Below are 71,813 nucleotides of genomic sequence, written 5' to 3'. Positions count from 1 at the left end.
AGACAGATGTTCCAGCTGTGTCTCTGCTCTGTTGGTGTCTCTGCATCACTCTGTTTGTGTCTCTGTTGGTCAGATAAAGGTGTGATCCTGGAGATCCCTGCACTTCCTGTGAGGACAGGAAGTGATGTCACTCTGCGCTGTAAACCCAGAGATGGTTCTAGACCAAAATCTTATTTCTTCAGAGATGGTGGTGAACTTGGATCTGGACCTGAAGGAGAGTGGATTCTGTCTAACATTCAGAAGTCTGATGAAGGTCTCTACAAGTGTTCTACTGATACTGATTCACCATCTCCTCAGAGCAGACTGAGGGTCAGAGGTCAGGACACCGACATCACTTCCTGTGTAAAGCTAACCTGCTGAGCTGATAAGAAGCTGATCACTGACTGAACCATCATCATCATTTCTCCTGCAGATCCTCCTCCTCCCACCACAACAACCTCGCCTCCTCTTCCTCTTTCTACTCTCTCCTCTTCTTCTGCTTCCTGTTGTAATCCTCCTCCTTCCTCCTCCTCCTCTCCAGACTCCACCTCCTCCTCCAGCTCCTCCCTGCCTCTTTATCTCCTGGTCCTCCCTGTAGTCCTGCTCCTGGTCCTGGTCCTGGTCCTGGTTGGAGGTGTGGGTCTGTGGAAGAAACAGAGAGGTATGAAATGTGTCAGACTCACTCAGTGAGAAATGTGTTTCTCATTCAGGTGACAGTCAGACTTTGATTTATTCATATTTACTTATTATCTTTGAAACACATTTCTGTCATTTTCTTAACTACTGTAGCTGCTTTGTATTGTGGGTAAAGACCCGACAATAATACAGAGAAAACCCAACAGTCAAAACGACCCCCTATGAGCAGCACTTGGTGACAGTGGGAAGGAAAAACTCCCTTTAACAGGAAGAAACCTCCATCAGAACCAGGCTCAGGGAGGGGGGTCATCTGCTGAGGGGGGAGAGAGACAGAGATTAATAATAACTAATGATTAAATACACAGTGGAGTATAAACAAAGTAAATAAGGTGAATAAAAAGAAACAGTGCATCATGGGAACCCCCCAGCAGCCTAGGCCTATAGCAGCATAACTAAGGGATGGTTCAGGGTCACCTGATCCAGCCCTAACTATAAGCTTGATCATAAAGGAAAGTTTTAAGCCTAATCTTAAAAATAGAATCCTGAAGATGCTCTGCACTGTGTTGGCACTGAAGAGCATAACAATGAAGGAATTAGATCCTTAAACTTAGTTACAGCACTTTCAGAAAGACTTCTACTGTAATAAAACTTATTCCCCACTGCTGTGTAATCCATTAAAGTAAATGTAAATGTTACTAAGAAATGATCAGACAGGAGGGGGCTTTCAGGGAATACTGTTAAGTCTTCAGTTTCTATGCCATATGTCAGGACAAGATCCAGAGTATGATTAAAGTGGTGGGTGGGCTCCTTTACATTTTGAGAGAAGCCAGTTGAATCTCATAACAGATCATTTTTAAATAAGTAGTTTTTTGTTGGTCTTTGGTTTGTGGTCTGGGAGCAGGCACTGTCTCTATGGGGATGGGGTTTTTGGGGGAGTTAGTGCATGCAATACATCAGCACTGCACATGGGAGGTAGTTTGGTTTCCAGTTTGTGATTTTTCTCTCCTCCACAGGAACCAGAACTTCACCTCCTCCTCTGGATGTGACCTATGCTGATGTCAACATCACACAGAAGGACAAAAGGAGAGCTAAGCTGAGTACGTGAACCTCAGGTGTCCACAGGCAGGGACTCACCTGCCATTTGTGGATAAAGTGTAGAAAGTCAGAACAGATCAGATCAGAAATACTTGATTTATTGAAATTTCTTTTGTTACAGCTGCAACCATTTCATTTAAATGAATAAAAGCAAAACAAAATAAAATACACGTAAAGTATAAAAATATAAAAACTAAAGAGTTTGGAGTCAGTTTGCAGAGTTACTGCAGTGTTCTCAACACAGAAAACATGTTTGTGTTTGTTCTCTGATTATCTTCCAGAAAAACATCCTGCAGATACAGATACAGTCTACTCTGGTGTGAGGACACACACTGCAGGTACACACACACACACACACACACACACACACACACACACACACACACACACACACACACACACACACACACACACACACACACACACACACACACACTTAATGAAAAAGGGATTAATGATGTATTAAAAGAATACCAGGTGTCAGGTATCTCCGCCTGTAGCTGACTGCACATATGGTGTTTCAGTTTCCCACCTGTTTCAGCTTCATGACCAGGATATCCATCAATATTTATCTGAGGCCTTAAAACATTAAAAGCTCTGAAGACCCGAGACCACACATCCCAAAGATAAATGCATGCCCCCACCCTGAACAAGGAGGGCCCAGCTGAAGTTCCCATGGCCAAAAGCAAAGAGAACCAGAGACAACAGGCAGCCGACCCCGCAATAGGCCAGCCATCCCAGCATGAGTCAAAGGCGGGGGCCCCAGGGCTCTAGGCCAGTGGTCCCTGACCTTTATTGAGCCGCAGACCAGCGTTTAAGGTGTGGCGGATAAATACGTCAAACTAATGATACGACCGTAATCAACAGTGTGATATTTTCTGATTATAATAATCACAGTGAATCCACTGTGTATTCATATACACCTCTGTCAGCAGCAACCCGCCCCTGCATGAATAACATCCTCTCCGCCCACAGCTCTCTGGTCACCATGGTAGCATTTAAACATGTCTTCAAAAGAAGATGCACCGCAAAAACAAATACTGCAGAAATCGCCTCCGTCGGATTCAAATGGTCCAGTTTGGGGTTTAATATCGAACTTCGCTGCAGTTGCTTCTGCTTCATGTCTGAATTCGCTTCTGCGGATTTTAAAATCTCATATTTTTGCCTGTAAGAGTGAGTTTGTAGCTTACGCTTGCCTCCTTCCATGATTGTCTCCGCTGAAATGAACTGATATAGACACTAATGCGATCTCCAGGCGTTGTTTGTGTGTGTGGTTGTGCATGAACGAGCCGATGCATGAAAGAGGGCGGACGGGAGCTGAGGAGGGCTTTATGGCAGGCCGTTTTAACATAAAATCCAATTCACCACAATTACATTCAAGGTATCTGAAATTGATTTATGACTAGACGTATTAGTAAATTAAGATATCTCTAATTACATTCTGACTAGTCGGAATGACGTCAGATTTACCACTGAGTTGAATGATGGCTTCAATTCAAGATACCTTCAATGAATTACTGACTATCTGAAACACCTATTTCAGATACCTACAACTGAATTATGACTAGTCATAAAGTGAATTTGAGATATCTTGTTTTTTATTCTGACTACTCATAATTCTAATTAAAGATATCTTAAATGTCACCCTAATTACAAATATCTTTTAGATAGGTGATAAATAGTTTTGACTAGTGCAAATTAAATTCTAGATATCTTGAAAGCAAATAATGACTAGGCAAAACTAAATTAGAGATATGCAGTTTTCGCTGTCGTCAGGTCTCGGCAGACCTGTACGCCAGCTTTGAACTGCAGCTGTTGGAGATAAACTCTTCCCCCTCGGTGCTCTGCGCGGTGATTTACCGACCACCGAAGTGCACGAAGGACTTCATCGGTGACTTTGCTGACTTGCTGACGGGTCTCATACTAAAATATGACCGTATTTTAATTGTTGGCGACTTTAATATTCATGTGTGTTGTGAGAGTGGTCCACTGGTTAAAGAATTTGCCTCGCTTATTGACTCTTTTAACTTAACACAACTCGTGTGTGGTCCCACTCATGAAAAAGGTCACACACTGGATCTGGTGTTGTCTTATGGACTTAGAGTCTGCATCACAGGGATACGTGACTGTGGTATATCGGACCATTTTCCTGTTTTATTTACAGCAGCGCTCCCCAGCTCTGGGATAAATAGAGTATCCTCTACACGTCGTGTGCGCTTGGTTAACTCTTCATGCGCTGCTGATTTTGCAGCTGCTTTTAAAAACTCTGACTTAAGCAATTTGGATTTTTGCTTGAGCCTGAATACCGAGGACTTCACTAACTCTTTTATATCTGCTTGCACTGCTGTACTGGACTGTATTGCCCCTTTTACAACCAAACGCACCAAACCTTCCTCCCAGCCCTGGCTGGATGAGACAACCCGCGCTCTCAGACGTGAGTGCAGACGCGCTGAGAGAAGGTGGAAAAAGGATAAGCTCCATGTCTCCTTAGAGATCCTGCGTAACTGTTTATTGAAATACCAGAAAGCAGTAAAATATGCAAAGTCTGCTTATTTCTCTAACATTGTTTCAAGTAACAGTCACAGGCCTCATTTTCTTTTTAGTGTTTTTAATTCACTCGCTGATCCTCGCTGTAATGTGAACCAAGCGAAGGTCTGTCCTGCACTGTGCGAAAACTCTAAGAAATTTTTTGTGGAAAAAATTTCTGCCCTCAGGCCTTCATCACCTCAGGCTGAAACAGACTCATCTGCACCTCCTCCCAGCAGAGCTGTCTTTGAGCAGTTTGAGCCTGTCACACTCTCCACACTAAAGGAGGTGATTCAAAATATGAGACCTGTAAACTCTCCCACAGACTGTGTTCCGTCTCGCCTTTTTAAAGAGGCTTTTGATTCAGTGGGACCAACTATCCTCGCTCTGATTAACAGTGCGCTTGCATCTGGTTGTGTTCCAGCTGCCTTTAAACATGCAGTTGTACAGCCTCTAATCAAGAAGAAGAACCTTGACCCTGATGTTCTTTCAAATTACAGACCAATTTCTAAATTACCATTTTTATCCAAGGTTCTTGAAAAAGTTGTTTTTAAGCAACTTCAAGCATTTTTAAGTGAACATGGAATGTGGGAAAAGTTTCAGTCAGGTTTTAGAATGCGTCACAGCACAGAGACGGCTCTTTTAAGAGTTTTTAACGATCTGCTTTTAACTGTGGACTCTGGTAGTCCTGCAGTTTTAGTACTTCTAGATCTGTCAGCTGCCTTTGACACTGTGGACCACGAGATCCTTCTATCCCGCCTAGAACATGAAATTGGCATTAAAGGCACGGTTCTGACTTGGTTCAGATCTTATCTTACTGATAGAAGTTTCTCTGTCCATCTAGGAGACTGTTTTTCTACCACAGCAAAGCTTTCTTGTGGAGTGCCTCAGGGGTCCATTCTGGGCCCAATTCTTTTCTCATTGTATATGTTGCCTCTAGGGTCGATTTTTAGGAAACATAATATTTGTTTCCACTGTTTTGCTGACGACATCCAGGTGTATATGCCCATCAAACTGAACAGCAGAGATCCATGGGAACCCCTGCTGAACTGTCTAAGTCCTGGATGAGAAACAATTTCCTAAATCTTAATGAAAGCAAAACCGAGGTCATATGCTTTGGTAAATTTGACCCCTCAAGCTACTCCTCTGGCACTCCGAGTCATTTGGCTCCTCACTGTCGTGATGCTGTGAAAAATCTGGGTGTCATTTTAGATAGTAGTTTTAAAATGGAGAAGCAAGTAAGTGCTGTTACCAAAATCAGTTTTTACCAACTCAGAGTTATTGCCAAGGTAAAACCTTATCTCCCGCAGCAGGACCTGGAAAAAGTTATTCATGCTTTTATTACTTCCCGCCTGGACTACTGTAATTCTCTGTACTTTGGCATAGATCAATCATCTGTGCGCCGCCTGCAGGTAGTCCAGAATGCGGCAGCTCGTCTTTTAACCGGTTTAAAAAAGCATGAACACATTACCCCAGTCCTGTCATCCCTTCACTGGCTCCCTGTCCGTTTTAGAATCGATTTTAAGATTTTATTGCTTACTTTTAAAGCCTTAAACGGACTGGCACCTTTGTATCTGTCTGAGCTGCTTCACTGTCACACCCCTGTAAGAGCTCTGAGGTCATCGAACCAGCTGCTCTTACAGAGGCCTAAAACCAGACTAAAACAGAGAGGTGATCGAGCTTTTGCAGCAGCAGCACCAAAGCTATGGAACGATCTACCTCTCCATATCCGCACACCTCAGACGATACACACATTTAAATCTCTATTAAAAACACATTTCTTTTCCTTGGCATTTGGCTGCAGTGCTACCTCCTTTTAGATGATTGTTTTATGGTATTTTATGGTACTTGTTTTAAACGTTTTAATTTTTAATTTTCTTATGTTATTTATTGTTCTTAATGTTTTTATTTATTTATTTTTATTTTATTATTTTATTTATTTATTTATATATTTTTATTTTTATTTAGTATAGTCCTTGGGGTTACAGATCTTGTACAGCACTTTGGTCAACGTCGTTGTTTTAAATGTGCTTTATAAATAAACTTGACTTGACTTGACTTGACTAGAACTGTAACTTTGACTAGTCAAAATGCCTTTTAAGATATCTCCAAATGAATTACAGATATCTTGAATTAGATGGCTTTTCTATTTAAGATATCTTAAATTAACATTCTGACTAGTGAGAATGATGTCTGAGATGTCTTGAATTACGAGCATTTTGGAGGAATGTTTATGAGGCAGTTTGTTAAAACGGCCATAAAATCAGAGATTCTGTGCAGATTTCTTAAGTTCACGATTCTCGCGCTCTCCGCATATCCCATACTGAGGAGCTCTTTCTATATTGTTGCATTTTATTACAATTTTGTCCACAGCGGCCAGCGCCATCGCAGCCACCTGAAATTCTACACAGGCAATTGTTTGGACAGCTCAGTACAGCACAAGGGGGGCCTTCACGCAATTGTTAAATTCAGATATCTAAAACGTGATTTTGACTGGTCATAATTATGTTTTAGATATCTTAAATTGTAATTACGGATGTGTGACCCGTCAAATGACGGTGACGTCATTAGAGATATTGTGAAACGAATTTTGACTCGTCAAAATGTAACTGAAGATATCTTGAATTATTATTCTTACTAGTCAGAATGTAATTGCGGATATCTTAAATTACCATTCTGGACAGTCAAAATGTAGTTTTAGATATCTGAAAAGTAATTAGGGATAATCAGACAAACGGGTTATATTTTAGAATGGCCTGCCATAGACTTTAGAGCTAAACTCATCCAGCTTATGGATCACATTGAATAGGAAATATATTACAATGGGAGGTAGGTGAATATCCCACTGATTTAGGAGATGATTATATTGGAATTAACCTTAGGAAAAATCTGGACCTGCAGAAATCATCCGACTAGAACGAAAATCCGATTTGTGCGACTTTGACTTAGGCGATTTTTACTGTATAAAGCGCATGAAAACTACAACTCACCATAACGCTGAATCAGAGTGAGTCCTGAGCTTGTTTCTCTGCTGCTCATATTTGCTAGCTTGTGGGTTGGCCTGGTTCAGCACACACCAATACAAGCTTTGATTTCTCAGGAGAGGCTGCTGTGCGCAGCAGAGTCAGCTTGATGGCTGGGTCCGCCTCACTGCTATCTCCGTGTTGCTAAATAAAAAAGGTAACTGGACAGGTTCTTATATGGCACTTTTCTACTCGAGTTGAGCGCTCAAATATTTAAATATTATGTACGTCAACCAACCAATTTCGTTAGACAGGTACGAAGCTTTTAGGTTTAATTTTAGCCGTGACGTATCATGTGACCAGAAACGTTTTGACACGTCAAGAGGAAGATATAGAGGGAAGTAACGGAGAGAATCCGCCAATTTTTCAAAATAAAACATTGTTCAGATTCAGATAATAAGTAAAACGGAAATAATGTAAGTTATTTATTCTTTAAGTGCGGCCCGGTACCAAATGACCCACGGCCCGATACCGTTTCGCGGCCCAGGGGTTGGGGACCTTTGCTCTAGGCAGCTGAGAACCACCCAGCAGCCAGTAAAACCCCCTCCACATGCTGAAGAGGCCCGAGCCAATCCGAACCACAACCCCCAGCTGAGCGGGCCAACAGCCATGCCAAAACACCCAGCCATGTCCCCAGAACCACCAAGTTCCTACCCAGGCACCCGGAATCCCTGACATGCAGTAACCAGTGGAGAGCAAGCTTATCCCACAGGGGCCGAGGCACAGCAAGCCCTTGACTCAGGACCAGCCACACATGCACAGATCCACGTACACACATAAAGACAAAGACGAATGCACGAGTCATGCTCATCAACATCGACTGACCCTCTGACCTGTGAACGAATGAATGGCCCCAGAGCCAGCAGCCGGCCCACCCCTGAAGCACTAGCCAATTGTTTTCTAACAAAAACAATTATAACAGCACATTATTTATAATTTGTTTTGTCTCTGTCAGGTCCTGCTGACATCACCTATGGTCAGATTGTCATCAGGGCTCAGAGACCTGCTCGTATGGAAAATGGTAACAACAATCACATGTACACACACTTTCAGGCTGATTGTTCTTGTACAGTAAATGAGACCCCAGGCCTCTAACACTTCACTTCTGTCCTCTGTTGATTTGCTGTTAGTTTGGTTATCACAGCAAATCAAACCTACTCAGTAACAGGCTAAGTCCATGTAAAAAAGGATAAAATGATGGACTCTGAGGCATTGTTGTGAAAGACGGAACATAATGTGTTTATAATAAGATAATGTTGAGCACAGCAAACCTTTAGTTACCAGGCTCCTGAACACCTCTTAGATAAGATGTTTGGGCTCATTGAGAAGAGGCCCTGAGCAAACCCAGAACACGCTGGTTAGATTATCTTTCAACTGGTTTAGGAACACCTCAGTGCCCCCCCAGGAGAGCTGCAGGAGGTGACTGGGAGAGGGGGATCTGGGCTTCTTGCCTTTGCCTGCTGCCCACAAAACCTGGTGTTACCAGTTTGGCTCAGGCTGGCAACAAACAAAGGGAGTCCACATCTAATATTTCTATTTGTTTTTCTTTTTGGCTAAACATGTAGTAGAATGTGCAGGGCATCAGTGGTGCATGCATGGATGAAGCAATACATAATATGCTAAACAAAAAATACAGTAACCACAAATGACCCAACAACCCAGAATAGAATAGAATAGAATAGAATGCCTTTGTTGTCATTATACAGGATGCATAATGAGATTGGAGAATGTATAAAAATATATACATTATAAAAAATAACATTAGTGTAAACATATAATAATGAAGACGTTTGTATTGCACTATTGCAATACTGGATATTACACAATATAGCAGTAATAGTGTATACATATAATAATGAAGATGGTGAGTACTGCACTTGGTGAATGAATACTGGATATTACACAATATAGGAATGTTAGATATTGTTCAGTTTGAATAATATAATATTGCACAGTTACAGTGGGTGAGTGTGTGAGTTCAGGGTGGTGATTGCTCTGGCGAAGAAACTGTTCCTGAGTCTGTTTGTTCTGGCTTTGATGCTCGTGTAGCTCCTGCCAGAGGGCAGCAGGTCAGAGGTCAAAGCCAGGGTGTGAGCTATCCTTGATGATGTTCCTGGCTCTGCTGATGCAGCGGGAGGTGTAGATGTCCATCAGGGAGGGGAGAGGGCAGCCAACGATTCTTGACTACCCTCTGAAGCCTGACCCTGTCTGCCTCAGTGCAGCTGCCGTACCATACTGTGATACAGTACGTCAGCAGGCTCTCAATGGATGAGCGGTAGAAGGTCAGCAGCAGGTTTGAGTCCAAGTTGTTCTTCCTGAGGACCCTCAGGAAGTGAAGTCGCTGCTGAGCCTTCTTGATAACAGCTGTGATGTTATCTGACCAAGAGAGATCAGCAGAGATGAGGACACCAAGAAACCTGAAGGTGTGGACCCTCTCCACACGCTCACTGTTGATGTAGAGGGGAGCTGGGTCAGTCCTGTGCTTCCTGAAGTCGATGATGATCTCTTTGGTTTTCATGGTGTTCAGTACCAGGTTGTTCTGTGAACACCAGGCTGTCAACTTCAGGACCTCCTCTCTGTAAGCTGCCTCATCTCCCTTTGAGATGAGTCCGACCACTGTGGTGTCATCAGCAAATTTGACGATGAGGTTGTTATTGTGGGCCGGACTGCAGTCATGGGTGTAGAGGCAGTACAGGAGGGGGCTCAGCACACAGCCCTGTGGGGAGCCAGTGCTCAGTGTGCGGGTGGAGGAGAGATGGGGGCCAAGTCTCACAGTCTGGGGCCGGTTGGTTAAGAAGTCCTTGATCCAGGAACGTGTGTGTGTGTGTGTGTGGGGGGGGGGGGGGGGGGACCAGCTCCCAGCTTGGATTCAGGAGACAGACACCCTCTCTATTTTTAAGATTAGGCTTAAAACTTTCCTTTATGATCAAGCTTATAGTTAGGGCTGGATCAGGTGACCCTGAACCCTCCCTTATGCTGGTACATGCCTATAAACGGTCAGATGTGGCTCCCCTTAAAGTTCAGGGTTCAGTTTATGCTGGTCATCACTTTGATAGCTCTTCATTGTCAGGTATCTCCCAACTTCAGTGAACTACTTCATCCATATGTAACTTCTAGGTCTCTAAAGTCAGCTGATCAGTGCTTGTTGGCAGATCCCCAATCAAGGTTAGAAACAAACATCATCATCTTGTACTGCTCTGTGTTGTCTTGCAGAACTTCCACCTGATCCAGATGTTGTGTATTCATCAGTGAGAGCAGGTACCTCTGCAAATCAAAATGGAATTGTTTTGATGTGTTTGTGTCATAACGCACAGAGAAAATGAACATGCAAATGTGCCATGATGAAATCCTGATGAGCTGATATGATTTGTTTCCAAACAGGAACATGAGGACAGTCCTTGGAAGACCTTCGCTTCTTTCATTTAGTGTTTATCTCCTTAATAAAAAAAATGCTTTTGTTAAGTTTTTTCTATTTGACCATCGTGTTCAGCTTCTCTACTAATACTGTGTCTAACTACTTTGACATCACTGCAAAATAATTCAGTTCAACTTTATTTATATAGCACCAAATTACAGAAAAACCCTCAAGGTGCTTTGTATTGTGGGTAAAGACCCTACAATAATACAGAGAAAACCCAACAGTCCAAATGACCCCCTATGAGCAGCACTTGGTGACAGTGGGAAGGAAAAACTCCCTTTAAACAGGAAGAAACCTCCATCAGAACCAGGCTCAGGGAGGGGGGGTCATCTGCTGCAATGAAAACTTCAAAATCCCAACCAAGGCAGGACTGGAGTCAGTAATACTAAACCATGGACACAAAAGGGAACTCACAGAACAGAGGAACACACAGCTTGGTGGGGTCATAGCCAAGGACATGACGAAGACCTACTTAAAACTGAGGCCTTATCGGCACACACACCTGGGAATTAGGGAGCGTGGAGAAGGGTTATAATAGTTTTGGATTTTACATGATAGTTTAATTTTAGCTTGTTTTTACTTTTTCCCTCTCTGTTTCAGTTTGTTTTAATTTGTTTTCAGAGCGGTTTTGCTCATTTTTATTCGTTTTTATTTTTGGTTTAATGCTTAGTTTTAGTTTAGTTTTTCATTAGTTTTAGTTTTTTAAACTTTGTCAGGTGCAAGATTCAAGGTGGAAGAGTCACTATTATGTGATAAAAGCTCAACAAAATGTTTAAAAATTTGTCTGTCTTACAGAAAAAAATGATTTCATATCAATCCAAAAGGCTTTTCAATAAAATGATGGAAAAGACTCATTTTATCTCCAATTTCAGTTCATTTTAGTTAGTTTTGTAAACCCACAATATAGTTTTAGTTCATTATCATTTTTTCCTTTCAATGATCATTTTTATTTATTTCAGTTAATCAAAATGTTTTTTCACTTTCAGCTTTCGATATTTTGTTTATTTAATTTAATTATAATAACCTTAGGGGTGGAGACAGCAAGTGAGAACTGGCCCTTATTCCAGGAAGCAGGTCTACGATCACTGAAATCCCAGTTAGACGTTAGTTTGTTATTTTGTAACATGAAGCTTTTACAGTCGTTCACTCGTCAACAGGCTGTAAGGACGGAGACAGCGATGATGTCATGCACAGGGCTATAATAGTTTTGGATTTTACATTATAGTTTAGTTTCAGTTAGTTTTTACTTTTTTTTCTCTAATTCAGTTAGTTTTAATTAGTTTTCAGAGCGGTTTTTCTCGTTTTTATTAGTTTTTATTTTTGGTTTCATGCTTAGTTTCAGTTAGTTTCAGTATTAGTTTTAGTATTTTCATACCTAATCAGGTGCAAGATTCAAGGCGCAAAAGTGACTATTGTGTAATGAAAACTTGACAAAAGATACAGTTTAAAGAAATATATTCAACAACCAACTGTTCACAAGACATGCTAAATGTGTGTAATATTAAGGACACTCATGAACATCAACAGGGAGAAACAACATGAACTCCCAAACTCAATAAATTCTACAATAAACTCCACAATAAAGTTCAGCATCCGTGCAGCAGATTAACAACAGCTACATGTGGTGTTTGACAAAAACAAACTCTTTGAAGGAGTCAAAGCTCAAATCCAGCTGCATCCTGATGTTCTCACCACCTGAAGCTGCTTCTGTTTTGGAGCTAGCTTGGTTAGATGCTGCTAATTAAACTTGCAGGGTCTTTGTACATATCCTACAGAAGTTGCCGACCTCATGTCCACATTTATGCTTGTGTAGCTGGATTGTGTGTGTTAATTACCTTGTGGTCGTGTGCAGGTGTTTGTACTCAAAGAGCCTCCATACGGGACTCTGCCGCTTTCTCTGCAGACCGCAGCCTTTACTTTGAGACCAGCGCGGTGAGCGCACGCACATGCGCACTCACACAGTTGTCCTGTGGCGCTCCCAGCTTAAACTCGGAGAGCGGAAAAAATGATTTCATATCAATCCACAAGGCTTAAAAAAAAAAAAAAAACAAGTAAATGAAAGTCAGCTTATCGATAATTTCAGTTAGTTTTGTAAACTCACAATTCAGTTTTAATTAGTTATCGTTTTTTCCTTTTAATTATAGTTTTTATTTATTTCAGTTAACGACAATGTTTTTTCAATTTCAGTTTTCGATATTTCGTTCGTTTTCGTTAACTATAATAACCCTGGTCACGCATTTATAATGAGGCAGCTGCAGCTGTCAGACAGTCAGTCACTTCCTCTGAAACATTTACTGTAGTTACTGTAGCATCACTGTTACATCACACTGATCTGGATGTAGTGTTGTAGTCAAGACCACCTAACCCGAGACCGAGACAAGACCAAGACCGGTGCCTGACGCTACATGACCCAATAAAATGTGAAACATGATCAAAATCACTTCTCAAATTGATCTGAAAGATCCACATTGCCATAAAATCATCCTGATATTAAACACTCACAGCTCAAATAAATATAACCATCTTTATTTAATACTCCTGGGTGACTTCCATCATTTTTCACATAATGTAAAACAATTATTCAGAGTTCATCACAATAGTCTTAACTTTTCTCTGCCTTTCATAAACAATACATAAAGTTGTGTTGTTTTCAAACCAACAATCTTTGTAAAAATGGGTGCTTTTTCAAAACCACATAGCTAAATGTGTAAAACTGAAAAAATGTCAAACACTCATTGACAGTAAGAACTAAAGCCTTTAATCTTATACAGATTAAAGCTGCAGTAACTTTTATTTAAAAAATCTGGTTTTTACATATTTGTTAAAGCTGTCACAACAGTATGAGACCAATAATCTGCGAAAAAAATGGAGCTCCTCCACCTCCTCCCTGATACTTCAAGATTTGGTATCGATCCTATGCCAAGTAAACACAGGGCAATTATCACCAATACTGATACCGATACTTTTTAATAATTATGAAGAATTTCCATGAAGTTTAACTGGTTTGAGATTTTTATTGTTCTGAAACAATAGAACATTAACAAAACAATTTTCCCCATACATTGATGTCTGGAATTTTTTTTTCCCATAAATGAAGTGTACAAAATCATCACTCAAGAACAAATGCAAACTTTTTTTCCAGGTAGATCGTTCAGAAAGTATAATAAAAAATGTCCATTCACTAATTTTCTACAAATTTAAATTTGCTTTAAATGTTTCATAGCAAAATCCTATTTTTTTTCCCAAATAAAATATGTTATGCGTCACATGTGACAGTATAATAAAACACTGTGGGGAGGGGAGGAGCAAAGTGCTCTGTGCTGTGACAGGAGCGACACTTAGACAGTCAGCTCACATCTTTGATGAAACCTCAGCACTGCATACAGGAGAGAAACTGAAGCCAAAGTATCGATCTCATTACACTGATATTGATCAATACCAATACCAACGTTGGCATCATATTATCGATATTAGGATCAATCTGCCCACCACTAGCTCAATGTACTAATGGCGGAGAAACAACTTACTTCTCTGCCGTTACCATTGGTGGTGGCCATGGTAACTTCCCGGTTCTAGCAAGAAATATTTCTCACCCCAGTGCTAACGCTAATGCTAATTAGTAAGCTAATGATAACCGCTAAATGCCACTCCCACTTGTTAATTGAGTGATGGGGCCTAAGATGTAACTGGAAAGCAGTAATCAGTAATGTTTGTTCCGTTTGTCTTCTTGGATGGGTGTTCTGTTAACTGTAATTTCCCCATTGTGGGATCAATAAAGTATCATCATCATCATCAGTTTTTTTGGACGTGTAGTTCCATTTCTTGAGGTCCATGTCAGGTTTGGTTCAGAGAGGATTTTCAGTTATGCACAAAGGATCAATGCAGAACTCTAAATCAGGCCTTATTAGATCGATAGAATGATCATTTTTGCATATAATCCAGAAAAGTTACATTTATACATCACGCATTTAATGTGTCCCAGAGTGCTGTTTCCTTCCACTGTGTTTGCAGAAATCACATAAAAACATACACAACAAAAACATAATCCAGATTCCTCAGCTGCTAAAAGCATTTCCTACATTTGAATATCAGCCACCATGTTGTGAGCATAAACTATCACTGCAACAACAGGAAGTGACATCATCTTGCTGGGAACTGTAGTTATTTTACTCTTGAAGGCTCTCACAGCTTTACTGGTGCTGAAAATTAATGTTTGACTATGGCTTTCTGAATACAAGTAGGACTGCAACTATCAATTATTTTAGTAATCAAGTATTCAATTGATTACTCCGTCAATTAATCAAGTAATTGGATAAGAAATAATTTTTCATTTTAACAATTCATCAGCATATTTTAACTTCCGTACTGCAGATGTTTCTCTGTGTGAAACAAACAGGGTGGATGGAGCAGCTACAAAGTTCTCTGTTCTTCATGTTGCTGATCAGGTGGTTGATGAAAACATTTTGACGGATCCCCTCTGTACTGAGGGGGGGGGCACCGAACGATTGCTAGTGCTAATGGCAGCCCCCCCCCTTTCCCCAGTACACTGTGGTTATAGGTCTGTTCTGGTGGCTACAGCTGACGTAAAGAAAAAGTAACAGCTGACATCCTCTGAACAACACGCGCCCACATTCAAACATGCGCACTCACAGCACAGAGAAGTGGGGATGTGGAGAAACAACTCAGCATCCACTCGTGTTAAAGGGTCGTTTTTGTTCTTTTCCAAATGACGGAAATCCGTTACAGCGATGGAGAACTAATGTGGAGGAAATGCTCCGCTTACACGGAGACACCTGAGCTGCAGAGTTGAAACCAAACATCAAAGCAACAAATTTGTTTTGAGGATTTTTAAAAACTGAATTGCGTTACTCCAAGAATCGTTGCAGCCCTAAAACTTGCATTAAATTTTCAGTTTGTGTATCAAATACATGAAGGTTGGTACTTACCTTTCATGCTGGGATTTTTTTGTTGAATGGAAGCCTGAAATTTTCCTTTGATCTTCATTTTCCCTCTTACTTCTCTTCTGTTCATGCCGGTTGTTATTTCGATTTATGCAGCACACGCGTGACCATAGTGAGATCAAACATACACATTGTGAATGAAACTGTCCGTGCTCTGTGGTAGATTGCAAACTGCGGTGAAATGATACAGGCGTAAGCAGCGATAATAGCAGCGACCTAGCCGGGGCGGAGTCTGTGAGGTGCCTTTGAGAGGCAGAGGAGCGCAATCTTTGTTGGATTTGAATCAGTACGATTGTATCCAATAAAAGCAAAGATGTTAACAAATAAACTGGACAATATTCTGGCAATTTAGTGATATTTCCACAGCTGTGGTCTTGACTGGTCTTGAAATAAAATCTCGAGTCCGCAAGGTCCGAGTCCATGACAAGACCGAGACCATCAAAAAGCGGTCTCGAGACCAAGACCGATCTCGAGTACTGCAACACTATCTGGATGAAGCTGCTGACACAGAACACACTGATCAGTGATCAATGATCGATCTTTGGTTGTGTTGGAAAAGCTCACTGATGGAAAAATGTCTGATCCTGGAGATGATGGGAATGTTTGAGTGAAGATGAGGCTGAAATGATGAAGACTTCAAACTGAACTAAATGATTTAAAGTGACTGAAATCAACATTTTAAAGTTCTGCTGTCTGAAATTCAGAGTATGAATCTCTACATATTTCTACTGAAAATCACCTAAATCTATAACGGATCAGCAAACCGTGTCCGAGTCCACCTGCACAGCAGGAGGATCCAAACAGATCAGGATCAGGGATTCAGACTGGATCAGGTCCAGATCAGGCTCCATTCATTTTCAAGTTCATCCAGTCTGGATCCGTTCATAATGGATTCATTTTCCCAACACGATCTGCATTCTTTAATTAAAATGTCTCATCCTCCCAAAGTGTACTGAAATATTTAAGATCTATAAAGATGAGACATTTCTGAGAAGATGAAACTGTAACTGACCTCTGACCTTTAACAGTAACTCAGTGAAACTTCTCTGCTGTGGCTGTCAGAGAGCTGTCATCTATCAGTGAAGCTGATCTTAGATCTGATTAGGAACACTTAAACTGGAAACATTAGAGCAGTTTTTCTCGAAATCTCTAAATTTTTTTGCAATAATGGCAGAAATAATGAAATTCTCCATTAAAAGAATGAATAAACTGAGATTGCTATTCCACCAATAAATTAAAATTTTACTGATTTTTACTGAATAATTATTTAAACAATTAATCTCCAATTGCATTTATTTTCCATCAAAGAATGAAGTCAAAATACGAAGCTCCGGTCAGACATGTCTCCCTGACCCTAACATCAGTTCACAAAGTCTCTCAGGTGGTCTCTCTGACCCTGAGTCCGGTATTTATTACAGTTAGACAAAGTCATAAAAAGGGTGTGGTTGGCGACTCCACATGAAACTCACACTTTTCTCCTTTAGCGAACAGCTTGTTCTCTAGCAAGTGCTGCAAACCCTGGTGGACATGGATTTCATGGTCATGCAAAGACTTCAAAAAGATGAGAATGTCATCAAGGTAAACAAACACAAAAAGATGAAGGAGATCCCAGAGAACGTCATTCACGGGGCTTGAAACAGAGCGAGGGCATTGGCTGATCCGAAGGGCATGACCAGACATTCATAAGGCCCCAAATGTGTGTAAAAAGCTGTTTTACACGCATCCCCTTCCCTGATCCTGACTAGATTTGATTCAATTCAGTTCAGTTCAATTCAATTCAATTCAATTCAATTCAATTCAATTCAATTCAATTTTATTTATATAGCGCCAAATCACAACAAGCAGTCGCCTCAAGGCGCTTTGCATTGTGGGTAAAGACCCTACAATAATACAGAGAAAACCCAACAGTCAAAACGACCCCCTATGAGCAGCACTTGGTGACAGTGGGAAGGAAAAACTCCCTTTAACAGGAAGAAACCTGATCTGATCTTTATGAAAGCACCCGTCCATCACCTAAAGTGGTCGGATACTGTCTGTCATCACATTTCATTACTGAATGTCCGTCCCTGTACATCTGCAGGTTTGCTTTTATCTCTAAATCTCTGCTTGTGCTGCTTCCTTCTGATCTGTGTAGAAACAACCAGTACAGCCTTCAGGCTCTCACAGCGCTACACAAATGTTTGTCCCAGAGTCTGAACACAATCACACTGATCCTGTTTCATCTACAGATGAGCTGAAACGAAGAGCTGGTTATGATGGAGGCGTTACAGTCATCATCAAGGAGAGAGACAAGAGAGACAGACAGGTCAGAGACAGGTCAGAGACAGGTCAGAGAGACAGGTCAGAGACAGGTCAGAGAGACAGGTCACAGAGACAGGTCAGAGACAGGTCAGAGACAGGTCAGAGAGACAGGTCACAGAGACAGGTCAGAGAGACAGACAGGTCACAGAGACAGACACAGAAACAGACAGGTCACAGAGACAGACACAGAAACAGACAGGTCACAGAGACAGACACAGAGACAGACAGGTCACAGAGACAGGTCAGAGAGACAGACAGGTCACAGAGACAGGTTACAGACAGGTCAGAGAGACAGGTTACAGAGACAGACAGGTCACAGAGACAGACAGGTCACAGAGACAGGTTACAGACAGACAGGTCACAGAGACAGGTTACAGAGACAGACAGGTCACAAAGACAGACAGGTCACAGAGACAGGTTACAGACAGACAGGTTACAGACAGACAGGTTACAGAGACAGACAGGTCACAGAGACAGACAGGTCACAGAGACAGGTTACAGAGACAGACAGGTCACAGAGACAGACAGGTTACAGAGACAGGTTACAGAGACAGACAGGTCACAGAGACAGACAGGTCACAGAGACAGGTTACAGAGACAGACAGGTCACAGAGACAGACAGGTTACAGACAGACAGGTTACAGAGACAGACAGGTCACAGAGACAGACAGGTCACAGAGACAGGTTACAGAGACAGACAGGTCACAGAGACAGACAGACACAGAGACAGGTTACAGAGACAGACAGACACAGAGACAGGTTACAGAGACAGACAGGTCACAGAGACAGGTCACAGAGACAGACAGGTCACAGAGACAGGTCACAGAGACAGACAGGTCACAGAGAGGTCAGACTGGTGTGTGTTTGATGGACTCATGAACATGAGTTTAACCTGTAACAGCTGCACTCTGAACTCTCTGAGGACACCAGCTCAGCACAGTTACAACAACTGCAGCACACACACGTGTGTTTGTGTGTGTGTGGATCAGTGTGACCAGAACACAGAGTTCTGTCTGAGGTAATAAAGGTTTTCAGGTTTTGTCAGACCTCCATCAGGTCAGAGGTTAATGAGACACATTTAGAGCTGGGCAGCTCTGATGACCTTGGCCGTGTCCTCGAAGCACTTATCATCGCTGGGAGACAGTCAGTGTGTGACCTCTGACCTCTGACCTGCATCATTTATATTAAATCTGTAAATGTGAGCACAGACTGAGAGGATCTCTTTAAACAGTTTGGTCTCTGTCATATTAATAAAAACAGACGGTTTGTCTCAGGGTGTGTTCTCTGCTCTGTGATTGGCTGCTTTTTATCTCAGCTTCCTGCACAGGGTGGAGGGCTGCTGTGAGTCTGCTGATAGCACACACACACGACGATAGTGTGACTTTCACTTCCTGTTTGAGCTGACCTCAGAGCTGCTGCTGGTTATTGTTCCTGCAGACACTCCTTCAGTCAGAGCTGCTGCAGGAACAGCAGTCACACACACTGCTGGATCAGCACCGTCACACTGACGGGGTCACTGATGGTGTCAGTGTTGTTGCTGTTTGTATCAAGGTTGTGTTGTTGGTAAGAGGCAGAGAGTTTGTGCTGCTTTAAAGTGATGAGATCAGAGAGTGATGCTGCAGCGCCCCCTACTGACAAACTCTTCCCTCTGAGTTCTGTACTACACACTCACAGGTCAAAGGTTAAACTCTGTTTGCTCCATGTGACGATGACAGAAAACTGAGATCAGACCTGCTGCTCACACTGATCACACACACACACACACACACACACACACACTAACCTGTGTGCCCACAGCATAAAGCAGGATCCATCCTGCCTGGTATCAGCAGCTCAGGCTGCTGTGATGCTGTGATGGTGTGATGCTGTGTAGGATATGTTCTTGGCATCTCTTCTCTTTAAATAACTGTAACTCTGTTACTGTTTGTGCCACAGAGAAAATTCAAACACTTCCTGAAATATGAGAAGGTTACAGTACATCATAGGAACACATGACAACAACGGTCCAATCACAGGAAAGAACTGACACACACACCGAGCAGAGACAGAGCAGGATGTCATGATTTTTAAATACTTTTACTCCAAGTTGAGAGAAATCAGGAAAAATCAAAGACTGAGAAAAGCTTCCAGCAGGTTTCCAGAGGAGGAACGTGGGAGCAGACCCAGGATCAGCAGATCATCTAAACAAGAGTAAGTGAAGGATGTCACAAACAGAACAAGATGCTGAGTTTGCCAAAACTAGGTTTTTGTTTGTTTTATGATCTGTCACATGTACTCAGTTCATCTGTCTCCATTATTATTCTTTTTCACTGGTTATAGTTCTCATCCTCAAAGTGTGCATCATCATCATCATCATTATTTTCTTCAGGACTAACACGTCTGCCCTTTAGGATGGTTCTGCAGAGCAGGCATCAGCCTCTGTGGTACTGAGAGGAGTCCCTCCCAGGGTCAGAGGTCAGAGTGGGTGTTTGCAGCTACAACTTCCAGCTTCCTCCAAGCTCCGCCCTGCAGCTAATAACCATGGTAACAGAATCAGTCACATCACACACACATACTGAGGCAGGGTCCCACAGTTTGATTGGCTGCAGTTTAAGAAGTCATGTGACTCACAGGCAGCATGAAAACAGCTGAGCTGATGTTTGGGTGGAGGAGCAGCTGCAGTTCATGATGATGATGATACAAACTGAGCATGTGCAGCCTTCACGGAGTTTAGAGACTGAAACCAGGTCAGAGTTCATCCTCTGAGATAGCTGCCCCTCCCCTCCCTGAGCCTGTGGTGTGTTTAGGTGCACCTCGTAAAAGCCGATATGGCTCCCTCTACAGCTGGAAGGCTGTCATTGATGTGTCATTACTTCCTGTTCTTCTTACAGCTGAGTGTCACATATTCAGTGCCGTGCAGCTTACGGTGGCCCTGAGAGGTCAAACATGCTGCAGCTAAAACAGCAAATACACAAACCCAGCAAACGCACACAAAACACAGTGGAGTGTGTTACACAGTGGAGTGTGTTTGGGTACAGGATGGAGCAGCACTGAGGCTGAATTCATGTTTCTGATGGAGCTCCAAACTTCCACTGAATCCATCAAACTTCCTTCATGAAGCAGCCTGAGCTGTTACTGACACCCACAAATATACTTTTCTGCTCCCTCGGCACATTTCCTGATTCTGAGTCAGTGGGCCGTACAAGGGCGTGGGATCTGGAGCCCCTCAAGGTCTCCGTGGTCTGCTGCTGCCATCTACTGGCAGTAAACTGCTCCAGCAGGCTCTCTGACTCTGAGAGTGACAGTTTAACATCTGTGCGCAGCAGCTGTTTGTGATGTAACCTTCACTAAATGCTTCCTGTTTGCAGACACTCTCAGTCGCACACTCAGGTACTAACCAGGGTCGGCCTCTGACACAGATAAAGATTTATTCATAAAATCCTACAGAACAACACAAACCTTTAAGACAGGTACATGTGCACAACAGCACCCCTGTAGGATCTGTAAACAGGGGGGGACTCCCAAGAAGCTGCTTTAGCTCATACAGGGACCCCGAACAAACATTACAAGAACAACAGAGTTCATCCATAACCCCACACCAACATCCAGTCCACACATTATTCCACATACGCTCACACATTCCCTTAATATCACACATTGTTATTGTGTGAACCTGATATTACACTTATCAAACCTTATCACACTGATTGATTTCTTACAGCCGTATTCACAAAGCGCACAAAGAATTCATCCTTGTACTTTCTATCCAGATATAATTAAGACATTATATTAGACATAATTACTAGATGATAATGGATTTACATTCATTTATAATATATGCTGATTTTTATATCTGGTTTTACTGTTAGTTATGCAGCCATTTGAGTTTAGGTATAATGTTGTAAGAGTTCTTTTTTCAAAAGTTAAATATCTTTAGAGAAGATGATTTTTGTATCGTGCTGTAATTTCATTCCAGATCTCCAAACCTTTGCATGTGATGCTAAAACTCATACATTTAGTTTGTGCTTTTTCCCCTTCAGCTGAGTTTTCAATTCAATTCAATTCACTTTTATTTATATAGCGCCAAATCACAACAAACTGTCGCCTCAAGGCGCTTTGTATTGTGGGTAAAGACCCTACAATAACACAATCCTTCTAGTATTGTGTTCGTGGGTCGGATAGATTGTTGGAATAAGCTGGCAAAGTCTTTCATTCAGTCTGTGCACTACATTAAATATCATGTATACATTATGAAAAGTGTTGCTCTCAGTGAGCTTCAGAAGCTGAAGCCTATAAAAGAGAGGATCAGAGGGAGCATCAAACTCAGAGCATGTTATGGCACAGATCACTTTCTCCTGCAAAGTTTATCAAGATAGGACACGTGTTACACCATATGATACTGCAGTAATTCAAATGTGGTTGGAATAAGGTATGATACAACATCATGAGAGCTTCAAGAGGGAGATAATGTCGAAGTCTATAAAACAAGCCAACCTGTTTAGTTATCAATTCATCAATATGCTTTTTGAAATGTAAAAATTCATCAACATATATTCCTAGAAACTTTGTGTGTTGGACTCTTTCAATGATCCTTCTGTTAATCTTGATATGTACATTTTCAGCATTTTTACAATTTTTTATGGAACACAATATAATGCAGTGGGTTTTATAAATGTTTAAAGATAGTTTATTGCATTTAAGCCAGACATCTACTTTACTTAATTCTTCATTCATTATATTTTAGACATAATCCGGATTTTTATGACAAAAAATAAATTTGTGTCATCTGCAAAAAATCATTTTGTGTACATATCTGATGAATTTATGAAGTCATTAAAGTAAATAATAAAATGAAGAGGAGCTAATATAGATCCCTGTGGTACACCACATTTCATTGTTCTTAGCTGTGATTTGCTGCTGTGTATTTGTACGTAGCGCTCCCTTTCAAATAGAAAGCTTCTGGACCAGTTAAACACAATGTCTCTGACACCATAATGCTCAAGTTTTCCCAACAAAATTTCTAAATCTATAGTATCAAATGCTTTTGATAAATCAAGGAAAATACCCACTCCACATTCAGCATCATTTATTTTCTCAGTGAGACCAAGAGTTTCCATACATGTGCTTTTTCCTGAAGCCATGCTGTGATGGAGGAAGTATGTCCAGCTTACCCAAGTACCCATACAGGGTTTCCCCGGGGTAGTAAAAGGTAGTAAAAGGTAGTAAACAGAATTTGACCTGGTAGTAAATTTTTCATCACCCCTTCAATATATTTTGACTTTTCCATTGATGCAGACTTTTTAAGTTTGTTTAACTATAAAATCTGTATAGAAATGTAACGACTCAGCAGGACCTGAGCTGACCTCGATGGACTCGATTGGTTCCGCTGTCCGATCTGCTGAGCGCAGGCTCGGAGTCATTTTGTGCCTCGTTATGGGAAAATGTCGTTTTCACACCTTTGGCTCGATGACCCGGCATTCAAAGAATACTTAAGCCGGTCCTGGGGAATGATCGAGAGGCCTTTTGTAAAGTGTGCAGAAAAAATCTAAATTTGACCTGGAACGATGTGACAGCGATCAAATCCCACCGAGCACCAGCAGAGGATTCACACAGGGAGCAGATCCTGAAGAAATTTTAAAAATATGAGCTGCTGCTGCTTAAGCCTTTAGGTTTCTGCGTGTTCGTTTATCAAACAGGACACCAAACAAACAGGAATGAGGAGTCCAATTATTAATTTAATAAAACCATTTCAAACAGTTTACAGATTAATCTGGGTCAGAATTGTCGGAGCTGCTTAATGCAGTCAGTCGGTGCAGCTTCACACAAGTCTGTCACTGCTCTCTATCTTAGTTCAACTTTTATACAGACTTAGACACAGTTATTCAGTTATTGAAATATGCAAGCATGTAGCAGCTCATCAGTTCCTCCTTCTGTGCCCTTCACTGTCGCCTGTTAACGACCTCATCTGGATCCTGTAGATAAGATAAGATAAGATAGTGTTTATTTGTCACATGCACAGTTATACACAGTACAATGCACAGTGAAATGTATTTTGTACCTGCAACCATATATACACACACATATAAATAAGAAGAATAAAAATAAAAAAAAAAGTAATTCACACTATACACTATACTCTATATACTATACACTATACACACTTTTATAAATTATAATATTTACATTGTGCAATAATGGTCCAGTTAGGGCTCAGAGTTGAGCAGACGGATGGCTTGTGGGTAAAAACTCTTCTTCAACCTTTCAGTCTTAGCCCTCAGGCAGCGGTAACGCCGGCCTGATGGGAGCAGGGAGAAGAGAGAGTGTCCGGGGTGGCTGGGCTGTTTTAGGATCTTCATGGCCCTCAGCCTGCACTGCTTGGTGTAAATGTCCTGCAGGTTGGGGAGGGTGGTTCTGATGGTCCGTTCAGCTGAACGAACCACCCTTTTTAGGGCCATGAAGTCCTGCTTGGTGCAGTTTCCCATCCAGGTGGTGATGCTCCCACGCATGATGCTCTCAATGGTGCAGGTGTAAAAGTTCCTGAGCACCTTGAGTGGGAGCTTGAAGTCTCTCAGCCGCCTGAGGAGGTAGAGACGCTGTCTGGCCTTCTTCACAGTGATGTTTATGTGATGAGTCCAGGACAGGTCCCATGAGATGGTCACTCCCAGGTATTTGAAGGTGTCCACTCTTTCCACCTCAGCACCACTGATGACAAGTGGATGGTAGTCCCTCTGCTGCTTCCTGCTGAAGTCCATGATCAGTTCCTTTGTTTTGCTGACGTTGAGCAGGAGGTGGTTCTCCTGGCACCAGTTCTCCAGGCGGGAGACCTCTCTCCTGTAGGCTGTCTCCTCATTGTGAGAGATTAGTCCCACAACAGCAGTGTCGTCAGCAAACTTGATGATGATGTTGGACTCTGACGTGGCCTCGCAGTCATGGGTGTACAGTGAGTACAGCAGAGGGCTGAGCACACAGCCTTGGGGGGATCCAGTGTTGAGGGTGAGGGAGGATGAGGTGAGGTGACCCACTCGTACCACCTGTGGTCTGCTGGTCAGGAAGCTGTGAACCCACCTGCACAGGGATGGGCCCAGGCCCAGGTCCAGCAGCTTAGAGACCAGCCTGGAGGGAACTATGGTGTTGAATGCTGCGCTGTAATCTACAAACAGCACTCTCACATAGTTCCCCTTACCAGTGTCTATGTGAGAAAGGGTCTTGTGGAGGAGGAAGGATATGGCGTCATCTGTGGATCTGTCTGGCCGGTATGCAAACTGTAGTGGGTCGAGGGTGGTGGGCAGTGAGGAGGTGATGAATGTCTTGATGAGTCTCTCAAAACACTTCATCACCACAGAGGTGAGTGCTATGGGCCTGAAGTCATTGGGGCTGCTGGGGTGTGGTTTCTTTGGGACAGGGACTATGATGGACTTTTTAAAGCAGGTGGGAATCACACACAGTTTCAGTGAGAGGTTGAATATCAGTGTAAACACAGGTGCCAGCTGGTCAGCGCAGGTCTTAAGGACACGTCCACTAATACCGTCTGGTCCAGCCGCTTTCCTGGTGTTTACACGTCTAAACGCCCTCCTCACGTCGCGCTCCGTCACAGTGAGTGTCTCCGCCCCTCCGGCCGGGAGCGCAGCGGGCTGTCGGCTTCCCGACTCAAAGTGAGCAAAGAAGATGTTGAGTTCATCGGCCAGAGAAGCGTCGGCACTCACTGGGTGTGTGTGTGGTGCTTTGTAGTCCGTGATGGTGCGTAGTCCCTGCCACAGTCCCCTGGAGTCAGACTGTTGTAGTTGCTGTTCCAGTCTGCGGCCGTAGCGATGTTTAGCCTCTTTCACCGCTCTGCGGACGTTGTATGATGCAACCTTGTAGTCCTCCATGTTCCCAGAGGCGAGGCCGGAGTTGTAGGCAACGGTGCGGGACCTCAGAGCGTCGCGGACAGATTTATCCACCCACGGCTTCTGGTTGGGAAAAGTCCTGATGGTCCTCCTAAGTGAAGTGTCTTCAACAACTTTCCCAATAAATTCCGCAACAGTTTCCGTAAACTCCTCGATGTCTCCGCCCGCGCTGCTGCGAAACATGTCCCAGTCGGTTGAATCCAACGCACCCTGCAGAGCGGCCTCTGTTTGATCAGACCACCGTGTCACTTCTCTCACAGCAGGGGGTTCCTGCCTGAGCCGTTGTTTGTATTTCGGCATGAGAAGGACAGAGGTGTGGTCAGACTTCCCAAAAGGCGGAAGAGGCTTTGCTTTGTAGCCATCTTTGAATGGAGAGTAGCAGTGGTCTAGGGTCCTCTCTCCTCTGGTGGGGCAGTCGATGTGTTGAATCAATTCCGGTATCAGCTTTTTCAAGTTTGCACTGTTAAAGTCCCCGGCTACGATGAGAGCCGCATCACGCTGGTTAGCCTGATAGGTGGAAATAGCCTCATGTAGCTCGGATAGTGCAGTGTTTGTGTCCGCCTGAGGTGGAATATAGATGGCGCTGAAGATGACCGAGGTGAACTCGCGGGGCAGGTAGTGGGGGCGGCATTTCAGGGTTAGGAGCTCCAGGTTAGGTAAACATGATTGCTTCAGAGGGACAACATTCCTACTGTCACACCAGTTGTTATTAATCATTAGGCACACACCTCCTCCTCTTGATTTTCCAGACTCACTCGTTCTGTCCGTGCGATGAACACTGAAGAACTCCGACGGCTGTACGGCGTGGTCCGGTATGAGGGGAGTCAGCCATGTCTCCGTGAGACAGATGATGTTGCAGTCCCTTATGTCCCTCTGAAACTGTATCCTGGCCCTGAGTTCGTCCAGCTTGTTATCCAGTGACTGGACATTAGCCAACAGGATGCTCGGCAGTGGCGTTTGGTGCGCTCTGCGCCTCAGCCTCTCTCTTACGCCGGCTCTTTTCCCTCGGGGCCTTGTCCGTGACCTGGTCCGTCCTTTGTTTGAGCTGGCCCACTGGAAACGCAGTATGTCCTGAGGCCAAGTCGGGTCGGGAGAAAAAGGTGTCAGAATACAGCCAGAGTGCTGTATTCTGATATTAAAAAGAGTCTGTCTGTCATACGTGATATGACACAGAGCAGGCGGAATTATAAAGTCCAGAATTAGAGCTAAACCTAATATATACAAACAAAGCGTAGGAGCAGGTACGACGGCTGCTGACCTCACCGGCGCCATCTTGAAAACATCAGACCAGAACACACATTCTTATCAGCCTGTGATTTTGTTGTTTCTCTGCTATGCAGTCTTATTTCTGTCTGCTGTACAAAGTTATTCCCTTCACCTTGTTGTGAAGATTAATGCTGCAATATGCTACTTAATGCTATATGTCCTGTTAGATTTGTTATATTTATGGTATGTCTACTGTGCAGCTTATTTACATTCCTTCCTTCAATCCCTGTTTTGTTTTTTAAGTGCTACACAAAGCACTGCAACTGCAACCTCAAGGTCAGCTACGAGCACAAGTATCACTGTCACACCTCAGCAGCAAACCAGTTTTCCAATATTCTACTGGGAAATATTCTACTGGAAAATAAATCATCGGCTTGTGAAACTTGAATTTCATTGCATTTTGTTTATATTTCTTGCTCCAGCCTCTGACGGGGACGGCCGCATTCTATCTCTCTCCCTGCCCTCCCTATCTTTCCTGCTTGCTGCTTGCTGTGAGAGCGTCTCTTGCACACTGTTCGAATAAGAATAAGATTGAGAGCAATATGGATTTGGCAAACTGGGCCTTCAAGACCATTGATCGAATTTTTTCCACTATGAGATCTGGGAAAGGGGAGCCTGCGTGTCCGAGTGGAACAGACCCGGTTGGATACGTCATCGACTCTTGGAGCTCGTGGAGACCTGTGTGCTTCTCGGCCCTCGAGGTGGAAGACGTGGAAGACGCTTACATATTTGGCTATCTGGTAGCGGTATCTTTTCTGTTTGGGCTTGGAGGATACCTGATTTACCGAGAAATCAAGAAAACCTGGACGGCAGTTCGACATCTGCAGAGGCTGCCGACCCAGGTGGATGGGCTGACCAGAATGGTACAGACTCAGACTCAAAGCCTGATGAACCTGAGCCGTAGACTTGGGGAGTAGCAGGTGAGAGGGGTTCGATCTGGAGATAAGGTACGGTTCTGCTCAGTGAGGACGGTAACTAATGAATTTGGATTATTGGATTTATTGAACGGTTTCCCAGTGAGACTGAAGGCTGTTGAAAAAAACAAGCAGCCTGTTCCAAAACAACATCTGCATTATCAGAATTCGGCTCCCTAGCCGGCCTTGGCTGGCAATCATATCTCTCCAGAACTATGTGTGAAGGCCGCTATCCCCCTCAGCCCTCTCTGTGATTTGTGAAGCTGGATCTGGTGTACCAAGGCCGCTGATGAACTTCCATCACTATCAGCGAACTGTTTGGCTGGGAGCTGGCATCTGGGCTCCACAATGCCCCCACCCTCTCGTCTCCGTCTGCATCCCCTCCTGACCCTGACCCTACCCACCATACTGCTATCCCGGCTTTATATGTGCAATATGCTTTTTGCTGAGGTGTTTTTTGGAACCTCGTAAGGTGTTCTTTATGAACACAGTATGAGATGATTTTTTGAACCTAACTATCCCAATGTATCTCTTTCTGTCTCTCTGCTAAAGGTAGCGCCGTTGAGAAACGGTTGCATGACCTCAGACATCTGTCCCCCCCCCCTGTCTGTGTTATGTTTTTGTTTTGGATGGATGTTCTGTTAACTGCAATTTCCCCATTTGTGGGACTAATAAAGGCATTCTTGATTCTTGATTCTTGATTATATTCTTAAAAAAACACATTTCCTGAGACTTCTTGAAATGTGTTTGGAATATTAATGTGTGTGAGGTCTTAGTCGAGACAAAGTCACAGTTACACCTTCAAGTCAGTGGGATAAAGTTGTGTCTTTGGTGGGAGGTGGGCGACCATCTCAGTGCTGTGAACCCACCGCCACCCCAAAAAGGCTGCTGCTCGATTTCCTGCTGGTAGTAAAATATTGTAGAGGTAGTAAAAATAGGTAGTAAAAGGTAGTAAATTGAACTGTAGGATTCCTGTATAAACCCTGCATACAGCCTATTATAAACAGTTTTCTCAAATACTTTGGAGACAGTAGGCAGTAAAGATACTGGACGGTAATTCTGCATGTTGTTTTTATCCCCAGTTTTAAACATTGGAATGATTTTTGCAGTCTTCATTTTTTTAGGCATAACACCATGTATTATAGAAAGATGTATACAATAAGCAAGTGGTTCATTATTTTGAGCACAATAAATTTATTTGCAATAAATACTGCAAATACCATCCACCCCTTCTGTACAGGAAGATAGATAGATAGATGGATAGATGGATAGATGGATGGATAGATAGATAGATAGATAGATAGATAGATAGATAGATAGATAGATAGATAGATAGATAGATAGATAGATAGATAGATAGATAGATAGATAGATAGATAGATAGATAGATAGATAGATAGATAGATAGATAGATAGATAGATAGATAGATAGATAGATTTTTTATCTGTTCTAACAAACTGAAGAGAACATGATGTACAGAAATGAATTATTCCAGCTCTCAAACCTTCACAGATGTGTCATGTAGACCTTAAAGCATTAAGAGCTGATTGAGAGCTGATGCTCATGTTTTTCATCTTTCCATGCAGCATGCTGTCTGTGCAGTTTCATCCATGTGTGTTCAGCTTCTCTGTAATTGTGTCTTTTTAAACAGAAGTAGAAATGTGTGTGCGTCTGATCTGAAAATCATTTTCTGATATTTAATCAAATCTCTGAATCTTTGTGGCAGACAGATGCAGCAGCTCCATCTATTTACTGCACACATGCAGGACATTTTACTACAGTGACTGAACTGCTCTGCAGGAACACATGTGTTAGTGTGAGAGTGTGTTTACAGCAGGACCACGTTCCCAATCCTCTGCTGAGACTCCAGCCTCCATGCATTTAGCTTCTAAAGACTAAAATTCTCCCATGATGTGAGTTTGTGTTCTGATGACGTTTGTGGTGAGTGAAGGATGCTGATGTGCTTTAAAGAGAGACTCCACAGCTGCAGCTGACTCTGTTTAAAGGATTCATGGAGAACATCATCATCAATATGATCATCCTCATCTGCTCCACTCACACCTTAGCTGTGGATCATCCAGCAGGGGCCAGCGCTGGACTCTTTCCACTGCAGCCTTGTAGCTGTGCAGGAATGAGACGTCTTCAGCTCTCAGCTCCTCCTCTGTGGCTCTGACTGTGTGTGAAAGAGCTGCTATCTCTCTGCTCAGAGCCTCCATCTTCTCCTTCATCATCCCACTCTTCTGCTCCTCTTCCTCCCTCAGTGCAGCCAGCCTGGCCTCCTCTTCCTCTGCTAGAAACTGGTGAAGCTTCTTAAACTGCTCCTTAATCTGCCTCTCTGTGTGTCGGGCCTGGACCTTAATGTGTTCTGCTGTTTGATCAAACTCCACTTGAACTTCTTCACAAACCTTTAACTTCTTCTTTAAGGGCTCCAGAGTTTCCTGAAGCTCCTTCTTGTGTTGTGGTGCAGCTTCATCGATGGGTCTGAATCTGTGCTCGCTGTGTTTTTCTGAGTCTCTGCAGACGACACACACTGGCTGCTGATGGTCCAGACAGAAGAGTTTGAGTTTCTCAGAGTGCAGACTGCAGAGATCCTCTGAAGCTCTCTGATCTCTCTGCTGTAAGAAAGACTCACACAGGTTCTTCAAAGCCAGGTTGTTGTTGCTCAGATTCACATTCAGTGTGTGGAGCATCAGCAGCTTGAATTGGCCCCGACTGCTGACTCAGCAATCCTTTATGCTGCATCATTATTATTAATATATTACAAATGTCTTATTTATTGCTCTGTAATTAGGTGCATTTGCAGAGTTATTTTAAAATAAACAGCTTTGGATGAAAACACCCTAAATCACATATTTCATAAAGCCTATGACCTCTAGACTGACTGCACGGACACTCGTCCCACCCTCCTCAGTGTCATGGACATGATATAATTTATAATCTGTATCATACTGAAATACATTGTTTTCAGTGGGCTTGTGCACATAAGGCTTGGACAGCAGATGTACCCAAAAATCTCCAGCTTCAGCCCTCTCGCGTGCGTTGGTGTGTATTGGGGCTAGATTCGTCTGTTAATTTACTATTGTGCACTGTATTTTAGTAATCATTTTTATCACTCATATTTTTATTATTTTATTATTTATTGTCTGAGGCACCTAGAAAGGAATGCATTTTAAATTTCGTTGTGCAACTTCTGTGTACAATGACAATAAAGATTCTGATTCTGATTCTGATTCTGATTCTTAATATTTATTGCCCTTGAAGTAAATTAGGGGTGATGACAGTCAGGTATGAGGGGAAATCAAATTTATTACATTTATATTAAAACTATTGTTGATATTCTGCTTTTATGCTGTTAATAAACAATTAAAAATAATAAAAAGTAAATAAATAGACTCGCATTTGTCCCCCCCGTCTGACGTCGCTGCGTAGTGACGTCATAGCCAGAGAAGATGGCGGCTGTGCTGAAGGCGGAAGGTAAAGGAGCTTTAAACAGACCGTTTTTCCTCCGTACTCCGTGCGGCTCTCGCCTGTCTGCGGCGGTGCGGATCGCTTTGATACGATACGTCCGGAGAGGGGCGGCCTCTGACCGGCTCGGTGTAGCGCGCTGTATCCGCAGGCGAAGCCCTGCATCTGGGTTCCGGGAGCCTTTAATCGCCGCTGAGGCGAACCTGCTCCCAGCAACCAGCAGAGCCCCGCCGGCGGACGCAGCCGGTTGGCCGCGCAGCGATCTCCGAACACCCGCTCTCATCCGACTTCGTGTCCGGGCTTGGATCAGGAGGGCGTGAATAAACAAACCTGCCGCCGTGTGTAGTACCTGCTAACTGGGGTAATTACTGACGCGAAGGCGGGGAAACGTTAGCTTTAGCGGGCCGTGTGCAGCTGAGCTCCCGCACCCGGGGGGCGGCGCTCCGCGAGGCGGCCGCATCATCCAGGAGAGTCCGCGGTCTGAGCCCGGCCTCCGGAGAACGAGCCTGTGTGGGTGGATGATGGATCCTGTACAGACGGTGCTCCGCATCACCTGCTGTCAGTAACACGGCCACGGTGGGCTCAGCAGCACGGCGCTGATTAGGAGTACACCGGGTATCGATCACGTGACAGCTGACAGGTTTCTGTGTGTGTGTGTGTGTGTGTGTGTGTGTGTGTGTGTGTGTGTGTGTGTGTGTCAGCAGGTGTTTGATGTTTGGGTTTTATTCATGTGTTATTCAAAGAAGTCATTCTGTGGGTTAATCATCACACACACACACAGTGAAGCTGTTCTTATGTAACCAAACACACACACACACACACACACACACACACACACACACACACACACACACACGCTCTCCATGTAAAGTGGGTGCAAATTCAGCTGTTGCTAGGCAACAGGGAGGTATTGAAGAGGTGTGTGTGGCCGGCTCTAGCTTTGGATTTCAGGTGTGTGTGTGTGTGTGTGTGTGCGTTATTACAGCTCTTGTTTCTCATTGATCACACTGATGACCTGTTCTCTGTGTGTGTGTGTGTGTGTGTGTGTGTGTGTGTGTGTGTGTGTGTGTGTGCGTTATTACAGCTCTTGTTTCTCATTGATCACACTGATGACCTGTTCTCTGTGTGTGTGTGTGTGTGTGTGTGTGTGTGTGTGTGTGTGTGTGTGCGTTATTACAGCTCTTGTTTCTCATTGATCACACTGATGACCTGTTCTCTGTGTGTGTGTGTGTGTGTAGCGGGGCAGTGCAGGCCTCCTTGCCTTGTGTGAGGCTCCTCCTGCATGGACTTGTCGCCATGAGCAGCAAGGAGATGGTTTCCACGGAGACAGGTCAGTCTCATCCGCCTGCACACAGACAGCAGCTGTTTGTTTGTTTGTGTGTTTGTTTGTTTCAGCGTCGGATCGATGAGCTCATCGTTAATGTGTTCACAGTTTGCTGCTGCGTGTCGGGTGTGTGTGGTGTGGGTCCTGTGTGTGGTACTCTGGGTGTAGCTGTGTTGTGTAGCTGGGTTGTGTCTCACCTTTTCCCCTCTGTCTGCAGTGTTTGTAGCTCTTGTTTGTGTACTCAGACGCTGACAGCTGAGCGTCCTCACTCATCAGTGATGTTTTATTATTTATTATGGTTGAACCTCCTCTGAGGGCTTCCTCTGCTCCTCCTGCCTGGCAGCTCCATCTTCACCACCCTCCCTCCTGCACGTGTCCAAACCCTCTGACCTCTGAACCCTCTGATGGACCCGTTCCTAACCCTGTCCCTCCTCCCTGAGGGTGATGATGAGGAGAGCTTATGGTGTTTGTCCACATCAGAACCTGTAGAGCCAGAGCTGCCTCCTCCCCCTCACCACTAACTCTGTGTGTGTGTGTGTGTGTGTGTGTGTGTGTGTGTGTTTGTGTGTGTGTGTGTGTGTGTGTGCAGAGAACAAAGGACAGAGGAAGGTGTTTCTTCCCAACAAGCTGCTGGAGTGTCTCCCTCGCTCATCCAGCCTGCCTAACGAGCGCCTCAGGTGGAACACTAACGAGGTGAGCAGGAAGTGACATCACACGGAGCTGAATACTGTTTATACTGCTGTAAAATATTAAAGGTAAACTGCAGCATGTGACAGCCCCCCCATCACAGCTGTAAGTGATGATGATGGTCGGTGAGGAGGGGCCGCTGCTGTCCAGGCTTCAAAGGTCATCTCACTGCTGATCCCAGTGCAGTTATATCTGCCTTCCCTCACACCTGATCCAGTGTGAGTCGCTGCTTCAGCCCTAGCAGGAGGGGGCGGGCCCGGTGGGTTTGACCCCTTTAAAGCTGCTCCCACACTCTGAGGAGGATTTGTTCCTTACACTTAGCTCTGCCAAGGGGATGAAACACGATGACCCCACCTGTCCCCGCCCACCTCCTACCTACAGTGAGCATAGGCAGGTGAGTGTGTGGATCTGAGGCAGCCCGCCGCTGAGCAGACGGGCCGGTGACGGTTCAGCTCCCCCCGTCACCGTCTTACTGAGGGAAACTTTTGTTTGTTTCCTGGCTGTTTCATTTACATGAGCATAAATCAGATGTGTTGGCGTGTTTCAGCCAGTAGGTGGCGTCAGACTTTGTTTTCTGATGTTTTGCTGCTCTGTTAGTCAGAAGTCTCTAATGTGGTGTTTTGGTGGCTCATCGGAGCCTCCCAGAGTGAACTAGAGCTCAGAGATGATGACAGAAAAATGTCTGCAGATGGTTTTTATTCACGTGTCGACTGGAACTCTGACCTGTGACCTTTGTGCCTGCAGGAAATCGCCTCCTACCTGATATCCTTCGACAGACATGACGAGTGGCTCTCCTGCACCCTCAGAACCAGGTACAGACCAGGAACCCGCCAGGCAGAGCTGAGGGCCCCTCCTGTTGGTTTTATTGATCAGCTGATCGATTGATTTGTTTCAGGCCGAAGAACGGCAGCATCATCCTGTACAACAGGAAGAAGGTGAAGTACAGGAAGGACGGATACTGCTGGAAGAAAAGGAAGGATGGAAAGACGACAAGAGAAGACCACATGAAGCTGAAGGTCCAGGGCATGGAGGTCTGCAGCACCCACACACCCCCCATCCCTCCAAACACAGCTGCTCCCCCTGCAGGACGCACAGCGTCACTGCTCAGCAGTCATGGTTAGAGCTGAGGCAGAAATACACACTCAGGGATGATCGCCTTCATGCTTCCCTCTGTCTGTGAGCACCAGAGAGGTTTAATGATAAATGGGGGGGGGGGCACGTTCAAGGTCAGCTTCATCATTTATTGGTCCAAAAAGGACAAAAAGCCTCATAACTTAGAAACTGTGATTCTTACAAGTGTCACAGCATGCAGGTCAGTTCAGTTCAAGTTTATTTATATATCCCCAAATCGCCTCAACGTGCTTATATTATAAGATAAAGACCCTACAATAATACAGAGAAAACCCAACAGTCAAAACAACCCCCTATGAGCAGCACTTGGTGACAGTGGGAAGGAAAAACTCCCTTTAACAGGAAGAAACCTCCAGCAGAACCAGGCTCAGGGAGGGGGGGGTCAGGCACACAGGGAAATATTACTTTGGACCTCTGACCTCTTATTTAAGGTCAAACCTGTTTGTTCTGCACTCCAAACTTCTCTGAGTCAGTGTAAACAGAACAAATAAAAACCAAATGAGTAGAACAGGAAATACGATCCCATTCTCTTCCAGAGGGGGCGCTGCTGGCAGAGGTTTGTGCAGACATCACCTCTGACTGTGGGAAACTGATCACTGCTTATAATGATTGTTTTTAACTGATGATAAATGAAACCTGTGCTCTGGATAATCTGTCTCTATTTTATACATAAAACCATTAAATTGGTTATTGGCATGATCAGATGATTAATCAGGTTAATCACTACCGTATTTTGCGGACCATAAGGCGCACCAGGTTATAAGGCTCATGATAAAACATGTAGAACAAAACAAAAGCGTCAGGTAAGTCGAACTTTTTTCAACTTATTCACAGTGACTCAGAATATTGTTCAGTTGTAACAAATACAGAAAAATACTCACATTTTAAATCATTCATCTTCCCCAAATCCATCAGATTCCTCATCTTCAGTGTCTGAGTTGAACAGTTGGGTGATTTCAGCATCAAGCGTGCCGGGTTCCCTCTGTCATTATCAGAGTCAGTCTGGTTGTTACTGTTTTGTTTTGGTTGCTGCACACAGCAACCATTTAATTGTTAATAAAAGGGCAACTTTTTCTGGCAATCTCTCTCCATCTTCAACATCTTAACAGATGCTACAATATATTCTTTATTAATGAGGGTAAGAACAAGTCATTTCTTCATTTTATATATCAGCCCTTCATAAATCCTGTGCACCAGTATATTTACTGATATAAGCAAAGAAAAAAAAAAAAAGGAAATCCCTTTTTGACTCAACACCAGAAACCTGAAAACTCTGCTGTCACTGTGTTTTGTGTACATACAGCGCTCCTACTGGGTCCCTTCATACGCTGTGGCATCGCCCGGACCTCTCTTTGGCACAGAGGGGGACAGCACATACACCCCCAGACCTCGATTTGTCCTTTAGCAAATTTTGAGACAGCCAACCGCGAGTTTAGTTGCACAAAAGTTGGCAACATCGCCGGCCGCTGATCGCCATATTACGCACAAATATCCGGGGCAGCATAGATGGAAATAGGCCAGAACATGTAGAATAAAATCCATCATCGTTTTCTGCGGTTTACTGCGTATGGTGTCTATTTTTGGAACGATGCTTCTTGTTGAATTTTATCTCCGGTGGCTTTGGCTGCTTTCCACACCTGCTGCGCTGCACTCACAGCTTGTTCCTGTCTAATATCGTCAGTAGAGTCATTTTGTGAATCGATGATGGACTGTTTGAATTGATCTGCCAGACTGGAGGAAATATCACTGCAGACCACGCAATGGTGCAGTGGTGTGGATGCCTCGGCCATCTGCGGTCAGACGGCAGCGCTCAACTATTTGAAAACCGTACGGTGGGTGTTACCCCCCTCCCCCCTGTTGTACGCTTTGTACGCTCTGGAAAATGTTGATATTTGTTAAATGTCCTTGACCAAAGTCGCACTAAAACATTTCGACAGATTTTTAAGCGCAGTGTGCCACATAAAATTGTTTCAAGATCAGTAAGCACAACAAAAATTCACACATAAGGCGCACCGGATTATAAGGTGCACTGCTAATTTTTGAGGACATTTAAGGATTTTAAGTGCGCCTTCTAGCCCCGAAAAATACAGTAGTTAAAATCATTGTCCCTGTCCTCCCTTATGATTAAAGGCAGGTATTTTGAGTTGATGGAGCACAGCTGGGTGCTTTACACACTTCTTTGGCTCTTTCTTTGCACTCAGATTTAGATCCCAGTGTGTTTCCCCACAGTAACTGCTGCCGGGTGAAAGTGAAGCAGAGTTCAGGCTTTTATTTTGAAAGGATCGTGGTGTGTGTGCTGAGGCTGTGCCGTCTCTGTGTTTCAGTGCCTGTATGGTTGCTACGTCCATTCCTCCATCGTGCCAACATTCCACAGACGATGCTACTGGCTGCTGCAGGTCGGGGTAAACACACCCTCACACAATAACACTCACACACACAATCCCACAAACTAACACACAGCACGCTGCCTCTGGGTCGCAGCCAGATGTTCTCCTCAGCTTGTTTAAAGGTACCTTTTATTTATGAGAGCTTGTGAGGGATCGTGGAGGATTAAACATCACTGAGGTTAAGTGCTGGTGCTCCCACTGCCACTGACAGAGTTCAGAGCTCGAGTTTACTCCTCAGTTTAACACAGAGTTCCTCACTTAAGTCTAATGCTCAGTTTGTTCCTAGAGCTTTGTTCCCAAATCTAATTGCTGTGTTTACTGGCCTTTACTCTTAAATTAAAGTTACAGAGTTTAGTTCCTAGTTTTCAAACTTCGGTCTCTGTGTTTTAATTCCCTTGTTTAGTGTTTAGGTCCCAGACTGAATTTTTGGTTCCTGAGTCTAGGATTTAAGCCCAAAATATTCCTTTGAGCTCCCTTTTTCCTCTACTTTCCCCCTCATTTTCACACTGGTTGCTATTTTGTCCCACAAAAATCAAGTGTGAACAGGACCATCGAGATTGCGCGTGCATGTTGTGAATGACACTGGCTGTGCCCGGTGATAGAATGCAAATTGCAGTGAAACAATTCTATAGTGCAGCGATCTAGCAGGAGAAAAAAAAATCAGTCTGCTATCGGCTGCGGGGTACATGTGTGGGGTGTGCGTCCACTTGCTGATCGGAAGGTCAGCGGTTCGATTCCTGGCTACTCCAGGTTACATGCCAATGTATCCTTGGGCAAGATACTTAACCCCAAGTTGCTCTCCGACCGTCCTGTCGGAGTGTGAATGTGTGTGAATGTTAGCTAATTAAAAGCACTTAGCTTAGTAAACATGGAGGTGCTTGTATGAATGGGAGTGCATGGGTGAATGTAAACATGTTGTATAAGCGCTTTGAGTGCTCATACTGAGTAGAAAAGCGCTATATAAGAACTAGTCCACTTGCTAACTGCAGTGATAGAGCAGTTCTGATAGATAGGAACCGGTAAAATTCTCAGCCCAGCGCAAGACGACCTCAGCATGGCGCAGAACCAGATGATCACCTGCTGGCTAGAACCCCAAGTCTCAAAGTTATTTCCTAAGTTTATTCTGCTGTTTATGTGCTAAATGAATTCTAAAGTTCCAAAGTTAACTCAGGTTTGTTGCTCAGGTTTAGTTGCTGTGTTTAGTCCCGGTGTTGAGTCGTTAGTTTCCAAGTTTGCTTTACCAGGTTTCCTGTGTTTGCTCCCAGATTTACTACTTGCTTTGTTCCTAAGTTAAGGACTCACATTTATTACTCAAGGTTAGTTGCTGAGTTTAGACCCCAGTTTACCTGCAAACCTAAACCTAATTCAGACTTGAACTTTAGACTAGTCCTCTGAAGTCGATGTGCTTGTGGTCTCTGGTGGGAGCGCCCACGGTGTCTGTCGGCAGTACTTGCCGTCCCTGTCGGCAGTACTTGCCCATACACACATGGACACACAAAATAACAGAAAAAATGAAACTGAATCGAGTCATTGTGTTTCTGCGTGACAGAACCCAGACATCGTGCTGGTCCACTACCTGAATGTGCCGTCCCTGGAGGATTCTGGGAAATGCAGTCCGCTGCTTTGTGCAGTGGCCGACCGCCATGACAGCGTGAGGTGGAGCCGAGACGACCTGCTGAGCCAGCTGAAGCCCATGTGTATGTATGAGCACAAACATTGTTGAATACTGTGTTACGCACGTTGTTATAATACAGAGAATGCGTGTTTTGTAGTACTAATGTGTAGTTTTACTGCGCTTCAGTCCACAGTATGAAGTGCTCGGTTGGGTCAGGAGATTTCAGTATTGAGGAGCTGGTTCAGCACATCCTGGACCGGCAGAGAACCAAACCACAGCCGCGCACACACACCTGTCTGTGTAACACTGCCCAGGGTGAGACATCCCACTGCATCACTGTGACATCACTGTGACATCACTGAGCAAAAATAACCACCTGGTCCTGTTTTTCTCTGCGTACAGTATCATCAGGAGTGAACATTCCCCACCGCTGTAACAGTACCAAGCATCGCATCATTTCCCCCAAACTGCCCCCCTCTTCCTGCAGGCCGTCCGCCTCACCGCTGTCCTCTGAGCTGGGGGAGGTGGGGAGGGGAGGAGGGGGAGGAGAAGCCAAACTGCCTCACCTCCAGGCTCAGAGCAGCCCGGTCTCATCCCCCTGCCCCTCCTCCACGTAAGTCATCAGTGACCTATGAGTTTCTGTTCCTCACACGCTCTGTTAGCAACGTTACCAAAGGATTCTGATTATGATCTCACTTCCTGATTGGTTGGTTGATTGATTGGTTGTTCCCGTTTGTTTTCCACAGCTCGGCCTCTTCCCCACCTCAGTCCCAACGAGCTACCGTCACCATGAGTAACCACAGCAGCGGCTTCTACGGAGACCGTCGCGGCAACCTGACAACTGTGGCGCTGCCACAGAATGCAGTCATTGTCATGGCAACTGCCGCCATCGCGGGGGAGGGGGGAGGGGGAGGCGTGGCAAGAGGGGAGGAGGCGAGTCTGAGGAGGAGCCTGTCATTCACAGGCTCTGGCCAGTTGCTGCTTTCCCCCGCCCTGCCTCCTGCAGCCGTCCAGCCCACCTCCCCTTCCCCACCAGCTTCCATCTCCTCACCTGTCCCCCCTTCCCTCCCCCCACCTCCTGTGCAGGCACCGGGCGTGGCCACCCTCTCCCTCACCCTTCTGCCCTCCCCCGTTATTGGAGGCTTGCTCTTAACCCCATCTTCCTCCAACACATCCACCTCTCTCTGCTCCCCACCTCCTCCTGCTGCCACTGCCTCCACTCCGTCTCCCCCCACTTCCCCCTCACCACCGCCACCACCTCCCTCATCCCTCCCCCCTGCCTTTGATCCCGACTCATTCTTGAACTCCCCCAAACAGGGCCAGACATATGGCGGCCCCGCTCGTCCTCCCTCCTCCTCGTCCACCCCCACCTCTGTCATGTGCGCGTCCTCCTCCCCCTTCTCTCCCCCCTCCCTCGCTCTTTCCCTCTCTCCCACCTCCACCCCTCCCTCCTCTGTGTCCCCTCCTTCCTCGCTGTCCTCCCTCTCCTCTTCCTCTGAGGTGGACAGGAGAGACTCGGCCCTCCCTCTTTCCTCCTCTCCTTCCTCTTCCTCCTCCCCACTTTCGTCTTCACTGCCCCCCTCCCTTTCCCTATCACTGTCTCCCACTTCCTCTGTGGCTCCGCCCCCTCTGCCACTCTGCCTGGAGCTTGGCTCTCTGGGGGAGTCGGAGGCAGGAAGGGAGGAGTGTGAAGAGGAGGTGAAGGACAGGAGATGTGAAGATGATGATGATGAAGGCAGCGCTCCTCCCTCTAAACTCGCTCTCCTGCAGGTGAGTCTGTGGCCAGTACATCACGGGACTAGTTTCTGCAGCAGAAGCTCGTATCCCTCCGCTTACATCCACACCTTTTTTATTTCTGTGCCTTTCAGACAGGCCACACCTCTTCCAGCTTGGCACCACGGCAGCAGACAGGCAGCACTTCCGCCTCCCTGCTCTTGGTGTGTCAGAGTCCGGCGAGCCACCCTTCCCAGCCGGCCAGTCAGACTTACCGCCAGGCTGGCGAGCAGCAGCATCCGGTGAACCCCGGGCAGCCCAGCAGTCACCTGTGTGCACCTGAAGCCCCACCCCCACCCCAGACCTCTCATCAGCCCCCGGTGCTGCAGCAGCAGTCTTCAATGTTTGCTAACAGTGACGCTAATGTGAGCCCCGCCCCCACCGCCATGGCTACTGCTATCCAGGTTAAAGAGGAGAGGAGACGGGGCTCCGACTCTGATGACACCTGCATGAGCACTCAGATGGGGGAGGAGGCGGGGCCCTGTGAACGCGGAGGAGAGGAGCTCGACATCTCCTTCGACAGCCAGTTTCCCGACCTCATCTCTGACCTCATGACCGAGGAGGCCAATCCCGTCGCAGCCGCTGTCTCCGCCTCGCCAAGCCCAGCCATGTTCCCCGCGGGGGTCCGCTACGTCGTTCCTCCACAGCCCTCCCCTTCCTCCTCCTTCCTCCCTTTTCCTCACCCGCTGCCCGCCTCGTCCTCCACACGCCTCACCTCCATCACCGACTTCTCCCCGGAGTGGTCGTACCCCGAGGTAATCATTTGCCAATAATCAGCTTCACAGCCGCAGCAGCTAATCAATAGAAAATGAATCAGTGGAGGGTAATCAGGATACTGATCAGAAAAGCCAGTGATTGATACTCTGAGCTGGAGTTCAGCTGCTCATCCACAGGAGGGCAGCAGAGGGCAGCAGCTCAAAACTGAGGCTCCCTGAGCTCGATGCTGTAACGCTCTACAGTCCACACACATCTACCTGCTGTGAGCTCGTGGCAGCACGGTGAGGGAGTCTGTCATCAGTGACTCGCTGTAAGGATGTTGTGATAAATGCTGCAGGCTGAAAGCTGCACTCACTGCTGTAGCCTGCAGTGGAACCCCTGAAACCTAAAAATCAGGATCAGGATCTCCTGGGAAGCACTAAAAAACATTCATGTCAGGAAACCTGTGTTTATGGATTTCTGTGATCATGAAATATATTGATTGTTTGAACCTTAGTGATTGCAGCGCTCACCATGTCCTCTGCAGGGTGGAGTGAAGGTGCTGATAACGGGGCCGTGGAGCGAGCCGTCGGGTCGGTACTCCTGCGTGTTCGATCAGAGCGCCGTCCCCGCCTCGCTGATCCAGCCCGGAGTGCTGCGCTGCTACTGCCCCGGTACGATTTTCCTCTTCCAGCCCGACCCTGCTGATTTAACCGTGCCTGAGACCTCATGGACTCTCCTCTGTCTCCCGTCTTTCAGCCCACGAGGCCGGCCTGGTTTGTCTGCAGGTCCTGGAGTCCGGAGGCTCGGTTTCTTCTTCGGTCCTGTTCGAGTACAGAGCGAGGAACGCCAGCTCTCTGCCTAGCTCTCAGCTCGACTGGCTCTCACTGGACGGTCAGATTCCTCTCCTCACTGTCAGCACATTACAAATAATTAACCTGGCACTAGGCTGGGCTGGTTTTATTGGATGAAAGGGTTTTTAGAGGTCCTGATAAGTCAGATTTTCTGTTAAAGTGATAGATGGACCACCAGAGGGCGATCTGCATCGGTAAACTCAATCAATCAAATATGAAAAAGGCAATTCAATCAAACTCAGCCACAGAAGAGGTTCAGAGGTCAGATGATAGTCTGACGTCGATCAAGGAAAGAAAAGCTCAGTCCGGTCTCAGAGCTGTTAGAAAAATGCCCAAATCCCAGTTTGTTCCTGTGATCCTGAAGGAACTCCTCAAGCTCAGAACAGGGAAGTGTTTGTCCTCTTAGCTACACTAACGAGAGCAACTCGAGGAAAACAGGGTAAAAAGGCCAACCGCTGCCAAGTAGGGCTGCAACTAATGACTATTTTGATAGTCGATTAGTCATCGACTAATCGGATTATGAGTCACATAATTATGAAATCAGCTTTTACATTTGGCATCACCAATGACTGTTCACTATTAAAGATGACTGTAACATACCTTATCAGCTGCAGCCATTTCTGCTTCTCTGTCTCATCGGTACAATGACAGCTGAGTGTGTTTTTTTTCCGAGTCGGATTGGTTGAAACAACCAGGGACGCAGCATTGCGGCATATTGATCACGTGACAGTTTGGACCCGGAAATGGAATTCTACATCGTCACTTAACAACTGGATTGCACATGTGTGAAGCTCGCCAGAGACAGACGGACAGGAAGACGTCTCACTCTGTTAAAATAAAAATCATCAGTAATAAAAAAACGACTATTATCGACAATTAAATTCATCAACTATTTTTATTGTCGATTATTGTCGATAATGTCGACTAATCGTTGCAGCCCTACTGCCAAGTATCTGGAAGTGTTCTGGCTCCTGTTCACTGAGAGAGGCCACATTCCCGATCCACCAGGCTGCTCATCCCATCAGGGTTAGCCTATGTAACCCTGGAGCTCGAACATCTGGTGGTTGTTACCCTCAGGAAAGTGAGAGTGATGGTGTAGCAGAACTCACGTTAGTGTTCTGGGGTTCGTGACTGACGAGGCAAACAAAGCCACAGCGTTAGAAAGGTAGGGACCGACCAGCCTGCGGGCTACCGGGTTTGCTCCTGTAATTTCCCCATTGTGGGATCAATAAAGTATCATCATCATCTTATTGTTGGTCCTTTAGGCAGCCTTCCTACACTTAGTGACACCACCATCAGACTCCATCCTGCTGGCCTGTTGGAGGACTGCATGCAAGTCCATCTGAGTAGGCTGCATACCCAGACTTCTTCAACTTGTGTAGCCAAAGAAATATTAGCATTTTGGGTCTAGTGACTGCTTTTTTACACATTGGCCTAACTAGTGACAGATCCTGGTTAATGCTGGGAGGAGACCTCTGGGATTATATCAGGAATAAAAATCAGCCAGGCAATCCTGTGGAGCTTAGCGCTGTAGCTCATGAACAAGACAGCAGCTGGAAGTTGCTTCTCTTTGTAGTTTGAGGTTCGTCCATTTGTAAAGAGCTAACATGGACAAAGTTCTAGAAAGTTGAGACTCAATAAAAATAGTTGGTATTTAATCAACAGGCACCAGTTATACTGTCCTTATGTTTATCACCAAGTGTTGTGGCAGACTTAAGACGTAATTTCAAAGCCACTCACTGGTATTAGCAGCAGGCAAGAATGATGGGCTTGACTCGTTTGCACCGTTCTTACTTCTTACTCCAGTCAAAAAAGAATCAGGTCGTAGTTTTGAGCGTTTATTTCCACCATCTTGTTCATCCAGGTCACATTTCCATCCACATACATCCGAGCTTCTCTCAGATCAGACACACATGAAAATATCCCTACAATGATCCACGTTTTAGATGGTAGCTAAATAATAACAGCATCAATCTTTACCTACAGTTGCAGCACGGTCAAAAAACCTTTTTACACCATACTTGGCTCTGCCGCTGATCCACACTTCTATTCTAACCTCTGTGTCCTAGTGAGCATGCGCAGAGCTTAGTTCAATAGCTAACTAAAAGAACAGAACAAATGGGTTTTACAGTTAAATCTAATGCCATTTAAGGCCTTACATGAGCAGTAACAGCAACAACCAACAATAACAAATGAAGAACACACTATACACCTACAAACTAAAATTGCACCATTATAAGTTCACATTGGCTCCTACATTTCCCGGCCCCTAATTGGGAGACAATATGGATGCCAATTACCAAAATAATAAACAAAGGAGCCCATAGTATACACATATGTACATTTTTACACCTTTGCACATATCAGTAGGTCTCATGAGAGTCCTTTAACGGTCCATTTCGCAGATAAGGCAGAGCTTTTCAACAGGTCTTTCCAGAGTGTTTGATTTTGTTTTGACTAACACTCTGCGAACAAGTCCTTTTGCATCTGGAATGGTCTGAATGACTCTACCTAGGACCCAAGAGTTTCTTGGAGCAGAGTCATCAATAATCATTACTACATCTCCTGAAGAGAGATTTTGCTTCACTTGAGTCCATTTCTGACGTTCCTGTAGAGCTGACAAGTATTCACGTACCCACCGCTTCCAGAATAGGTCGGCTAAGTACTGCACCTGCTTCCATCTTCTGTGCGAGTACAGATCCTCTTTTTTGAACAGTCCAGGTGGCAGCAAAGGCTGCCTTTTCAGTAACAGTAGGTGATTAGGGGTTAAAGCTTCAAGGTCATTCAGGTCCTCAGAAGATGTTGTTATTGGTCTGTCATTTATTATCGCTTCCACTTCACATAGAAGTGTTTGCAGGGATTCATCATCCATAGTCTGTTCTTTGAGTACAGCTTTCAGAATTTTTCTCACTGACCGTATTTGTCTTTCCCAACTCCCGCCAAAATGAGAACCTGTTGGAGGATTGAAAATCCATTCTACTTCCCTTTGCCGAAGTGTGTCTTGTATTTTGTTTTGATTCCAGTGTCGCATGGCGTCACGAAGTTCCCGTTCTGCAGCAACAAAATTTGTGCCGTTATCTGAACGAATGGTAGCAACTTGACCTCTCCTGCACATAAACCGCCTGATTGCATTTAGGCAGGAGTCTGTGTTCATTGTGTGAGCAATCTCTATATGCACAGCTCTTGTGGTCAGGCATGTGAAAAGTACTCCATACCTCTTCACTGTTGAGCGTCCTCTTTTAACCAAAAATGGCCCAAAGTAGTCTGTGCCAACATGTGTGAATGGTGGCTCATCTGGCTGAAGTCTATCTTTGGGCAGGTCGGCCATTTTTTGTTCTTGTCCTTTGGCTCTGACCTTTCTGCAGATGGTACATTTTGAGAGAAATTTCCTTGTGATAGAATTTGCAGTGGGGATCCAAAACTTTTGGCGTAGCTGAGACAACATATAGTTTCTTCCACAGTGTCCAATCCTTTCATGAATGTCTCTCAGTATCAGGGTGGCGATATGGGAGTCCTTTGGTATAATAACTGGGTGCATGGCCTCTGCTGGCATACAAGACCTACTGAGGCGACCTCCTACACGCAACAACCCATCTTGAAGCATTGGATCCAACTTATACAGGGGACTGCTTTTCTTTAGGTTATGGTTTCCCCTTTTCAAACTTGAGACTTCATCTTGAAAATGTTGGTTTTGACAGAACTTGATTATTTCGTGCTCAGCTCCTTTTACATCTTTGACGGTTAGACCTCCTTTACCTGTTGTTGTTATACAGCTTTGCATTTGGTCTACAGTCTGCTGTCTCTCTTGGTCAGTTTGAATGCAACCGTCTTTTGCAAGTAGTTCCTTTCTCCTTTTCCTGATTTGCATAAACATTTCCTTGAACCTTAACATCCATGCCACGGCCTTTTTTAGTTTATACCAGCTAGAGTAGTGGTGAATGAGTTTGTTCACAGAATCTGTGCTTTCAGTTGCATCGATGAGGTTTGTGATGACTGGCCTTTTCATCTCGATGTCATCCCCAGTGATCTCCAGATGTTGTGGTTTCTGTGGCCACAGACACTTTGGTTCTTGAAGAAACAATGGACCTTGAATCCAACAAAGGTTGCTCATTAATTTGGCTGCTGTTTGGCCTCTTGATGCATAGTCGGCTGGATTTTGTGTTGTGCTGACATAACTCCATTGTTTTGGCTTAGTCAGTTCCCGAATAGTGATAATCCTGTTGGCAACAAACGTCTTGAATCGGCGAGTGTTGTTTTCAATGTACTTCAAGACGGTTGTACTGTCTGTCCAGTATGCCGACTCCTGTAGTTCCATTTGAACCTCTTTCTTCAGCACTTTGTCAATGGTCACAGCTACCACTGCCGCTGTCAACTCCATTCGTGGGATTGTCATTTGTTTTAAGGGAGCAACCCTCGACTTTCCCAACATGAATGCGCAGTGCACTCTTCCTTCGTTATTTGTCAATCTGAGGTATGAGACAGTCCCATATCCGCTCTCACTTGCATCTGCAAAATGATGGAGTTGGGCTGTTGCAACATCCCCGAATCCTGCTGGTTTTAAACATCTGTTTACAGTGAAAGTAGACAGCTGTTTCAGGTCATTTAACCACGCAAACCACTTCTGGGCGAACATGTCTGGAACAGGCTCATCCCAGTTGAGTTTTTCTTTGATCAACTGTTGCAGCAATGTTTTTGCGGGAAGCGTGAAGGGAGACAGGAATCCTAAAGGGTCATAAATGGAACTTATGGTAGACAGAATCCCTCGTCTAGTACTTGGTTTACTTTGTACCATGATCCTGAACCTGAATGAGTCGGATTCTATGCACCACAGAACTCCAAGCGCTCTTTCAATTGGAAGCTCATCTTTACTCAAGTCGACAGCTCTTACTTCCTTAGCTCGCTCGTCTTCTGGTAGAGAAGCCAAAAACTCTCTACTGTTGCTCATCCATTTGGTTAGGTTGAATCCTCCTGAGGCACACAACGCTTTGAGGTCTTTGTACAAGGAAATGGCTTGAGCTGCATGCTTAACAGATGTCAAACAATCATCAATGTAGAAATTGTTGAGAATTGTATCCACAGCCTCAGACGATGCCTTGATACTGTTGTCCTGGGCCGTCTTCCTTAGAGCATAATTTGCACAAGTCGGGGAGGATTTAGCACCGAATAAGTGCACAGTCATTTTATATTCCACCATGTCCTGCTCGATATCTCCCTCAGGCCACCAAAGGAAGCGCATGAGGTTGGTGTCACTTTCAGGGACCTTTACTTGGTAGTACATTGCTTCAATGTCGGCTATGATCGCAATTTCCTCTTTCCTGAAGCGTGTTAGCACTCCAACCAGGGAGTTTGCAAGATCTGGACCCTGCAAGAGTTCACCATTTAGTGACGTACCTTGAAAGCTCGCGCTGCAGTCAAAGACCACTCGTAACTTTCCTTTTTGCGGATGGTAAACACCATGATGTGGGACGTACCAAACTTTACCATCCTGGCAGTTTAGCTGGGTTTCTGGGATTTTGACAGCATAACCTTTTGCGATCATATCCTTCATGAAGTCACTGTATTCCCGACGGAAGACAGAATTCTTTTTGAATTTCCTTTTCAGTGTTAGAGCTCTTTGCACTGTGACACTGTGGTTATTGGGCATTGTGACAGCAGCTTTCCTTGTTGGTAGCCCAATGACATAATGACCATCGGCATGATATGTAGAGCTTCTCACGCAGTTCATGAACTGCTGATCCTCCTGAGACATTTCCGCCTTATCATCACACAGACGCTCTGGAAAATCCAGATTATATTGCTTTAGCAAAAGTTGCTCTAAATTCTCCACTGAAATACGATTTACTGTAGCTTGTGAATGTCCACAGTGTTCTGAGTCCGTGTATGTGTGATCTCTAAGTGGACCATTGACTGTCCATCCAAGAGCAGTTTTGACTGCATATGGCCCATCACTTCTACTGTTAATCACTTGCCATGGTTCTAATGCTTTGTGCACATTGCTTCCAATGAGAAGCCCAACATCTGCATTAATGCTGGGTATTCTGACTTCGCTGAGGTACGGCCATTTTTCTATATCCTCTTGTGATGGAATGTTTCCTGGTGACACAGGGATGCTTTTCTGTGTGTATACTTTAGGCAAATCGATGAAGTCATTGCTATTAATCCCACTTACTTCCAAGTCTGTGAGCAAATAGCTTTCCACATGATGCTTGGGACCCATGGTTTTCAACTCCAGCGTCGTCCGTCTGCCCTGCAGGTTCAACTGTAGGGCAAGTGCATCGGTGCAAAATGTTGCAGAGCTACCTGGGTCCATAAAGGCATAAGTCTCCACTACCTTGTTGCCTTTCTTTGATTTCACCTGCACTGGTACGATAGAGAGGATGCAGCCATCTCCCGCCCCAGTATATGCACTTGTTTCAATGTTTGCAGCTACTGACCCACTTGTAGTTGCTGGATGTATGGCAGCACCTTTCTGCACCTTTTCCTCAGTCTCTTTGTCACTAGTTGAGCTACTTTGTTTAGCAAAGTGTAGCATGCTAGGATGTTTAAGAGCACAAATGTTACATGTCATTCTTTTTTTACAGTCTTTGCTTACATGGCCTTTAATTAAGCAGCTAAAGCACAGACCTGCTTTCTTGAGGAACTCGATTTTCTCCTTGTGTGGACTTTCACCCATCTTTCGACACTCTTCTAAAGTATGATTTCTTTCACAGAACACACATGGTTTGCTGAAAGCACTGCTAAGATGTGTCGTTTCACCTTTTGATTTTTGCATGGTAAGTCCTTCATTCTTAACTGGAGTAGCATTAGTTGCGAAGCTGGTACCTTTCTTTCCTTCTGGTTTTGACCATAGCCTAATGTCAAGCTTCGCTTTGTCTTTCCTTTCAGCAGCTGTACTCTCTAGCAAGTTGCCGAATAGCGGATCCATCATGACTTTAGCTTGCTTATCCACAAATTTGACAAGATCAGCAAACTTGGCTCTGCTTCCTCGCAGCTCTTGTATCTCGTATGCGTGACCCCTCCACTTCTCCATGAGTTTGTATGGCAACTTTGACACTACCACTCTCATATTGGTGGGATTGTCCAGCTCATCCATAAATTCAACATCCTCCATGGTGTTGCGACAGCTCAGGAGAAACAGTGAGAAGGCACTGAGAGCTTTTCCATCTTCTGGCTTGATTTTAGGCCATTTAAAAGCCTTTTCCATTAAAGCTGAAGCAATTTTAACTTCATTTCCATAGTGATCACTAAGGAGTTTCCGTGCCTCATGATAGCCACGATGTGCTGGCATATGTTGGCAGCTTTTAACTAAATCCCTTGGATCACCCCTAGTATATTGCTCCAGAAAATACAACTTATCTGCCTCACTGTCAGCTCTGGCGTCAATAGCATGATCAAATGCCTTTAGAAAGGACTGGAATTCCAGTGGATCTCCACAGAACAAGGGAATGTCTCTTTGAGGCAGGCGGGACAGCTGCTGGTTTCTCACAAGCAACTCTGTAATGTCATTTTGACGTTTCATCACTTTGAACAACTCACTTGTGTCTCTATTATGTTGAAGTGGCTCAGCTGCAGGTAATGAGTTTGACATTTGCTCCACAGATGACTTTGGTCTAACTGCCGGGGTGTTAGTTGAATGCATTGGCCAGTCTTGGTATCCCCGTCTGGGTGGTGATGCCTCATACCTGTGCTGACCTTCATCTTCGTCCAGTTGACTTGACTGTAATACTGCGGCTGCGGCACCAAGCTGTAATTGAGGTGATTCATACTATATATTTTAAGCCGTGCGGCAGAAGCCGCCAGTTCTGTTTGAATCGCCAGTTGTTCTTTGTCTGCATTTAACTGGGCTTCTTTCAGTGCAAGTGCCTTCTTTTCCTTTAATGCTGCTGCTTTTGCCATGAGCGCTGCTCTATTGGCCTCCTCTTTCAGACGTATTGCTGAAGAAGATGCATGTGAACTTGCTTGACTACTGTGACTGGAAGACTTGCCAGATTTTTGCTTTGCAGAAACATTCGAAACACTGTCCCTAGGAGTGACGTCCTTTTGACTTGTCTTTACCAAGTCTCTATGCAGTTTTGCTTCCTCAATCCAAGTCTCTACTCTTTTCATGAAGTCTTGACAGTTGGATACTTTGGGCTCAAACCAGAATGTTTGGTCGGCCTCGCTTTCCTCTTCTTTCAAATAAAGTTTCACTGACTGGTTCAGTTCGGTGAATTCCTCATACAATTTTTTGTAACTCTTTATTTCCTTTTGCTCAATATGTATCAGATTATCTTCATCTTCCATAAGGCGCTCTATTTGGTTGGATTTTGTAGTCAACAGTCTTAGTTTAGATCGTCTTGCAGTGATAAACTGATGCAGTTTTTCCTCAAAGCTCTTTTCTGTGGGCACGACTGCCCTCTTCTGGTCATCGTCGGTAACTGCAACTTCCGCATCCTCGTTTTGCGGGTCCGCCATTGCGGTTACAATGTTTCAATAATGTCGTGACCGATTGCAGCGGTAGAAGCGATAAATTAACCACTTAGCTTTAACACAAGGAAACGATTTCCATGGTTATCCAGATTAATATTAAGCGAATCAAGGCTTTCTGTATTTTCACCGCGTCGTCCCACAAAGCGGTATAATCCGTTTGGGCTCTGTCTAATTCCTGATCGCTCATGTCCGCAACATGGTCGCACAAAGATGCCAGAGAAAAGGTTTTTTGACTTAATGTTGTGGCAGACTTAAGACGTAATTTCAAAGCCACTCACCGGTATTAGCAGCAGGCAAGAATGATGGGCTTGACTCGTTTGCACCGTTCTTACTTCTTACTCCAGTCAAAAAAGAATCAGGTCGTAGTTTTGAGCGTTTATTTCCACCATCTTGTTCATCCAGGTCACATTTCCATCCACATACATCCGAGCTTCTCTCAGATCAGACACACATGAAAATATCCCTACAATGATCCACGTTTTAGATGGTAGCTAAATAATAACAGCATCAATCTTTACCTACAGTTGCAGCACGGTCAAAAAACCTTTTTACACCATACTTGGCTCTGCCGCTGATCCACACTTCTATTCTAACCTCTGTGTCCTAGTGAGCATGCGCAGAGCTTAGTTCAATAGCTAACTAAAAGAACAGAACAAATGGGTTTTACAGTTAAATCTAATGCCATTTAAGGCCTTACATGAGCAGTAACAGCAACAACCAACAATAACAAATGAAGAACACACTATACACCTACAAACTAAAATTGCACCATTATAAGTTCACATTGGCTCCTACACCAAGGCTCAGTCCCAACACCAGTGCCTCAATGGGTGGTTTTAGGGGGGGCTGTGCCTCAGGAAGTTGAGGAGATATAATCAGAAGGTCGATGGTTTGAAAGGTTCAAAATGCTGTGTGAATGTGACATGTATTAAAGAGCAGAGTACTTTGCCCAGTGTATATAATAAATAGTATATTAGTACCAGTCCATTTACTGTTTGAAATTAATAACATGTTAAAGTCCTTAAAACTGCCAAAATAAAACAGGTCCTGTCAACGTCAGGTACACATTGAGTAACTCGTTACTATGATTCCAGTTCACAACTGAACTGAAGCAAGATTGAATTTGATAGATTTTATTCCATTGTGGATGTTTTTACTGTAACAACAGCAGAACTAGCATTAGCAGGCTTCCTTCCTCGTGTTGAAACATGTCTTTGCTGAATGCGGTCACATGTTTGATACCTTTTCGAGATCAGAGCGCTTCCAGAACAAACCGATGTGTTCGGTTTTGAGCTCGGCCGTTTCAAAGAGAGGTTCGAGCTGTTGTCACAGCCTTGGTGTCTGTTCCACAAAAACTGTAACGTGGGCCATAACTCGAAACAGGTGTTTAAAATTCTCACCGTAGATGCATCTACTAAAAATCTCGAACAAGCTTGAATCTTAGTGACAGGTCAGAGGTCAAGTTTTCTTAAAATCTTGTGAACACAATAAGTTGGGAACAATCTCACCTTGGAGGTTCAAATTCACACCATAGATGCACACCGTTCAAGCTAGCCCCATCGAACCTTACACCCCCACTGACTTATATAACAGCACTTTGCTTGACACCCCCCCTCCCCACTTGTTTCAAATCCCTTCCAGGAGTGGGGGTGTGCTGCGTCCTACATGTTGGATCCCGGCAGCCCCTGAGCCTGAGTCACAGCCAATCAAAGACTTTAGTGTTTTGGCTGCCACATGATGGTTTTTATGAAGCCGTGTTTGAACAAGAGGAGGGAAAACTGACTTGTCAGCTAATGCTAACTATCTTACATACAGTATCAGCACAAATCTGGGCCAGAGGTCCAGTTCAGGGACTACAACGAGCAGAGGTAAAGCCCAGCTGATAGCCGCACCCCTAACACTGCAAAGCCTGTAATACAGTTTAATCCACAGCGTGGCACAGCTGCTGTGACGGGGCTGAAACAGAGCCCTGTGCTGGTCTCTGTTCCTCACAGTGGTCTCTGCTGCATCCAGGAAGGCCTCTGATGTTAGAGGTTAATCACACCTGAGGCCTCCAGCCTACCTGACACAAACATGTCTGCTGTGAAGCCGGACGTTTTAACACCTCCGGTGGATGTTAGAGGAACTGCGGCTGGTTGTTGTGGTCAGGGTGAGGGGGCAGCTGTCTGAGGGTTTCCGTCTCACATTCAGGAATGTCACACAGCCAGTGGAGACACTCTATCAGCCTCCCCTCCCTGCGGGTTTCCCAGCATGCCTTTCTGCTGTGTTTGGACGTCCTGCCTGCTCTCTCTCTCTCTCTCTCTGATCCTCGTACCGCCGCTCAGTCTGCCTCCTCACAGCGTGTCTTTGTGCGCTCCTGCACACATTAGGATCGCGTGTTGACTTATCCTGTGACATCACAGCGTACCCAGCATGCTCCTCACCTGAAGCGAGACACCCACAGACAGACAGATGATGGACACGCAGCAGCAGGATGGTGTCGGTAGGACCTACCTAAGAGTGTGTGTGTGTGTGTGTGTGTGTGTCTGTGATGGTTGTTATGGTTACATGGCTGCTCAGTAACCACGGTAACCACCCGCAGTCTTCAGAGGTAATTTTTCCCATGAATCTGTGCTGCTGTTTGTGCTTCCTGGTTACTTTGTTTCTTTGTTTAACACGTTACAACTTTATGAAGCCGTGGGTCACACGTTCTGGTTTTTAGGCTAAATACCTTTGAAACTTTAAGGTGTCGTCTGTCTGCGGAGACTCAATCAGCTCTTCTTAACGATCACCTGATGATCTGTTACCCCCCCCCCCAGCTGACTGAATCAAACATCGTTTTCTGATGTTTTTGCTCGTTAGCCTTCCAAGGTCGATCCAAAGAAACGGGTAAAATAATCAGAGCAGCTGTTAGAAAGCAGGGAGTCCCCTCTGTGTGTGTGTGTGTGTGTGTGTGTGTGTGTGTGTGGGTCAGGTCACAGTGTATCAGGCTATATTAGGGACTCTGCTTTTATTTCCTTCACACACGCTCGGTGTGCCAGGCGGCCGAGCGATTGAAGTCAGTCAGATAGTTTCCATGTGAGACACCCTGTGTGTGTGTGTGTGTGTGTGTGTGTGTGTGTGTGTGTGTGTGTGTGTGTGTGTGTGTGTGTGTGTGTGTGTGTGTGTGTGTGTGATAAAGAGGTGCTCTTTAAATAGTTATTTAAGAGCAGCCTCCTGTTAGAGCTGTCGACACAGGTTTCTGAGCTTCGGGTCTCCGATGATTGACAGCTCGTCCTTTTGTTGTTCAGTCTGCTGCAGTTTACCAGAGAAAACCCTCCATACAGGTGCATTATGGGAAGTGTAGGACTCAGGGAGTCATCCCAGATGCAGGTCTTGTCAGTCAGCGGCCCTCTTAGTGACTCTCTGGGCTGTTGAGGCTAAGTGGCATCTGTTGGTGGAGACGATGTCGTTGAACAAAACCTATAAATTGTAGTAAATGGTTAAATATGGACGAATGATATCAGTGTTTTACTTGCAACAAGAAAACATTCCGGCAGAGCCCGGAAACCTGTGCAGCTTCAGACGAGGACTCACGCTGCCTCTGCTCTTCCTGCAGATAATCAGTTCAGGATGTCCATCCTCGAGCGGCTGGAGCAGATGGAGCGCAGGATGGCAGAGATGGCCGCCCGCGACAACAACCAGCAGCAACCGCAAAATCAACAGCAGCAGCAGGGCAGCCAGCTGGCCACGCCTCCTCCTCCGCCTCCACCCACGGACCACGAACAGGTGAGGCTGCTGAAGGGTGAAGTCGGTTAGAAGAGCTCGAGTCCTCAGACCCCTGTGAGGTCACTGTGAGGTCACCGTGAACTCGCGGTACCTTCGGGGGAGTTTTCCTGCTCTGTTCCTCTACAGATCTCCCAGGCCTCTTAATTAAAGCAGAAACATCCTGTTAATGCACGTAATCAAATAATGAAATCTGATATTTAACGGTTCATCTGTAGTGAGAAATCAGAAACTTTGCTCTTATAGAAATACTACTAATGATAAACTTTATTTGTATAGGACTTCATTAATAAAGTCACAGAAAATGCATCTGTTACAGGGTTCTATTCAGAAACATTTCACAGGCCGGCGTGATCGTACAACCGGGGGTGGGGGGGGTCACAGAGTATCGAACAACCGCTTGCTAATGCTAATGGTCGCGTCAGTAGCTATGGTAGCAATCCACTGCAGTAGCTAGCTGCTGAAATTCTCAGCCTGGCATAAGGGCACTTCAGCAAGGTGATCAACCGCTGGCTAGAACCCTGTATTAACCCTTTAACACCAAACGTGTCGTCACTAACACGACGTGTTTCAAATGTCCTGCAGCAACAATTGCCGTAATGATTGGCTATGTTGGCTGTGAAGCACAATTTCTCAACTTTCAGGAACCGTTTTCATTTTTCTGATTGGACAAACGGTCGCATAATTACAGTAATGAGAAGTATGTTTGATCAGACATCTTGATGGTGATATGATCACTGTTGAAGGCAGGTATCAGCAGGTAACGGGTGTATCAGCGGGTAACGGGTGTATCAGCAGGTAACGGGTGTATCAGCAGGTAACGGGTGTATCAGCGGGTAACGGGTGTATCAGCAGGTAACGGGTGTATCAGCGGGTAACGGGTGTATCAGCGGGTAACGGGTGTATCAGCGGGTAACGGGTGTATCAGCAGGTAACGGGTGTATCAGCGGGTAACGGGTGTATCAGTGGCAGGCTTCTGTTTGGATCTCAGTGGGTGGGCTGTTTCAGACTGAGCTCAGGATAACCAGCAGAGCCTCAATCATGAGTGAACACTCAGACACACACAGAGTTAATACTTTCTTCATGAAGCTCAGAGCAAAGCCATCCAAAGCTTTAAGGTCTTACTTAGACTGAGACCTCGTAAGATCTTAAAGCCAGTATGAAATGCCACAGGCAGCCAGTGTGACTGTGCTGCAGTGATGTGTCCGTATTTCTTGGTGCCAGTTCGAGTCCAAGCAGCAGCCTTCTGAATCGGCCTGAGTTGGAAACCACTGTGATAATGGAGGTGGGAAGCTTTAGCAGACACGAGCTGAGAGAAGTGGGGATTTTTACTCTGTACGAACGCTCTGCTTGGCATTTTGGGTCAGTGAGCTGAGCTGACTGCAGGCCGGGGGCAGCCAGGGCCAAGGATGGGGCCCTGAGGAGCTGTGATGAAAGTGGGCAGCAGAGGAAATGGAGTGGATATTAACAGCAAAGTCCACCTGATTGTCTGCTGAGCGTGGAGGACTTTCTCTGTAGGAAAGCTGCAGACTGACCTCTAAGGAACAATTCACAGTCTCAGCATGCTGTCTGCTCTCTGGGACAGAAGCCCCAAATTTACACCCTGCTCATTCACATGTTTTGGCCCACGATGCACACTCAGTCCTTCCCAGACTTTCCCTGAACTAGGAGCTGAAGAAAGGACCGGTAATAGCACCACAGATCAGCTGGAAAGTGACCAAACCCGGTTTTTAAACAGAGCTCCTTCAGCCTTAAAATGAGCAGTTATTTTATTTTGAAAGTCATCTTTGGATGGCTTCTCCTCTAAAGTGATCGGGCTGCAGGCAGCGAGCGCTTACAGCTGCACGAAGAACAAACAGCGCGACCTCTGCTGAGCCGGCTCCACCCCCTCGCCCTCCCTCTGATGTCATGGGAATTTGGCAGCCGCCGCGGTCGAGTTAAAATAGCCTCGCTGTGACAGAGAGACACTTGACCTTAGCCGAAACAATCTGCTGTTGTCTCCAGAAAGAAGAGCCATCAGAGAGGCCCCGTTAACCCCGTTAACCAGTGCTCGGGCTGTTACGCAGCTGTGCGCATCTGTCAGCCAGCACACACACACACACACACACACACACACATGAACGCGGGTGTGTGAACGCTCGGGCGACGTGTCGCCATCGCCGGGAATCTGCTCGCCGTTCTACTGAGCCTCTAAATGAAAAGTCTGTGCTATAAATCTCACATCAGCAGCCAGTCTGAGCTTAAGGAGCAACTTTAAAGCTTTACCTGCAACTTTAACCCCTAACAAGCAACAGAAAGGGCAACTTTAAGAGTTTAACTGCAGCTTTAGCGCCTAAAGACTAATCCGCACCTTTAACAACACCTTTAATCCTTTTATCCAGCAACTTTACTGCTGAAAGAGCAACTTTATTCCCAAAGAGTGAAGTATTTGGCAACTTTAACAGTAATATTTACAGAAGAGCAACTTTGTTCCTTCAACAGTAAATTAAAGAGCAACTTTTTCTCTGCGAGAACAACCTTAGAGCTTTAGTCCTTCACAACAAGCTGCAGAGCCAAATGAAGTTCAGTCCCTGACGAGGAAATCAAACTTAACGAGCTTACGCTTGATTAAACTGGGAGCAGATTAAAGTTGCCACTTAACACTAATCTGTGATTGCTTAAAGAGCAACTTCAGTGCTTTCTGCCTCTGTGATCCACAGCACACAGATCAACGTTGACATCAACCTGAGGCCTCCAGCAGCAAAACTTTACTTCTATCCAAAAACAGCAACTTTACAAAAACAGCAACTTTACAAAAACAGCAACCTGCTGCAGTTTTTATCGATCAGCCTGAAAATGACCGACGTCCTCAAGCTGAATAAAAATGTGTACGTCTCCATGGAGACTGCAGTTTGTTTGCAGGTGGTAGCATGGTGTTAGCATGGTGTTAGCGTGCGTTGCTGCTGCAGCTGTCTGACAGCAGGATGGATGACTCACAGCTGGGTGGATCACAGCGACTCTCTCTCTGCCTCAGTCAGTTTGAGCCTCGCTCGTCCGCACAGAGGGGAGGGGGAGGCGTGCCTGCCTGGGAGAGTCGGAGGGAAAACTGGAGGGGAGGGAGGGAGGAGGGTATGAATGTAATGTTTCCTACCAGCTGGGGGGGGGGGGGTTATCAGCTATCATTTATCAATGTAAAGGAGCTCCCCTGTGATTGGTCTAACCTGTCACATGACCCATGAGATCAGAGCAGGGTCAAAAGGACAAAGCCAACATTACACTGTCTGATCTGTGTGTGTGTGTGTGTGTGTGTGTGTGTGTGTGTGTGTGTGTGTGTGTGTGTGTGTGTGTGTGTGTGTCAGTCTTCGCAGTGGTTTGAGAGGAGGATTGTGGGAGTGTGTGAGCGGATGATGAGGGGGGGTCGGTGGGCAGGAGGAGGAGGAGAGCGGCTTCATCACTCGGTGCGTCACCGTGGCATGACGCTGCTCCACCTGGCTGCAGCACAGGGATACACACACCTGATCCACACGCTGATACACTGGAGGTAAACGCACACACACACACACACACACACACACACACACACACACACACACTCTCTCTCTCTCTCTCTCCTGTTGCTGCTTTGTTGATGTTGTTGCTGTTCATTGCAGGAATGTAAACAGTGACAGTCTGGACCTGGAACAGGAAGTGGATCCTCTGAACGTCGACCACTTCTCCTGCACGCCACTGGTACACACACACACACACACACACACACACACACACACACACACACACACACACACACACACACCCCTATGGCGAGCCACCTGGGCCATAATTCACTGTTCAATGTTTCAGATTAAAGCAGCAACTTTCATCCCTAAAGTGCAACTTTAGTGCTTAAAAGTTGCGTTACAGAGCTCCCTGGAGAGCAATTTAATACTTTAATGCTGAAAGAGCAACTTTAGTCCTCAGATGTTCAAGAACAATCTTTAATCCACATGAATTAAATCAACTTGATTCCCTTTTTGCATGTAAATGGTAAATAAACTAGTTCTTATACAACACATTTACATCTACCCATTCACACCCATTCATACAAACACTTCCATGAGTAACTAAGCTAAGTGCTTTTATTGTCTAACATTCACACACATACACACTCCAATGGTTGCATCGGAGAGCAACTTGGGGTTCGGTATCCTGCCCAAGTATACTTTGGCATGCAGCCCGGAGGAATTAAACCGCCGCCCTTCCAATCAGTAGCTACAACCACCCCAAAGCAACTTCCATCCTCAGAGACTAAGTTGACCAACTTACTCATTAAAGATGAGTGAATGCCCTGAAGAAGCAATTTTAATCCTCAAATGAACCTAAAAGGCAACATTTTCTTAGAGTAACACAAACAGCAACATAACTTTTGTACACAACCAGCTTCAATTCTTAAAGGCTGAATCGGCTGAAGAGTAACTGTAGTTCCACATGGAACAAGCTAAAGAGCAACTTTGATGCTTAGAGAGCAATTTAATGCGCAACTTTATGCCTGATGACTGGATTTCGATGAAGTTGATTTAAAAATAATGCGGCTGTAGTGAAAGATGGAGAAAGTCGGTGATCCAGTCACAGCTGTCATCAGTTATCACACCAACATCTGGCCGCTGCTTCCTCATCTCTGTCTCTCATGTGTTCCAGATGTGGGCGTGTGCGCTGGGCCACCAGAGGGCGGCGGAGCTCCTGTACAGCTGGAACAGTCTGGCTCTGGGGATCCCCGATTCGCTGGGACGCCTGCCGCTCGCCGTCGCTCGCTCCCGAGGGCACACCCGGCTGGCCGCGGCGCTGGAGGAGCTGCACACGCAGCGTGCAATCGCTAACGTGGCGTCGAGAGACACGCACACACCGCAGCCGCCGCTGTCCCCTCTCTCCACCAGCCCAGATACAGGTAACGCTCGCACCTGCTGCCCATCATGTGGCCTGATTCCAGCTCTCTGATTGGCTCTAACAGGCTGCCCTTTCCCCTCCAGGTCTGAGCTCCTCCAGCAGTCTCCCCTCCCCCAGCGACCCCTCCTCACCCTCCCCCAGCTCCGCCTACTCCAGCGGCCCCGCCCCCATGGAGACGTCGCCCTCTTCCCCTTCTTCTCCCTCCTCCTCATCCTCACTGTCTGCCTCCCCTCCCTCCCTTCCTCTCATGTCCATGTGGGGGGAGGAGCCAGTGAGCACAGGTAACGTTAGCGTTCACTGATCTGCCATTGACTGACTGACGTGCCTGATGAGGTCACTGATCACCAACATTATCACAGGTTTGAACCCCGGCAGTTCCAGAGACTCCCCCCTCCACCTCATGGACTATGAGAGCGCCTCCCCCAGCCACGCTCAGTCGTTCGCACACTCGGCGGGGGGCCAGCGGGCGCACGTCGCGCTGGAGGAGCAGCTGCTGAGCTACAGCGAGAACGTGGAGAACGAAGGCGAGGAGGAGGCGTACCTGGAGGAGGAGGTGCTGCAGGTACACAAAGAAACACAAGTTTGTGTGTTTGGAGTAAATTTTATTGTTTTATTTTGGTCTCACATCACTCACTGTTGCTATGGTACCCTGCCCACACACCAGGTTGATATGGCAACACTAGCAGAGCAAATCATCGAGGCGACCCCAGAGCGAATCAAACAGGAGGACTTCCCCAGGGGGGCGGAGTCACTGCTCAGAGAGAGGTGGGACAACCCGGCCATACAGGACACCTGGCTGGCTACCTACCTGGAAACGGTCGACGCCCACACACACTCCCCGCCCAGGTAAGCCCCGCCCTAAAAGATGGCAGAAAAGCGTAACCATCAGAAACCATAATTATGGTAATGTGTGCATGTGCTCACAGGCGGGTGTGCCCCCCCTCGCCACTCAGCGCCTTGGCCCTGCAGAGGCTCCGCCCCCCCTCTTCTGCAGCATGGGCGGAGTTCCTCAACGCCTCGGCCAACGGGAAGATGGAGAGAGACTTCGCCCTGCTGACGCTGACGGACGGCGAGCAGAGGGAGCTCTACGAGGCCGCCAGGATCATCCAGAACGCCTTCAGGAGATACAAGGTGCACACGGCGCTGCAGGAAGCGAGGGGCGGGTGTGAGGGCAGAGACCGGGGTGTCGTCTCAGTGTGGCCTGTTCATCCATTTCTGGGAAACACAGTCCCATCATTAACTCCGCTGCTTCACTTCCTGCTTCAGTCCTGCTGGTCTCGTTTATTCAGGCTCTGAAAAACAGGCTCAACAAAACCTGAATCCCAGCCAGAGAGAACGACTGTTAACCTTTCTCTGTGGAGGTCCTACCTCGCTCTTCATGATCCAAAGTGTCTCTGCTAATAAAGAAATAATCCGAATCGCAGACGCAGGAAATCTGCAGTCAGATTACAGATTAACGGAAGTACAGATCAGGGCCCACTGCTTCTCCCTACAGCTTCATATAAAGGTCACAGCCTGTGTGCTCAAAGGTCACAGCCTGTATCAGTGTGTTTGCTCGTCAGGTCTAAAGTTTGGTCCTTTAATGGGTTTCACCTGTTTGCTACGACAGGTTAGCTTGTTAGCGTATATCGCAGCATTCTCAGCACTGTTTCTGTTCCAGGGTCGGAGGTTAAAGGAGCAGCAGGACATGGCTGCAGCCGTCATACAGAGATGCTACCGGAAGTACAAACAGGTGTGTGTGTGTGTGTGTGTGTGTGTGTGTGTGTGTGTGTGTGTGTGTGTGTGTGTGTGTGTGTGTGCGTGCGTGTGTGTGTGTGTGTGTTGACTTTGAGCTTCACTAACATAAACTAACCTGCTGTCTCTCTGCCGTCTCTCTCTCTCTCTGGCTAGCTAACATGGATAGCTCTGAAGGTAATGTGGCTGCTCGTAGACGTAGTGATGTGTAGCCAGTGTGTGTGTTGGTGTGTGTGTCTCTGTTTAACGACAGCAGGCAGTTACTTCATTAGCATCGGCTCAGCGAGCCTTAAACCCAAACCTCCTCGTGTCAGTCGGTGTCTGTTAGTTTGACTCTGGTGGTCTCAGATCAGAGCTGTGCTGACAGAGAAAGGTTAGCTCCACCGAGCAGCAAATAACACCATGTTTTAATGAAATCCAGTTTACTCTGAGCACCAAACTGAGGTCAGAGTTCACGTCCTGCTTTCTCATGTGAAACCGTTGCTGCAGTCCTTGAACATTAGCAGCATTCATGAACAGGGCGGAGCTCTGAGTTCACCTGAGTGAAGTGTGGGAGAGGTTTCTGTCCAGGATGAAACAATCTGGAACCATATCGAACTGCTTCGGCTTCACCAGACCGACATCAGATCGCTCCTTCTCTGAACTGCTTTGCCCGTACGCACTCTGACACTCTGTTTCCCCCTCAGTACGCTCTCTATAAGAAGATGACCCAGGCAGCCATCCTGATCCAGTCCAAGTTCAGGTCCTACTACGAGCAGAAGCGTTTCCAGCAGAGCCGGCGGGCCGCCGTCCTCATCCAGCAGTACTACCGCAGCTACAAGGAGTACGAGCGGCTCAAACAGGCGCCGCGAGGCTCCGCCACCCACAACCCCAAGATCAAGTAAGACCGCATCAGGGACACAGGTTAGTTCCTCAGCAGTGAGCCTCAGACACTGATCAGATACTTTCTCTCCTTCAGGGGGTCGTTTCTGACCAAGAAACAGGACCAGGCGGCCCGGAAGATCATGAGGTTCCTGCGGCGCTGCAGACACAGGTAACTGGAGGAGGGGTTTAAGGACACACAGGTAGCGGGAGGAGGGGTTTAAGGACACACAGGTAGCGGGAGGAGGGGTTTAAGGATACACAGGTAGCGGGAGGAGGGGTTTAAGGATACACAGGTAACGGGAGGAGGGGTTTAAAGAAAAGAGTCTCTCTGTGGGCTCAGTAAGAATTAGGATCTGTTTCCTGTGCACAGGATCAAAGAGCTGAAGCAGACGAGGGAGCTGGAGAGGAGAGGACTGACCACCTAAACCACTTCAGCCTCCTTCCTCCTCCCCCAGCGGAGAGAGGGACAACGGCGAGAACGAGTTCAGCAGGTTTACTCTGATGTAAAGACGGAAACCAAACGACGGACGGAGAGATGCCTTACCCCACGCCAACCCTATCTATCTATCTATCTATCTATCTATCTATCTATCTATCTATCTATCTATCTATCTATCTATCTATCTATCTATCTATCTATCTATCTATCTATCTATCTATCTATCTATCTATCTATCTATCTATCTATCTATCTATCTATCTATCCTTCTATCTATCTATCCTTCTATCTATCTATCCTTCTATCTATCTATCTATCTATCTATCTATCTATCTATCTATCTATCTATCTATCTATCCTTCTATCTATCTATCCTTCTATCTATCTATCTATCTATCTATCTATCTATCTATCTATCTATCTATCCATCTATCTATCCTTCTATCTATCTATCCTTCTATCTATCTATCCTTCTATCTATCTATCTATCTATCTATCTATCTATCTATCCTTCTATCTATCTATCCTTCTATCTATCTATCCTTCTATCCTTCTATCCTTCTATCTATCTATCCTTCTATCCTTCTATCTATCTATCTATCCTTCTATCTATCCTTCTATCCTTCTATCTATCTATCATGTCTTCTCTCCTGTTGAATGTAGCTGTCTGTCTGCAGCGTGCAGAGCTCTGTTTGAAAGCAGCTCAGCCTGTGTGGTTGGTTTGCCCTGAGCTGTGTCTTGCAGGAAGGCCCGTTCCTCTGACAATCACTGAGCTTTAATATCAGGACTTTATTGATCAGTTAGTCCACAGACAGTTAACTGTTGATGTAGTAAATGAACTCTAGCTGGTTTTTTTGTACTTTAAAGACAAAAACAATCCCCAGACTAATGGATGAGGAAATAATATCACCGTGCTGCCTCGCTTATATTTATTTATTGATCCTTTTAGTTGAATTGCGGTGAATAAAAACCTTGAGGCTTCCCACACTGTCGGACTTTATCCTTCCAGCTGATCAGAGACGTGGAGGAAGAGCGTGATGTTCCCATGAGGAAGCACACTGAGAGAGGTCTCTGCTGGGAGGCACAGCTCGGGGCGATGCAGGCCCACGTATGCGTGTTTGTTTCTGTCCCATAATCCACTGCTGTTCTGTCGAGGGGTCGAAGGGACGTGTGAATGTTTGAACTCAGCTGCAGCACTTTTGAATGGAGCTCTGCTTCCTTTGAACTGTACATGATTCTATCAAAGCTACTTATAAATATATTTAAACACAGCCACATATAGAAACATATATAAATATATATTCTAACGTTGGACTTTATAGATGCTCTGGATGTTTTTATTTATTACAGCATGAACTGTTCGTGTGTGTGTGTGTGTGTGTGTGTGTGTGCGCGCGCGCTGCACAGACTGAGGTCGAGTCTTAACCCACACCCCTCCCATCGACAGTCTTTCCCCGAACCCTGACCTCTGACCTCTGACCTCAGTGATTTGATCAGAAACCAGAGAAGACGGTTTGTTTATGGTTTACTTTCAGGATCCCAGAGACCTGATCTGTTCTGCACACGTGCACAGAGGGCTGCTTCCTGCCTTTCACAGTAAAGGCCCTCAGCATGTCCACTTAGAGGACACTGATGCAGTTTACAGCAGATTCTAGAAACAGCAGATGTAGTCTTTGGTTTTATTACATATTAAACTGAAAATGATTCTTTTTCATGTCAGCGCCTTTCAAAGCAGCCGAGGTTGGTTTACACAGGCAGTCAGTGAACAGGTGACATTTACACCTGTTCACTGACTGCTCCGCTGACGATGACTGATGAGTCAGTGATCTGAGAGCTGATCGATACTGATACTGATAATGATACTGATACCAATACCGATCCCAATACTGACACCGATACTGATACTGAGCTGTCCAGCATCTGTCAACATTTTGAGTGTCGGACTTAAACACCACATCAGTGCAGGAACTCAGAGATCCTCAGAGAGGACGACGGTGCAACAGCTGTAAAGATGACACTCCAGTTTCTGTGCTTCCTGTTTTGATACTAGTGCTGACGCAGAGGCTTTTTTGAATGGCCACACCTGTTGATTAGAAGAATGAAGCACCTGCAGCGTCGCAGCTTAAAGGTCTATCCATCCTTTATCTTCCACTTATCTAAAGTCGAGTTGCTGCTCAACACTTTCCAGTTCCTCCGGTGGGATTCTGAGGCATTCTTAAGCCAGATGGGATACATGAAGTCCCCAGCGGTCTCCACGCAATTAGGCAATAAGCCTCCAGGCGGTGGGTCAGAGCGCCTGAGAAAGATGGTACTTTGAACCTTTAAGCACAGCCACTTCCATTTGATCACATCTCTTTTTATTCTTCCTCTGAGGTCAGAGGTCAGACCGGGCTCCTTTTACTTCCATATTTTAATCTGTGCAGCAACTTATTTCAGGGCAATGTTGAGGGCAAAACTCTACTCCGAGTCCTGCTGTTTCTTTTTTGTTTTTTATTTTAAATACTGTGCTTTTCTTAGGCGAAGCGCCCGAGCATGAGCTTTCATTACTAGTCGTCTGCTCTCAGTTTGAGCTGAGGTGAGGAAGTCCTCAGCTCTCCTTCAGCCATTGCAGTGAAGCTTTGCATGAGTTTGTATTGAATTGTTCTACATTTTAAAACCTTTAAGAGGAAATCATTGTTGTATGATTCAGACAAATAAATCAACTGTTTGCTACTCGTCTCTGTTGTCAGTTTCCTCCTCACTAAGAAACTGCCTTTAATGTTTATGGGTGAATAAAACCACAGCCAGGGAAGGAAAACCTTACTATATTTATGATTTTACATTTGAGCCCAACTACTTTTAAAACAAACATTAACCTCCTGGGCTTTAAACTGAAGCTGCAGTGAAGTGAGGCAGTCCCCATAGACTCAAACCGTCCAACCTTTGGGCTCTATAGCTCTGTGAACTTTACTTACTTTGGTAAAGCATCTGAATATCAGATAAAAATACTGGAGATGAGGTTCATTTTCAGCCAGTGCAACACAAGTGTTCAGATTCAACTTTATCATTGTACACAAGTATACAATGAAAAGTACGTTCCAGAGCACCCATTCAAGGGGGAGGCAGGTGTCCCTAACCCTATATAGGTGCTACCGTAACAGAAGTGTTGTGGTTTAACTCAGTACCAGACCTATATGTTAATAATAGACTGAGTACTATTATAGATAGCTGAAAATAGTGGGGTTTTGTGTCAAATGACATGAGTACACACTGAAAATAATCCTCTGAAGGTCTGATCTGAAGCATTTTACCACCCCGAGTCAGAACTCTTCTGGATGCAGTTAAAAAATCAGGATGGGAGACTACAGAGTGATTTCTTACAGGTCGTGGAGTTCCACAGGGCTCTGTTATTGATCTTCTACTTTTTATTCAGATTTGAGTTCTGGCTCCGTCATCTCCATCCTCCACAAGGGTCCTGTTGCCAGCCTCCAGCCTAGCCACCAGAGGTGTCCTATCACCTGCACCAGCACTGGTCACCTGAGTCATGGTCTCTTTCGGCCTCCAGAGGTTCGCCACCTGCCACCTGTCTCCTCCAACATTGCCAGCCATCTCCTCGGTGGCCACCAGAGAAAGTCCATCACTGGCCTCCTGGCCGGTCCACTGAAAAGCTCTACTGCTGGCTTCTTCCCCTGTCTCCTGGGGAGTCCCATCTCCTCAGACATTCTGAAAAATAATATTTCTATAAGTCAAATACATTTTTTAATGTATTACACTTTAAAATGCAAATGTAGGAGGAGAACATCTGCAACAATTTTCTGTACAAAAGGAGCAAATATTTGGATAATGTTTGTTAATGTGATATAATCAGTATTCAAACCTCTGCTACGGCTGGACCAGTGAAAATCCACCAGTCTCAGCACAAAGCCAGAATAAATGGATTAGACTGACCTGCTCCCTGACTGGCTCTTATTTTTCAGCTTTTAGCTTCATGTCATTTTTTTATTCTTGCCCCCATTTGTTTCTGGTTCACATTAGACAGAGAGACTACATGCATGTATTTACCTATGTGTTTGTGCTCACTGTCTTTCTCTGCACATCAGACTAAGAGGGGAGGGAGCCAGCAGTGGAGCTTTTCAGTGCACTGGTCAGGAGACCAGTGATGGATCCTCTCTGGTGGCTGAGGAGATGGCTGGCAATGATGGAGGTGACAGGGTGACAGGTGGCAACCCTCTGGAAGCTGACAGAGAACATGACTCTCAGGTGGCCAGTGCTGGTGGAGGACACCTCTGGTGGCGTGCCTGCAGGCTGGCAACAGGAATCTTGCAGAGGATGGCGATGAAGGAGCAAAAACTCAATTCAGTTATTCAGTTTTGCTTATATAGCACCAAATCACAACAATCACCATAAGGTTCTGACTTCTGTATTGGTTTGGCTGGAGGCCATCAGGAGGACCTCTCAGGCAGCGAAAGGAGCAGGACACACTTGGCACCTTGACTGGGGGCTTTGAAGGCTCAGCAGGTGACTCCCATTGAACATGGAGGCCCTAGGACTTAGGATTGGACTCACGTGCAGGTGGTTTGGGACCAACAGACTCAGGTTCAGCTGGAACCTCAGGTCTGAGCAGCACAGGATCCACTGTCTTGGGTCTGGCTCAGGTAGCTGGGGTGGTATGAGACTCTGAAGACTTGAGGATCCATAGAAGTTCAGGATTCTCTGGGGATATAGGGAGCTCAGTTGCCTCTGATGACTGGGACTGCTCAGCAGAGTACACGGCAACTTGAGATCAAACTACACTGGAGGCTTGGGGCTGGGCAGTCCCAAAAGTTCTGAGCTCACAATGGCCTTGAGGTGAAGCTCAGTCTCTGGGGAGACCCTGAGCCCAGCAACTGTCTCTGTGGAAGCCCAGGGTGGAGCAACAGTCTCTGGGGTAGACTACTGGAGTGGTGGCCTAGGGGAGAAGAAGAGGGTTCGTCACTGAGAGGACCCTGGTTCAAATCCTCGGGCTGGCATCACTATGGGTCCCTGAGCAAGCCCACCCCCCCAGGTTGCTCCCCGGGCGCCCTTTGGCTGCCCCCTGCTCCATGCTGTGCTGTGTGTACTACATACTCCATGTGTGTGATGGGTTAAATGCAGAGAATGAATTTCACTGCATGTAAATGTATGTGACAAATAAAGCTCTTTCTTCTTCTTCTTCTACCCAGTAGGAGACACAGTAGATCTTGAAACACCAGGCTCAGTTCTATCAAGTTCACAAACATACAATTTGTATTTCTCACTGTTGGCCTCACAAAAATCAAAATCAGCCTTAAAGGGCACATATCATGCTCTTAAATCCTTCCTTTTCATATGTCAATCATTCACTTGTGGTTTATATGAATTAGAGCTGCAATGCTTTGGTCTGAATTCTTTGTTATTGGAGCTCCACAGACCCCACTTTTACACCTGTTCTGAGGTGAGTCTTACAGCCACTTGTTTTGGTGCGGTCTCTTTAAATGTGAATGAGACGTTAAATGCCCTGCCCCCCTCCAGGTTGTAGAGCGTTCCACTCCACCCCGTTCGGCCATTTTTGTAGTTTGATAGCAGCGAAATGATTAGCTACTGGCAGAGAAACAAGGAGGACTTTCCCCAATGATGTGAGTACATTTCTAAGGAAAATAAAACCTAACCAAGCACTTTGAAGAGGCTCTGATGCTGGGGGGTGGGGGTGGGTTAATACACCCAACAACTGAACATTTTGACTTGTCTATTTGCAACTTTGACATAACTGAACTTGGACTACAAAATCACTGCAGGAAAAAAAATGGCAGATTCACAAAATCAGTAAGCCGGAAGTCTATGTCCATGTCCTTGTTGAGCAGTTCCACAGCAAAATACTGTGACAGACAACAGACAAGAAAACTTAACAGGGAATAGAGAAGATTGAACAGACTGAAAAACATGACCCAAAAAGAATATAAAGGCATCTACGCAGCACCGTTTTCTGCACTCCTACACACTCAAAGTACACAAAAAATTTACTTAAGGGCTAAAAAAATGCATTTTGCATGATAGGTCCCCTTTAAAATCAAGAGGTTGAAACATATTTAACTCTAAAACTTTTTTCCAGACTTAAAACCACTGAACTCAGTCTTGGCTTGATTAGAACACAAAATTCAGTCATAAAACTGGCATCTTTAGCTTAAAGGACTGAGGAACAGAAAGCTCAGACTAATGACAGAACGCATAGTCTTACGATCCAGCTCAAAAGCTAAAATTGCACCACTATAATGGGCAGTTAAGAAACAGGAGACACCATTTGATGATTGTCCAGCTCGGAAACAAAACACTCAGCAAAGGAAAGTCTTAGTATAGGCTGGCTCAGAAACATGAAACTCAGTCTTAGAACTCTCAGGCCAAGAAACAAAAGTCAATGTCCCAAAATGAATGGGAGACCATATTAGCATCCCTTCACTACCTCTTTGTTAAATCCAAAGTAGAACTTCAAATCCTTCTCCTTACATACATAAAAATGACAGTTTCCAGAAACATCCTTAATATGAAACCACAGTAGCAATAACTCAGGAGGTGGGGCTAAGCTGAAGCTCCATTCATCTCAAGCTAATTTATAGTAGTTTATTATCTTAGTGTGAGAGTTCTACTTAAGCTGCAACATGGTGGTGACATAAGATAGAAAGTCTAAATTTCATTAATCAGGAATACTACAAAATGTGGGGCCAATACCAGTCCAGCAGACTACAGGATACAGTCTAGCAGACTACAGTGTACAGTCCAGCAGACTACAGACTACAGTGATGGTCTTGTTCACGCTTGATTTTGTGGGGCTACAGAAAGCAAAGTGGCAACCAGCGTGAATGTGAGGGGGAAGAAGAGGGAAAAGGGAGCTTGAAGGATAATTTCAGGCTTCCTATTAAACATAAAATCCCAGGAGCTGTGTAAGGCCTTGGAGAAAACAACTACAGTTCCCAGCAACATGCTGTCACTTATTGTTGTAACATAATGGTACATGCTGACGACGTGATGACAGATACTCTAAGGTAGGAAGTGGTGTTAGTAGGTGATTGGATTGATAAACACCTGGATTAAAAAATTTTTGTTGTGTATGCTTTTTAAGTGATTTCGGCAAACTCAGTGGAAGGAAACGTTGTTCTGGGACATGTTGAATGCATGATATACATATTTTGAAGAGTGTAACTTCTGGTTTATATGCAAAAAGAATTATCACATATTGATCAGCCTGAATTAGAGTTATGTGTTGGGTCTTTGTCTAGTAAAATAACCTACATAAGTGGCCAAGGTTGTTGGAAGCATTTATGCCTGTGTAGGTGTATGGCTTGCAGTGCTAGCTGACAAACACATTAAATGCTGGGATTTTTTTTCTTCCTGGGTCCATGCTCTTTGTGGTCTTTTTTTTCAGATGTGAACATATTTGTCCCACTATTTTTTTTTCTCTTCTTTGTTCATTCCCACACATCCATTCCAATACTTTCAGCAATCTCAATTCAGGAATTTGTGAGTCTTTACATTGATGCTATGATTATTATTCCTTGTTCCTTATAATATTCCTTATTCTTTCACTGATTAATTCAAAAACTCTGAGGAAAGGTAGCCAGAAGTGCAAAGGAGGAATTGGTGGTGCTGACAAGGCCAATCAGAATCATTGCAGGCTGTGCCGACCTGACGTGTAGTTACATTTCTTGTGAGGTACACGTAAGGTTACACCATAAGTTGCAGAGTAGGATTCAGAAGAGTTTCCAGTAACTGTGAAGGCCCCGTAAATTACTTTGGTTACTCTGGTATTTCACGTGTCACGTTACACTAAAGAGAAACCGTACTGCTGCGAAAAATGCAGAAATGCTTTCAGGACTGTAGCTCAAGAGCTGTCAAAACCCTCACAGCTGGGAATAAACCAAACAGTTGTAATTAGTTAACATGTTTTTGGCAGCACCCAAATGACCAAAAACGCCTGAAAAAGCATACCCAAATTAAATCAGCTGCTGTTCCTGAACTCTTTGGAGTACATGCAAAAGCTTGGTCTCTTTGTGAAGAAGACAAGCTATATTTTTCATTTTTAGTCAAAAATTCTGTAACTGTAATGAGTATCTAGCTGTTAAGTTTTGAAAACAGAAAAATTAGACAATATTTGCCTCGCCTAGATTTTTCATGTTTGTTTTTATGTAAATACACACTGAGTGTAGAAGGTATAGACTGGAAAATGAAATGAAACTGTAGAATGAAGTATTGCCTTCTTGTATTTCAAATTTTTTATCAAAATAGCACAAAAACCTACTGTTTTGTAAAGGTTTTTGTGTGTTGATGTCCAGGCGTGTTTCAACTGGTGCCATTTGGAGACTCCAAGTGGCACCAATGGGACAATGCCTGATTTACAAACTTCAGATGGCTGTAACTCCTCAATGCTTTAATATACAGTCATCAATGAGGGCTCTAATAAAAGATACTACCCAGAGGAATCCTCTGTTATACACAAAGTTACTGATAGTATGAACTAACTATAATTATAGACTTATAAATCAGAGATTACCTTAATTTGTAAAACAAGGAAAATGTTAGGCCTTCATTCACAAAAACCCCCCAGTCTATTTTCAGTGATTCCTTCACACACCCAAAATAAATAAATTGTATATTGATGAAAAGTTACAGTAAATGTAAACACTACATATACACATAAAATAAAAAAACCACAATCCTCTCAATAGTCCTTCTCTGATACACAACATACAACCCCCTCCCAAACAAATACCCCCACCCCCACAAACAAAACTTATACAAAGCATAAAGCTTTTTGTTAAACTTTAGACACTCACTGGTCAACTCCATTAAAGAATGGATCATTATCAGTTGAATCAGAAAAAGCACTGCTCTTGTGAGTTTCTATATGTACACACACAATATAAGTGGCGTAACAGCAGCGTACGGTGATATTTTCTGTATAATGGTGCATGTCAAGCTCATCATTACATACATATTTACATCTAAACAGCATATAATACAAGGACGAACTGAGAATAAAAAGTTACACTAACTATAATCACCTTCTGTGAGTAACAGCTGTTTGTTTGTGGGATTCTGCAGCCATAAAACTGGTTGAATCAGCAACAAAGTCCTCTAATAAATAATAATCCACTCTCATGAGTCATTTAGTCACTTTGTTCAATAAATATAGCCTGTTTTCTACACATTCTGACAATCCGTTGGTGAGGAAAAAGTATCGTAAACACTGTTTACGCACACTGGTGCCCAGAGTCTGACTTCCTTCTCAGGGCTGGACTCTGTTCCAGTTTAGAGCTGCCCTTGGTGAGAGGCGGCGAGCTGGGATGGGTATTCTTGTATCCCCCCGGCTTGCTGCCTGTATGTCAGAGTTTTCACTTATGGATGAGAGGGTTGTTTCACTGCGCCTTTGGGCCGGGGAACGGGTCCTGACTGTTGTTTGCGCTTATGCACTGAATGACAGTCTAGAGGACCCGCCCTTTTTGAAATCGCTGTGTGGGGTGCTCGAAGGTGCTCCGTTCGGTGACTCCATTGTCTTGCTGGGAGACTTCAATGCTGACTTAGGCAATGACAGTGAGACCTGGAGGGGCGTGATTGGGAGAAACGGCCTGCCCGATCTGAACCCAAATGGTGTCTTGTTATTGGACTTCTGTGCAAACCACAGTTTGTCCATAACAGATCCGCAGCCGTATGTTCTGGACACTCGGGTGAGGAAAGGAGCTGAGCTGTCAACTGATCACCACCTGGTGGTGACTTGGATCA

At 45.2% G+C, this 71,813-nt stretch overlaps 2 protein-coding genes across 3 annotated transcripts in view; both read left to right on the top strand.

The window, feature by feature from the left end:
- LOC115777216 (uncharacterized) overlaps positions 1 to 1,720 on the top strand; it is a gene marked incomplete at its 5' end in the record, with an annotated part of 2,092 nt that extends 372 nt beyond the window's left edge. The window contains 3 exons of the mRNA XM_030725050.1: positions 74 to 316; positions 578 to 640; positions 1,629 to 1,720. Of these exons, the coding sequence (XP_030580910.1) occupies positions 74 to 316; positions 578 to 640; positions 1,629 to 1,720 (398 nt within the window). The remainder of the gene's footprint in view (positions 1 to 73; positions 317 to 577; positions 641 to 1,628) is intronic.
- Positions 1,721 to 31,414: 29,694 nt separating this feature from the next.
- camta2 (calmodulin binding transcription activator 2) lies at positions 31,415 to 62,287 on the top strand. Of its 2 annotated transcripts, XM_030725055.1 has the most exons (26): positions 31,415 to 31,459; positions 32,689 to 32,780; positions 33,364 to 33,467; positions 34,206 to 34,273; positions 34,357 to 34,492; positions 36,917 to 36,988; positions 38,529 to 38,676; positions 38,781 to 38,909; positions 38,997 to 39,207; positions 39,341 to 40,364; positions 40,463 to 41,122; positions 41,611 to 41,737; positions 41,823 to 41,957; positions 53,964 to 54,133; positions 57,469 to 57,650; positions 57,760 to 57,838; positions 58,784 to 59,030; positions 59,113 to 59,310; positions 59,389 to 59,591; positions 59,694 to 59,875; positions 59,956 to 60,160; positions 60,690 to 60,761; positions 60,920 to 60,940; positions 61,450 to 61,643; positions 61,722 to 61,796; positions 61,998 to 62,287. In XM_030725055.1, the coding sequence occupies exons 2-26, from the start codon at positions 32,747 to 32,749 to the stop codon at positions 62,050 to 62,052; spliced, it is 4,731 nt and encodes a 1,576-aa protein (XP_030580915.1). In that variant the 5' UTR covers positions 31,415 to 31,459; positions 32,689 to 32,746; the 3' UTR covers positions 62,053 to 62,287. The 2 variants fall into 2 exon arrangements, with proteins under 2 accessions (XP_030580915.1, XP_030580916.1); XM_030725056.1 differs by lacking the exon at positions 60,920 to 60,940.
- Positions 62,288 to 71,813: the final 9,526 nt, after the last annotated feature.

This window comes from Archocentrus centrarchus, unplaced genomic scaffold (genome assembly GCF_007364275.1).
Source record: "Archocentrus centrarchus isolate MPI-CPG fArcCen1 unplaced genomic scaffold, fArcCen1 scaffold_45_ctg1, whole genome shotgun sequence".
NCBI classification, from domain to species: domain Eukaryota; kingdom Metazoa; phylum Chordata; class Actinopteri; order Cichliformes; family Cichlidae; genus Archocentrus; species Archocentrus centrarchus.
Note: the sequence above shows the minus strand (reverse complement) of the source record. Positions and strands in the feature narration are given on the sequence as shown.

Bases quoted from the DNA above. Each gene is read 5' to 3' on its own strand.
- camta2 (XM_030725055.1), top strand. From the start codon at position 32,747: ATGAGCAGCAAGGAGATGGTTTCCACGGAGACAG. The intron at 59,031-59,112 runs GTAACGCTCGCA...TTTCCCCTCCAG, and splicing joins CTCCACCAGCCCAGATACAG to GTCTGAGCTCCTCCAGCAGT. The intron at 61,797-61,997 runs GTAACTGGAGGA...TCCTGTGCACAG, and splicing joins CTGCGGCGCTGCAGACACAG to GATCAAAGAGCTGAAGCAGA.